General features: G+C 53.7%; 2 pseudogenes across 2 annotated transcripts; both read right to left on the bottom strand.

Annotated features, from left to right (window-relative positions):
- Positions 1 to 40,642: 40,642 nt before the first annotated feature.
- LOC309600106 (olfactory receptor 10C1-like) lies at positions 40,643 to 41,466 on the bottom strand (annotated as a pseudogene). Its single transcript has one exon. The product of its transcript is annotated as an olfactory receptor 10C1-like (transcript).
- A 19,846-nt stretch (positions 41,467 to 61,312) lies between these two features.
- Positions 61,313 to 62,660, bottom strand: LOC309600105 (cyclin-Y-like protein 1; annotated as a pseudogene). Its single transcript has 2 exons — positions 62,652 to 62,660; positions 61,313 to 62,020 (listed from the first exon to the last, which is right to left on the bottom strand). The product of its transcript is annotated as a cyclin-Y-like protein 1 (transcript).
- Between the last annotated feature and the right edge of the window lie 8,015 nt (positions 62,661 to 70,675).

The raw sequence follows: 70,675 nt of genomic DNA, 5'->3' as shown, positions 1-70,675 counted from the left end.
CACAAAGGAGAGCCATCGGCATTCCCGCAGGAAGCGGAGGGTGAGACACAGGCAATGGGCTCCTTTCAAGACACTGTCCCTTGCAGCTGAGGGAGATGCCCCTGGCTGCTGCAGGGCCAGCACCCGTCAGGGCCTGCCTTGCTGCATCCCTGCACGCAAACGCCCTCCTCAGCCTTTGAGCATGCCCTGCAGATGACGGGGAGCCCAAGCACTGCCCGAGCGAGGAGTCCATCTCCCCGGCCGCACTGGCGGGTGGTGGTGGCACTGGGCGCTGGTTCTGCAACCAGCGGCACCTGTGAGCCCTCCCTGGCTGGCACCTCTTGCTTCAGGAGGGCCCCTCTCCCTGTGGCAGGTGTCGTGGTGGCGGTGGCGGTGGTGGTGGTGGTGGTGGTTGTGTGACAGGTTGCTCCTCACGTGCCCCTCTGCTCCTCCCTGCCATCTCTCCCCGGTGCACCTCTGGCCACAAGACAGCTCCAGCTACAACCTCTCTCTCCCTCAGGCGAGGAAGAGAGGTGGGCTCTTCCTCGCCCACCTGCCTTTGTGGCTTCCAACTGCAAGCCGGTGCTTCTCCAGCATTTCAGCTCTCCTTGCGTTGGCTTAGCCTTCCTTGTAGGTCCTGCAGGGATCTTCTCTATCCCCTGTCAGGCTGCCAGCACTCCCTCCAGCACAGCTAGAAGAGGCGGAGTTTCCAAGCGCAGATGTGGTCTGTTTCCTGACAGCTCACTCTCTGTCTCTCTAGGCATGCATGTAGAAACAGCGCACAGGCGGCTTTGCGCTACCTGCAAAAGGGATGCGTAGAGTCCTGCTCCCCCTTTCACGCCCGTTGCTCACAACACGTCACGCTCCCATCCTTTGCCACGCGCCATCTGCAGCCTCCCCTCTCCCAACAGGATAGCTCCCAGTTTGGCCAAAGGGCCAGGACTCCCCTCTTCCCCCTCCAGCGCTGACACTCCCACTGACCCACCGCCCTGCTCCTCCCCAGCCTGACACCCGTGTCTCACCAGCCTCCGCCGGTCCCGCCAAGGCTGCCGGGCAAACCTGGGCCGTGTCACGCTCCCCACTCAACAAGGTGCCCAGGGAGCTCCAGGAAGTGGGAGCTGAAGCTTGCCAGCTCCTGTCTTCTCCTCCCTCTACCAGCTCAAAGCCACCTCCAAACCTCAGCCCAAAGGGCGGAGCAAAACACTCCGAGGGCTGCCTGGGATCTCACACCTCTGCCCCAGGGAGCTTTTCTACTCACATTGCCTAGTGGTTGAAGCACTTGCTCGGCCAGACTAAGGGAGCCAAGCTGGCAACGGTGCTGGGCCCCGGGCTCCCCAGGGCCAGGACCAGGTTTTCCAGCGCTGGGAGCTTCCAACTGGTGCAGCCAGGCCACAGCTCGACCTTTCAAAATCCTCTCGGTCACAAGGGCCCTGAACATCCTCGCAGGCACTCATACCCGCTTGTAACACTGCTGCCTCTTGTAAAACTCCAGGCCAGGCTGCCCAAGGGGAGCCGTGCACGCCTGCGACAGGCAGGTGGCAGCCTGCTGACAGTTCCCAGAACTGGCACTGCAGTGCTCAGGCAGAAGGAGACAAAGGAGGCAGCCACGGACACAGCCCTCACACCCATCTCCAGCAGGGCAAAAGGCTCCCTGGTCGACTTCTCTGGCCACCCAGCGCACAGCCAGACACAGGGCAGCATCTGTGTCGGCACACATTGATGCCGAGCAGCGCTGCTTTTCTCCTGCTTGATGACACCGATCCCCATTTCTGCCTCGCCCTCTCCATCCAGCACTTCTCAGGACATTCAGCTCTACCTCCTTCCTCCCGGGGCTTTCTGCCCACATGGTCAGTCTGTCTTTCTTACCTGAGAGAAGGCCACGGGGCTGAAGCCACCACCCATGACACTGGTTGTATTTTGTATGGAGAAGGGGAAGGCGGCCCACTGGGAATGGTAGAAAGATTGTCAACGGTGTCCCACAGGGAACGGCTGTCCGTACCGCATAATCGATCAGCCATGGATTGTAGCGGTGATCCCCCAACAGGAGAGCTCCTCCTCTTCTTGACTTCTCCGTGTCTTTTCAGATCATAACTACTACTTGCCATCCCCGCAAAGTGCAAACAAAGCGCCAGGGAAAACTCAGAGCAAATGCCAGCGATTTCAAACAGAGAGGCCTGTCTCTCTAGAACAAAACATCTTCACAGATCTCTCCCCCCATGAGCAGTCGTTTGCGCTGGGGTGGACTTTGCTCACCAAGCGGTCCCACTGACTGTAGCATGGGGTGCCCGCAGAGCCGCCCCCCCGCCCCCCAACCAAATCCCAAGGAAGCACGAGATGACTTGCACCACCTCGCACCTCCAGAGCAGCCAGTCATTCACCACAGGAGCCACGTACACTGTGATCAAGGCAATCACACATACTGACTGCAGATTGCTTGTTTCCTCAGAGTAATTCCATATATGGCTGTTGCACGTGGGCATTGTGTCCCGAAAAGCCAAGCGATCCCTGTGGATGGAGAACAACTCATGAAAGGCACCCATCAAAAGAGCTCTGTACCTTGCCTTGCCTTGCCTTGCCGTGCCTTGCCATGCCTTGCCTTGCCTTCCCTCGCCTTCCATTTTCTCCTCTGCCTCTTTCCCATCCAGTGTGTGGATCCTTATCCACTGTCGTTGCAACCCCTCCTTCTCCGTCCCATCTCCCCTCCTCCAGAAAGAAACTTGCCCCAGTTGGATGCTCCCAGGCCTTCCACCACCCTTGCACATCCTGGCGAATACCACTCTGTTTCCCACTTTCTTACCGCTTCCCTCGCCTTGTGTTTCTTCGGGCTCTAGAGCAGTGGCTTGAGGAGAGGCAGCACCAGCACTGTTGAAGATGGACACTCCTCTGTCCCGGGAGAGACTGGTAGTGAGGCGGGTGAAGATCAGGGACCATGGCCCGAAGAACAGCACAACCACAGTGCAGCACAACCACAGGCAAGGGCCTTGCCTCTCTCTTCTCATATCTGCCGCCCTGGTGGAGAGCTGAATCACTGAGGCACAGGAGCCCAGCAAGGCCAGGCTGCACACCAGGGCATTGGTGCCACCTTTGGAGACAAGGAGCACACCAGCCCAGCAGCTCTCGGCACAGGCCAGCATGGGCGGTACCTCACAGAAGAAGCAGTCAATGTCATTGGGGCTGCGGCTGGGCAAACACAGGGTGAGCGCCACTGGCGCCAACAAGGGGAGAGTGGCCCCAGCCCTCAGGCCTGCCACCGCAATGGCACAGACCTTCCCTCGCATGACACCGGGGACCCCTGGGGCTGGCACATGGCCACATTTCGGTCGCAGGCCACGACTGCGAGCAGGAAGAGCTGGGCCACACAGCTGCCAAAGCAGCTTGTCCTCTCCACAGATAGGAAGTGCAGTGGCATCTTGAGCATCGTGACCAGTGAGTGGCCGGTCGCCGAGGCTCAGAATCCCAGAAACGGTGAGGTTGGAAGGTGCCTCTGCAGATGGTCAGGTGCAACCCTCCTGCTCAGAGCAGCCTCAACGAGAGCAGGTTGATCACGACACTGCCCCGTGTGCTCCTGAATATCCCCAAGAATGGAGCTTGCACAAGCTGCCTGGGCAGTATCTCCTGGGCTTGGCCACCCTCACAGTAAAAGAGCTTTTCCTCATGCCCATGTGGAATTTCCTTGCACGCAGCTCCAGTATGCACACAAGGGCAATTAAGCAAGCACGCCTGCCGACACATGAGCACGCGTGGACTTGCCCGGGGACACACGGGGAAGCCCCTTGGCAGGGCAGGGCAGGGCAGGGCCGGGCTGGAGCAGCCCGGGACAGGACAAGGCTCCAGGCACACTGATGGTGGTGGTGGTGGTGGTGGTGGTGGTGGTGGTGGTGGTGGTGGTGGTGGTGTTGGTAAGGGACCCTCAGAGAGAGCGGAGGAGGCGCAAGAGGTGCACAAAGGCCTCCCCAGAGAAGCAGGAGGAGGAAGAGAGTCAAACGCTGCAGCGCTTAGCACCCGCCTGCGGAGGCAATGGCCAGTGACCATCAGAGAGGTCTCGGAGGGTGGGAGAAAGGGGAACGCGGCACATGGTCCCGCTCGGGAGCCCTTTGGCATCCAGGCGGGGATTGCAGGGCTGGGAGCAGCAGGGCCCTTCCTGCCAATGGGGCTGCAAACAAGCCCTCGCGAGTGCCCCAGGCCAATGTCCCCAGCCTGCACGCGACCCCTCCGGCACTTGGCGCTCATCTTCTGCAGGCACCGATGCGCTCCTGTCCCAGGAATCCTTGGGCCTCCCACCCCAGCGCTGAAAAGGAGCCTTCAAAGGGGAGCGGGTACAGCCAAACAAGGAAATGAAAAGGCAGCCGTGCAGGAAACCAAAACACAGCCCGTATCATTAGCTGGGATGTTTTGCATTTCGGATGAGCTTCTCAGAAAATTATTACTTCCACACAGGCTTCCCCTGGACCTGGGGCAGTGCAGGACCACTATAAAAGCCACCCCAGCTCTTCACTCTCTCATCCACTTCGCTCCCCTTCTTCTCCTTCGGAAGCAAGTGAGTTGGAAGCTCTGTCCTAGACCGGGGCTTGGGGCTGCCGCTCCTGGGAGGGGAAGCGGGGAGAAGGTCTGGCGTGGAGAGGGCCTGGGTCTGGGACGAGGGGACTCTTGGGCTCTTGTCTAGGAAAGAGCTTTCCTGTGCCTGGCTCTCTTTGCACGGCACCCGGGGGCACAGGCAAAGAGGCGCGTGGGCCTCCCTGCAGAGCCTCCAGCTCCCCGCCCAGCACGTGCCTTGGCTCCCTCGAGGTGGGCGCACAGGCTGCTCCTCACACGCCCCCGTGCTCCTCCCTGCCCTCTCTCCCAGGTGCACCTCCAGCCCCAAGACATGTCCTGCTACAACCCGTGCCTGCCCTGCCAGCCCTGCTGCCCGACCCCGCTGGCCAACAGCTGCAATGAGCCCTGTGTCAGGCAGTGCCAGGACTCCACCGTCGTCATCGAGCCCTCCCCCGTGGTGGTGACCCTGCCCGGACCCATCCTCAGCTCCTTCCCGCAGAACACCGTTGTGGGATCCTCCACCTCCGCTGCTGTTGGCAGCATCCTCAGCTCTCAGGGAGTGCCCATCACCTCTGGGTGCTGTGACCTCTCTGGCATTTCCAGCCGCTACTGCGGGAGAACATGCCTCCCCTGCTAAAGCTGCCGCAGGCGGCCCCACAGAAGGACCCCCCCAGGAACCCAGAAGACGGTAATGGACTGAGCACGGAGGTCCTGGCCATCGCTTTCAGAGGGGCTGAGCATCCACGGCTCCAGCCGCAAAGGAAGGCAGGAAGAGGCGCGCCTGGGCTCTCTGAAAACATGGCCCTTCTCTAGCTTGCCTGTTTCTCAGTCTCTTTTCTCTCTCTCTTCTCTCTGTTGTCTTCTGCTCCCCTGCTAAGCCCCACGCGAGGAAGGACCTGACGCCCCTTTCCCTCTCGGGGGCCGGCAGGCAGGCAGGTGCCCAGTGCGAACTCCACCCTGGCCAAGGGGCAAAGACTCCTAGCTCCCCCTGGTGCTCCCTGCACCGTGGCCCCCCACTCAGAGGACCTCCTTCCCCTCTTTCGACTCATTAAAGTTCTGCTGCATCCCAGCCTGGGCCTCTGTGTGGTCCTTCTCTCTCCGGACGCTCTCCCTGGCTTCCAGAGAGAAAGGTGTCGCTCTGGGGAGATCTTGCAGGCACAAAGGAGAGCCATCGGCATTCCCGCAGGAAGCGGAGGGTGAGACACAGGCAATGGGCTCCTTTCAAGACACTGTGCCTTGCAGCTGAGGGAGATGCCCCTGGCTGCTGCAGGGCCAGCACCCGTCAGGGCCTGCCTTGCTGCATCCCTGCACGCAAACGCCCTCCTCAGCCTTTGAGCATGCCCTGCAGATGACGGGGAGCCCAAGCACTGCCCGAGCGAGGAGTCCATCTCCCCGGCCGCACTGGCAGGTGGTGGTGGCACTGGGCGCTGGTTCTGCAACCAGCGGCACCTGTGAGCCATCCCTGGCTGGCACCTCTTGCTTCAGGAGGGCCCCTCTCCCTGTGGCAGGTGTCGTGGTGGCGGTGGCGGTGGTGGTGGTGGTGGTTGTGTGACAGGTTGCTCCTCACGTGCCCCTCTGCTCCTCCCTGCCATCTCTCCCCGGTGCACCTCTGGCCACAAGACAGCTCCAGCTACAACCTCTCTCTCCCTCAGGCGAGGAAGAGAGGTGGGCTCTTCCTCGCCCACCTGCCTTTGTGGCTTCCAACTGCAAGCCGGTACTTCTCCTGCATTTCAGCTCTCCTTGCGTTGACTTAGCCTTCCTTGTAGGTCCTGCAGGGATCTTCTCTATCCCCTGTCAGGCTGCCAGCACTCCCTCCAGCACAGCTAGAAGAGGCGGAGTTTCCAAGCGCAGATGTGGTCTGTTTCCTGACAGCTCACTCTCTGTCTCTCTAGGCATGCATGTAGAAACAGCGCACAGGCGGCTTTGCGCTACCTGCAAAAGGGATGCGTAGAGTCCTGCTCCCCCTTTCACGCCCGTTGCTCACAACACGTCACGCTCCCATCCTTTGCCACGCGCCATCTGCAGCCTCCCCTCTCCCAACAGGATAGCTCCCAGTTTGGCCAAAGGGCCAGGACTCCCCTCTTCCCCCTCCAGCGCTGACACTCCCACTGACCCACCGCCCTGCTCCTCCCCAGCCTGACACCCGTGTCTCACCAGCCTCCGCCGGTCCCGCCAAGGCTGCCGGGCAAACCTGGGCCGTGTCACGCTCCCCACTCAACAAGGTGCCCAGGGAGCTCCAGGACGTGGGAGCTGAAGCTTGCCAGCTCCTGTCTTCTCCTCCCTCTACCAGCTCAAAGCCACCTCCAAACCTCAGCCCAAAGGGCGGAGCAAAACACTCCGAGGGCTGCCTGGGATCTCACACCTCTGCCCCAGGGAGCTTTTCTACTCACATTGCCTAGTGGTTGAAGCACTTGCTCGGCCAGACTAAGGGAGCCAAGCTGGCAACGGTGCTGGGCCCCGGGCTCCCCAGGGCCAGGACCAGGTTTTCCAGCGCTGGGAGCTTCCAACTGGTGCAGCCAGGCCACAGCTCGACCTTTCAAAATCCTCTCGGTCACAAGGGCCCTGAACATCCTCGCAGGCACTCATACCCGCTTGTAACACTGCTGCCTCTTGTAAAACTCCAGGCCAGGCTGCCCAAGGGGAGCCGTGCACGCCTGCGACAGGCAGGTGGCAGCCTGCTGACAGTTCCCAGAACTGGCACTGCAGTGCTCAGGCAGAAGGAGACAAAGGAGGCAGCCACGGACACAGCCCTCACACCCATCTCCAGCAGGGCAAAAGGCTCCCTGGTCGACTTCTCTGGCCACCCAGCGCACAGCCAGACACAGGGCAGCATCTGTGTCGGCACACATTGATGCCGAGCAGCGCTGCTTTTCTCCTGCTTGATGACACCGATCCCCATTTCTGCCTCGCCCTCTCCATCCAGCACTTCTCAGGACATTCAGCTCTACCTCCTTCCTCCCGGGGCTTTCTGCCCACATGGTCAGTCTGTCTTTCTTACCTGAGAGAAGGCCACGGGGCTGAAGCCACCACCCATGACACTGGCTGTATTTTGTATGGAGAAGGGGAAGGCGGCCCACTGGGAATGGTAGAAAGATTGTCAACGGTGTCCCACAGGGAACGGCTGTCCGTACCGCATAATCGATCAGCCATGGATTGTAGCGGTGATCCCCCAACAGGAGAGCTCCTCCTCTTCTTGACTTCTCCGTGTCTTTTCAGATCATAACTACTACTTGCCATCCCCGCAAAGTGCAAACAAAGCGCCAGGGAAAACTCAGAGCAAATGCCAGCGATTTCAAACAGAGAGGCCTGTCTCTCTAGAACAAAACATCTTCACAGATCTCTCCCCCCATGAGCAGTCGTTTGCGCTGGGGTGGACTTTGCTCACCAAGCGGTCCCACTGACTGTAGCATGGGGTGCCCGCAGAGCCGCCCCCCCGCCCCCCAACCAAATCCCAAGGAAGCACGAGATGACTTGCACCACCTCGCACCTCCAGAGCAGCCAGTCATTCACCACAGGAGCCACGTACACTGTGATCAAGGCAATCACACATACTGACTGCAGATTGCTTGTTTCCTCAGAGTAATTCCATATATGGCTGTTGCACGTGGGCATTGTGTCCCGAAAAGCCAAGCGATCCCTGTGGATGGAGAACAACTCATGAAAGGCACCCATCAAAAGAGCTCTGTACCTTGCCTTGCCTTGCCTTGCCGTGCCTTGCCATGCCTTGCCTTGCCTTCCCTCGCCTTCCATTTTCTCCTCTGCCTCTTTCCCATCCAGTGTGTGGATCCTTATCCACTGTCGTTGCAACCCCTCCTTCTCCGTCCCATCTCCCCTCCTCCAGAAAGAAACTTGCCCCAGTTGGATGCTCCCAGGCCTTCCACCACCCTTGCACATCCTGGCGAATACCACTCTGTTTCCCACTTTCTTACCGCTTCCCTCGCCTTGTGTTTCTTCGGGCTCTAGAGCAGTGGCTTGAGGAGAGGCAGCACCAGCACTGTTGAAGATGGACACTCCTCTGTCCCGGGAGAGACTGGTAGTGAGGCGGGTGAAGATCAGGGACCATGGCCCGAAGAACAGCACAACCACAGTGCAGCACAACCACAGGCAAGGGCCTTGCCTCTCTCTTCTCATATCTGCCGCCCTGGTGGAGAGCTGAATCACTGAGGCACAGGAGCCCAGCAAGGCCAGGCTGCACACCAGGGCATTGGTGCCACCTTTGGAGACAAGGAGCACACCAGCCCAGCAGCTCTCGGCACAGGCCAGCATGGGCGGTACCTCACAGAAGAAGCAGTCAATGTCATTGGGGCTGCGGCTGGGCAAACACAGGGTGAGCGCCACTGGCGCCAACAAGGGGAGAGTGGCCCCAGCCCTCAGGCCTGCCACCGCAATGGCACAGACCTTCCCTCGCATGACACCGGGGACCCCTGGGGCTGGCACATGGCCACATTTCGGTTGCAGGCCACGACTGCGAGCAGGAAGAGCTGGGCCACACAGCTGCCAAAGCAGCTTGTCCTCTCCACAGATAGGAAGTGCAGTGGCATCTTGAGCATCGTGACCAGTGAGTGGCCGGTCGCCGAGGCTCAGAATCCCAGAAACGGTGAGGTTGGAAGGTGCCTCTGCAGATGGTCAGGTGCAACCCTCCTGCTCAGAGCAGCCTCAACGAGAGCAGGTTGATCACGACACTGCCCCGTGTGCTCCTGAATATCCCCAAGAATGGAGCTTGCACAAGCTGCCTGGGCAGTATCTCCTGGGCTTGGCCACCCTCACAGTAAAAGAGCTTTTCCTCATGCCCATGTGGAATTTCCTTGCACGCAGCTCCAGTATGCACACAAGGGCAATTAAGCAAGCACGCCTGCCGACACATGAGCACGCGTGGACTTGCCCGGGGACACACGGGGAAGCCCCTTGGCAGGGCAGGGCAGGGCAGGGCCGGGCTGGAGCAGCCCGGGACAGGACAAGGCTCCAGGCACACTGATGGTGGTGGTGGTGGTGGTGGTGGTGGTGGTGGTGGTGGTGGTGGTGGTGGTGTTGGTAAGGGACCCTCAGAGAGAGCGGAGGAGGCGCAAGAGGTGCACAAAGGCCTCCCCAGAGAAGCAGGAGGAGGAAGAGAGTCAAACGCTGCAGCGCTTAGCACCCGCCTGCGGAGGCAATGGCCAGTGACCATCAGAGAGGTCTCGGAGGGTGGGAGAAAGGGGAACGCGGCACATGGTCCCGCTCGGGAGCCCTTTGGCATCCAGGCGGGGATTGCAGGGCTGGGAGCAGCAGGGCCCTTCCTGCCAATGGGGCTGCAAACAAGCCCTCGCGAGTGCCCCAGGCCAATGTCCCCAGCCTGCACGCGACCCCTCCGGCACTTGGCGCTCATCTTCTGCAGGCACCGATGCGCTCCTGTCCCAGGAATCCTTGGGCCTCCCACCCCAGCGCTGAAAAGGAGCCTTCAAAGGGGAGCGGGTACAGCCAAACAAGGAAATGAAAAGGCAGCCGTGCAGGAAACCAAAACACAGCCCGTATCATTAGCTGGGATGTTTTGCATTTCGGATGAGCTTCTCAGAAAATTATTACTTCCACACAGGCTTCCCCTGGACCTGGGGCAGTGCAGGACCACTATAAAAGCCACCCCAGCTCTTCACTCTCTCATCCACTTCGCTCCCCTTCTTCTCCTTCGGAAGCAAGTGAGTTGGAAGCTCTGTCCTAGACCGGGGCTTGGGGCTGCCGCTCCTGGGAGGGGAAGCGGGGAGAAGGTCTGGCGTGGAGAGGGCCTGGGTCTGGGACGAGGGGACTCTTGGGCTCTTGTCTAGGAAAGAGCTTTCCTGTGCCTGGCTCTCTTTGCACGGCACCCGGGGGCACAGGCAAAGAGGCGCGTGGGCCTCCCTGCAGAGCCTCCAGCTCCCCGCCCAGCACGTGCCTTGGCTCCCTCGAGGTGGGCGCACAGGCTGCTCCTCACACGCCCCCGTGCTCCTCCCTGCCCTCTCTCCCAGGTGCACCTCCAGCCCCAAGACATGTCCTGCTACAACCCGTGCCTGCCCTGCCAGCCCTGCTGCCCGACCCCGCTGGCCAACAGCTGCAATGAGCCCTGTGTCAGGCAGTGCCAGAACTCCACCGTCGTCATCGAGCCCTCCCCCGTGGTGGTGACCCTGCCCGGACCCATCCTCAGCTCCTTCCCGCAGAACACCGTTGTGGGATCCTCCACCTCCGCTGCTGTTGGCAGCATCCTCAGCTCTCAGGGAGTGCCCATCACCTCTGGGTGCTGTGACCTCTCTGGCATTTCCAGCCGCTACTGCGGGAGAACATGCCTCCCCTGCTAAAGCTGCCGCAGGCGGCCCCACAGAAGGACCCCCCCAGGAACCCAGAAGACGGTAATGGACTGAGCACGGAGGTCCTGGCCATCGCTTTCAGAGGGGCTGAGCATCCACGGCTCCAGCCGCAAAGGAAGGCAGGAAGAGGCGCGCCTGGGCTCTCTGAAAACATGGCCCTTCTCTAGCTTGCCTGTTTCTCAGTCTCTTTTCTCTCTCTCTTCTCTCTGTTGTCTTCTGCTCCCCTGGGCTTTGAGCACCTGCTAAGCCCCACGCGAGGAAGGACCTGACGCCCCTTTCCCTCTCGGGGGCCGGCAGGCAGGCAGGTGCCCAGTGCGAACTCCACCCTGGCCAAGGGGCAAAGACTCCTAGCTCCCCCTGGTGCTCCCTGCACCGTGGCCCCCCACTCAGAGGACCTCCTTCCCCTCTTTCGACTCATTAAAGTTCTGCTGCATCCCAGCCTGGGCCTCTGTGTGGTCCTTCTCTCTCCGGACGCTCTCCCTGGCTTCCAGAGAGAAAGGTGTCGCTCTGGGGAGATCTTGCAGGCACAAAGGAGAGCCATCGGCATTCCCGCAGGAAGCGGAGGGTGAGACACAGGCAATGGGCTCCTTTCAAGACACTGTGCCTTGCAGCTGAGGGAGATGCCCCTGGCTGCTGCAGGGCCAGCACCCGTCAGGGCCTGCCTTGCTGCATCCCTGCACGCAAACGCCCTCCTCAGCCTTTGAGCATGCCCTGCAGATGACGGGGAGCCCAAGCACTGCCCGAGCGAGGAGTCCATCTCCCCGGCCGCACTGGCAGGTGGTGGTGGCACTGGGCGCTGGTTCTGCAACCAGCGGCACCTGTGAGCCCTCCCTGGCTGGCACCTCTTGCTTCAGGAGGGCCCCTCTCCCTGTGGCAGGTGTCGTGGTGGCGGTGGCGGTGGTGGTGGTGGTGGTTGTGTGACAGGTTGCTCCTCACGTGCCCCTCTGCTCCTCCCTGCCATCTCTCCCCGGTGCACCTCTGGCCACAAGACAGCTCCAGCTACAACCTCTCTCTCCCTCAGGCGAGGAAGAGAGGTGGGCTCTTCCTCGCCCACCTGCCTTTGTGGCTTCCAACTGCAAGCCGGTACTTCTCCTGCATTTCAGCTCTCCTTGCGTTGACTTAGCCTTCCTTGTAGGTCCTGCAGGGATCTTCTCTATCCCCTGTCAGGCTGCCAGCACTCCCTCCAGCACAGCTAGAAGAGGCGGAGTTTCCAAGCGCAGATGTGGTCTGTTTCCTGACAGCTCACTCTCTGTCTCTCTAGGCATGCATGTAGAAACAGCGCACAGGCGGCTTTGCGCTACCTGCAAAAGGGATGCGTAGAGTCCTGCTCCCCCTTTCACGCCCGTTGCTCACAACACGTCACGCTCCCATCCTTTGCCACGCGCCATCTGCAGCCTCCCCTCTCCCAACAGGATAGCTCCCAGTTTGGCCAAAGGGCCAGGACTCCCCTCTTCCCCCTCCAGCGCTGACACTCCCACTGACCCACCGCCCTGCTCCTCCCCAGCCTGACACCCGTGTCTCACCAGCCTCCGCCGGTCCCGCCAAGGCTGCCGGGCAAACCTGGGCCGTGTCACGCTCCCCACTCAACAAGGTGCCCAGGGAGCTCCAGGACGTGGGAGCTGAAGCTTGCCAGCTCCTGTCTTCTCCTCCCTCTACCAGCTCAAAGCCACCTCCAAACCTCAGCCCAAAGGGCGGAGCAAAACACTCCGAGGGCTGCCTGGGATCTCACACCTCTGCCCCAGGGAGCTTTTCTACTCACATTGCCTAGTGGTTGAAGCACTTGCTCGGCCAGACTAAGGGAGCCAAGCTGGCAACGGTGCTGGGCCCCGGGCTCCCCAGGGCCAGGACCAGGTTTTCCAGCGCTGGGAGCTTCCAACTGGTGCAGCCAGGCCACAGCTCGACCTTTCAAAATCCTCTCGGTCACAAGGGCCCTGAACATCCTCGCAGGCACTCATACCCGCTTGTAACACTGCTGCCTCTTGTAAAACTCCAGGCCAGGCTGCCCAAGGGGAGCCGTGCACGCCTGCGACAGGCAGGTGGCAGCCTGCTGACAGTTCCCAGAACTGGCACTGCAGTGCTCAGGCAGAAGGAGACAAAGGAGGCAGCCACGGACACAGCCCTCACACCCATCTCCAGCAGGGCAAAAGGCTCCCTGGTCGACTTCTCTGGCCACCCAGCGCACAGCCAGACACAGGGCAGCATCTGTGTCGGCACACATTGATGCCGAGCAGCGCTGCTTTTCTCCTGCTTGATGACACCAATCCCCATTTCTGCCTCGCCCTCTCCATCCAGCACTTCTCAGGACATTCAGCTCTACCTCCTTCCTCCCGGGGCTTTCTGCCCACATGGTCAGTCTGTCTTTCTTACCTGAGAGAAGGCCACGGGGCTGAAGCCACCACCCATGACACTGGCTGTATTTTGTATGGAGAAGGGGAAGGCGGCCCACTGGGAATGGTAGAAAGATTGTCAACGGTGTCCCACAGGGAACGGCTGTCCGTACCGCATAATCGATCAGCCATGGATTGTAGCGGCGATCCCCCAACAGGAGAGCTCCTCCTCTTCTTGACTTCTCCGTGTCTTTTCAGATCATAACTACCCACTTGCCGTCCCCGCAAAGTGCAAACAAAGCGCCAGGGAAAACTCAGAGCAAATGCCAGCGATTTCAAACAGAGAGGCCTGTCTCTCTAGAAGAGAACATCTTCACAGATCTCTCCCCCCATGAGCAGTCGTTTGCGCTGGGGTGGACTTTGCTCACCAAGCGGTCCCACTGACTGTAGCATGGGGTGCCCGCAGAGCCGCCCCCCCGCCCCCCAACCAAATCCCAAGGAAGCACGAGATGACTTGCACCACCTCGCACCTCCAGAGCAGCCAGTCATTCACCACAGGAGCCACGTACACTGTGATCAAGGCAATCACACATACTGACTGCAGATTGCTTGTTTCCTCAGAGTAATTCCATATATGGCTGTTGCACGTGGGCATTGTGTCCCGAAAAGCCAAGCGATCCCTGTGGATGGAGAACAACTCATGAAAGGCACCCATCAAAAGAGCTCTGTACCTTGCCTTGCCTTGCCTTGCCGTGCCTTGCCATGCCTTGCCTTGCCTTCCCTCGCCTTCCATTTTCTCCTCTGCCTCTTTCCCATCCAGTGTGTGGATCCTTATCCACTGTCGTTGCAACCCCTCCTTCTCCGTCCCATCTCCCCTCCTCCAGAAAGAAACTTGCCCCAGTTGGATGCTCCCAGGCCTTCCACCACCCTTGCACATCCTGGCGAATACCACTCTGTTTCCCACTTTCTTACCGCTTCCCTCGCCTTGTGTTTCTTCGGGCTCTAGAGCAGTGGCTTGAGGAGAGGCAGCACCAGCACTGTTGAAGATGGACACTCCTCTGTCCCGGGAGAGACTGGTAGTGAGGCGGGTGAAGATCAGGGACCATGGCCCGAAGAACAGCACAACCACAGTGCAGCACAACCACAGGCAAGGGCCTTGCCTCTCTCTTCTCATATCTGCCGCCCTGGTGGAGAGCTGAATCACTGAGGCACAGGAGCCCAGCAAGGCCAGGCTGCACACCAGGGCATTGGTGCCACCTTTGGAGACAAGGAGCACACCAGCCCAGCAGCTCTCGGCACAGGCCAGCATGGGCGGTACCTCACAGAAGAAGCAGTCAATGTCATTGGGGCTGCGGCTGGGCAAACACAGGGTGAGCGCCACTGGCGCCAACAAGGGGAGAGTGGCCCCAGCCCTCAGGCCTGCCACCGCAATGGCACAGACCTTCCCTCGCATGACACCGGGGACCCCTGGGGCTGGCACATGGCCACATTTCGGTCGCAGGCCACGACTGCGAGCAGGAAGAGCTGGGCCACACAGCTGCCAAAGCAGCTTGTCCTCTCCACAGATAGGAAGTGCAGTGGCATCTTGAGCATCGTGACCAGTGAGTGGCCGGTCGCCGAGGCTCAGAATCCCAGAAACGGTGAGGTTGGAAGGTGCCTCTGCAGATGGTCAGGTGCAACCCTCCTGCTCAGAGCAGCCTCAACGAGAGCAGGTTGATCACGACACTGCCCCGTGTGCTCCTGAATATCCCCAAGAATGGAGCTTGCACAAGCTGCCTGGGCAGTATCTCCTGGGCTTGGCCACCCTCACAGTAAAAGAGCTTTTCCTCATGCCCATGTGGAATTTCCTTGCACGCAGCTCCAGTATGCACACAAGGGCAATTAAGCAAGCACGCCTGCCGACACATGAGCACGCGTGGACTTGCCCGGGGACACACGGGGAAGCCCCTTGGCAGGGCAGGGCAGGGCAGGGCCGGGCTGGAGCAGCCCGGGACAGGACAAGGCTCCAGGCACACTGATGGTGGTGGTGGTGGTGGTGGTGGTGGTGGTGGTGGTGGTGGTGGTGGTGGTGGTGTTGGTAAGGGACCCTCAGAGAGAGCGGAGGAGGCGCAAGAGGTGCACAAAGGCCTCCCCAGAGAAGCAGGAGGAGGAAGAGAGTCAAACGCTGCAGCGCTTAGCACCCGCCTGCGGAGGCAATGGCCAGTGACCATCAGAGAGGTCTCGGAGGGTGGGAGAAAGGGGAACGCGGCACATGGTCCCGCTCGGGAGCCCTTTGGCATCCAGGCGGGGATTGCAGGGCTGGGAGCAGCAGGGCCCTTCCTGCCAATGGGGCTGCAAACAAGCCCTCGCGAGTGCCCCAGGCCAATGTCCCCAGCCTGCACGCGACCCCTCCGGCACTTGGCGCTCATCTTCTGCAGGCACCGATGCGCTCCTGTCCCAGGAATCCTTGGGCCTCCCACCCCAGCGCTGAAAAGGAGCCTTCAAAGGGGAGCGGGTACAGCCAAACAAGGAAATGAAAAGGCAGCCGTGCAGGAAACCAAAACACAGCCCGTATCATTAGCTGGGATGTTTTGCATTTCGGATGAGCTTCTCAGAAAATTATTACTTCCACACAGGCTTCCCCTGGACCTGGGGCAGTGCAGGACCACTATAAAAGCCACCCCAGCTCTTCACTCTCTCATCCACTTCGCTCCCCTTCTTCTCCTTCGGAAGCAAGTGAGTTGGAAGCTCTGTCCTAGACCGGGGCTTGGGGCTGCCGCTCCTGGGAGGGGAAGCGGGGAGAAGGTCTGGCGTGGAGAGGGCCTGGGTCTGGGACGAGGGGACTCTTGGGCTCTTGTCTAGGAAAGAGCTTTCCTGTGCCTGGCTCTCTTTGCACGGCACCCGGGGGCACAGGCAAAGAGGCGCGTGGGCCTCCCTGCAGAGCCTCCAGCTCCCCGCCCAGCACGTGCCTTGGCTCCCTCGAGGTGGGCGCACAGGCTGCTCCTCACACGCCCCCGTGCTCCTCCCTGCCCTCTCTCCCAGGTGCACCTCCAGCCCCAAGACATGTCCTGCTACAACCCGTGCCTGCCCTGCCAGCCCTGCTGCCCGACCCCGCTGGCCAACAGCTGCAATGAGCCCTGTGTCAGGCAGTGCCAGAACTCCACCGTCGTCATCGAGCCCTCCCCCGTGGTGGTGACCCTGCCCGGACCCATCCTCAGCTCCTTCCCGCAGAACACCGTTGTGGGATCCTCCACCTCCGCTGCTGTTGGCAGCATCCTCAGCTCTCAGGGAGTGCCCATCACCTCTGGGTGCTGTGACCTCTCTGGCATTTCCAGCCGCTACTGCGGGAGAACATGCCTCCCCTGCTAAAGCTGCCGCAGGCGGCCCCACAGAAGGACCCCCCCAGGAACCCAGAAGACGGTAATGGACTGAGCACGGAGGTCCTGGCCATCGCTTTCAGAGGGGCTGAGCATCCACGGCTCCAGCCGCAAAGGAAGGCAGGAAGAGGCGCGCCTGGGCTCTCTGAAAACATGGCCCTTCTCTAGCTTGCCTGTTTCTCAGTCTCTTTTCTCTCTCTCTTCTCTCTGTTGTCTTCTGCTCCCCTGGGCTTTGAGCACCTGCTAAGCCCCACGCGAGGAAGGACCTGACGCCCCTTTCCCTCTCGGGGGCCGGCAGGCAGGCAGGTGCCCAGTGCGAACTCCACCCTGGCCAAGGGGCAAAGACTCCTAGCTCCCCCTGGTGCTCCCTGCACCGTGGCCCCCCACTCAGAGGACCTCCTTCCCCTCTTTCGACTCATTAAAGTTCTGCTGCATCCCAGCCTGGGCCTCTGTGTGGTCCTTCTCTCTCCGGACGCTCTCCCTGGCTTCCAGAGAGAAAGGTGTCGCTCTGGGGAGATCTTGCAGGCACAAAGGAGAGCCATCGGCATTCCCGCAGGAAGCGGAGGGTGAGACACAGGCAATGGGCTCCTTTCAAGACACTGTGCCTTGCAGCTGAGGGAGATGCCCCTGGCTGCTGCAGGGCCAGCACCCGTCAGGGCCTGCCTTGCTGCATCCCTGCACGCAAACGCCCTCCTCAGCCTTTGAGCATGCCCTGCAGATGACGGGGAGCCCAAGCACTGCCCGAGCGAGGAGTCCATCTCCCCGGCCGCACTGGCAGGTGGTGGTGGCACTGGGCGCTGGTTCTGCAACCAGCGGCACCTGTGAGCCCTCCCTGGCTGGCACCTCTTGCTTCAGGAGGGCCCCTCTCCCTGTGGCAGGTGTCGTGGTGGCGGTGGCGGTGGTGGTGGTGGTGGTTGTGTGACAGGTTGCTCCTCACGTGCCCCTCTGCTCCTCCCTGCCATCTCTCCCCGGTGCACCTCTGGCCACAAGACAGCTCCAGCTACAACCTCTCTCTCCCTCAGGCGAGGAAGAGAGGTGGGCTCTTCCTCGCCCACCTGCCTTTGTGGCTTCCAACTGCAAGCCGGTACTTCTCCTGCATTTCAGCTCTCCTTGCGTTGACTTAGCCTTCCTTGTAGGTCCTGCAGGGATCTTCTCTATCCCCTGTCAGGCTGCCAGCACTCCCTCCAGCACAGCTAGAAGAGGCGGAGTTTCCAAGCGCAGATGTGGTCTGTTTCCTGACAGCTCACTCTCTGTCTCTCTAGGCATGCATGTAGAAACAGCGCACAGGCGGCTTTGCGCTACCTGCAAAAGGGATGCGTAGAGTCCTGCTCCCCCTTTCACGCCCGTTGCTCACAACACGTCACGCTCCCATCCTTTGCCACGCGCCATCTGCAGCCTCCCCTCTCCCAACAGGATAGCTCCCAGTTTGGCCAAAGGGCCAGGACTCCCCTCTTCCCCCTCCAGCGCTGACACTCCCACTGACCCACCGCCCTGCTCCTCCCCAGCCTGACACCCGTGTCTCACCAGCCTCCGCCGGTCCCGCCAAGGCTGCCGGGCAAACCTGGGCCGTGTCACGCTCCCCACTCAACAAGGTGCCCAGGGAGCTCCAGGACGTGGGAGCTGAAGCTTGCCAGCTCCTGTCTTCTCCTCCCTCTACCAGCTCAAAGCCACCTCCAAACCTCAGCCCAAAGGGCGGAGCAAAACACTCCGAGGGCTGCCTGGGATCTCACACCTCTGCCCCAGGGAGCTTTTCTACTCACATTGCCTAGTGGTTGAAGCACTTGCTCGGCCAGACTAAGGGAGCCAAGCTGGCAACGGTGCTGGGCCCCGGGCTCCCCAGGGCCAGGACCAGGTTTTCCAGCGCTGGGAGCTTCCAACTGGTGCAGCCAGGCCACAGCTCGACCTTTCAAAATCCTCTCGGTCACAAGGGCCCTGAACATCCTCGCAGGCACTCATACCCGCTTGTAACACTGCTGCCTCTTGTAAAACTCCAGGCCAGGCTGCCCAAGGGGAGCCGTGCACGCCTGCGACAGGCAGGTGGCAGCCTGCTGACAGTTCCCAGAACTGGCACTGCAGTGCTCAGGCAGAAGGAGACAAAGGAGGCAGCCACGGACACAGCCCTCACACCCATCTCCAGCAGGGCAAAAGGCTCCCTGGTCGACTTCTCTGGCCACCCAGCGCACAGCCAGACACAGGGCAGCATCTGTGTCGGCACACATTGATGCCGAGCAGCGCTGCTTTTCTCCTGCTTGATGACACCAATCCCCATTTCTGCCTCGCCCTCTCCATCCAGCACTTCTCAGGACATTCAGCTCTACCTCCTTCCTCCCGGGGCTTTCTGCCCACATGGTCAGTCTGTCTTTCTTACCTGAGAGAAGGCCACGGGGCTGAAGCCACCACCCATGACACTGGCTGTATTTTGTATGGAGAAGGGGAAGGCGGCCCACTGGGAATGGTAGAAAGATTGTCAACGGTGTCCCACAGGGAACGGCTGTCCGTACCGCATAATCGATCAGCCATGGATTGTAGCGGCGATCCCCCAACAGGAGAGCTCCTCCTCTTCTTGACTTCTCCGTGTCTTTTCAGATCATAACTACCCACTTGCCGTCCCCGCAAAGTGCAAACAAAGCGCCAGGGAAAACTCAGAGCAAATGCCAGCGATTTCAAACAGAGAGGCCTGTCTCTCTAGAAGAGAACATCTTCACAGATCTCTCCCCCCATGAGCAGTCGTTTGCGCTGGGGTGGACTTTGCTCACCAAGCGGTCCCACTGACTGTAGCATGGGGTGCCCGCAGAGCCGCCCCCCCCCCCCCCCAACCAAATCCCAAGGAAGCACGAGATGACTTGCACCACCTCGCACCTCCAGAGCAGCCAGTCATTCACCACAGGAGCCACGTACACTGTGATCAAGGCAATCACACATACTGCCTGCAGATTGCTTGTTTCCTCAGAGTAATTCCATATATGGCTGTTGCACGTGGGCATTGTGTCCCGAAAAGCCAAGCGATCCCTGTGGATGGAGAACAACTCATGAAAGGCACCCATCAAAAGAGCTCTGTACCTTGCCTTGCCTTGCCTTGCCGTGCCTTGCCGTGCCTTGCCTTGCCTTCCCTCGCCTTCCATTTTCTCCTCTGCCTCTTTCCCATCCAGTGTGTGGATCCTTATCCACTGTCGTTGCAACCCCTCCTTCTCCGTCCCACCTCCCCTCCTCCAGAAAGAAACTTGCCCCAGTTGGATGCTCCCAGGCCTTCCACCACCCTTGCACATCCTGGCGAATACCACTCTGTTTCCCACTTTCTTACCGCTTCCCTCGCCTTGTGTTTCTTCGGGCTCTAGAGCAGTGGCTTGAGGAGAGGCAGCACCAGCACTGTTGAAGATGGACACTCCTCTGTCCCGGGAGAGACTGGTAGTGAGGCGGGTGAAGATCAGGGACCATGGCCCGAAGAACAGCACAACCACAGTGCAGCACAACCACAGGCAAGGGCCTTGCCTCTCTCTTCTCATATCTGCCGCCCTGGTGGAGAGCTGAATCACTGAGGCACAGGAGCCCAGCAAGGCCAGGCTGCACACCAGGGCATTGGTGCCACCTTTGGAGACAAGGAGCACACCAGCCCAGCAGCTCTCGGCACAGGCCAGCATGGGCGGTACCTCACAGAAGAAGCAGTCAATGTCATTGGGGCTGCGGCTGGGCAAACACAGGGTGAGCGCCACTGGCGCCAACAAGGGGAGAGTGGCCCCAGCCCTCAGGCCTGCCACCGCAATGGCACAGACCTTCCCTCGCATGACACCGGGGACCCCTGGGGCTGGCACATGGCCACATTTCGGTCGCAGGCCACGACTGCGAGCAGGAAGAGCTGGGCCACACAGCTGCCAAAGCAGCTTGTCCTCTCCACAGATAGGAAGTGCAGTGGCATCTTGAGCATCGTGACCAGTGAGTGGCCGGTCGCCGAGGCTCAGAATCCCAGAAACGGTGAGGTTGGAAGGTGCCTCTGCAGATGGTCAGGTGCAACCCTCCTGCTCAGAGCAGCCTCAACGAGAGCAGGTTGATCACGACACTGCCCCGTGTGCTCCTGAATATCCCCAAGAATGGAGCTTGCACAAGCTGCCTGGGCAGTATCTCCTGGGCTTGGCCACCCTCACAGTAAAAGAGCTTTTCCTCATGCCCATGTGGAATTTCCTTGCACGCAGCTCCAGTATGCACACAAGGGCAATTAAGCAAGCACGCCTGCCGACACATGAGCACGCGTGGACTTGCCCGGGGACACACGGGGAAGCCCCTTGGCAGGGCAGGGCAGGGCAGGGCCGGGCTGGAGCAGCCCGGGACAGGACAAGGCTCCAGGCACACTGATGGTGGTGGTGGTGGTGGTGGTGGTGGTGGTGGTGGTGGTGGTGGTGGTGGTGTTGGTAAGGGACCCTCAGAGAGAGCGGAGGAGGCGCAAGAGGTGCACAAAGGCCTCCCCAGAGAAGCAGGAGGAGGAAGAGAGTCAAACGCTGCAGCGCTAAGCACCCGCCTGCGGAGGCAATGGCCAGTGACCATCAGAGAGGTCTCGGAGGGTGGGAGAAAGGGGAACGCGGCACATGGTCCCGCTCGGGAGCCCTTTGGCATCCAGGCGGGGATTGCAGGGCTGGGAGCAGCAGGGCCCTTCCTGCCAATGGGGCTGCAAACAAGCCCTCGCGAGTGCCCCAGGCCAATGTCCCCAGCCTGCACGCGACCCCTCCGGCACTTGGCGCTCATCTTCTGCAGGCACCGATGCGCTCCTGTCCCAGGAATCCTTGGGCCTCCCACCCCAGCGCTGAAAAGGAGCCTTCAAAGGGGAGCGGGTACAGCCAAACAAGGAAATGAAAAGGCAGCCGTGCAGGAAACCAAAACACAGCCCGTATCATTAGCTGGGATGTTTTGCATTTCGGATGAGCTTCTCAGAAAATTATTACTTCCACACAGGCTTCCCCTGGACCTGGGGCAGTGCAAGACCACTATAAAAGCCACCCCAGCTCTTCACTCTCTCATCCACTTCGCTCCCCTTCTTCTCCTTCGGAAGCAAGTGAGTTGGAAGCTCTGTCCTAGACCGGGGCTTGGGGCTGCCGCTCCTGGGAGGGGAAGCGGGGAGAAGGTCTGGCGTGGAGAGGGCCTGGGTCTGGGACGAGGGGACTCTTGGGCTCTTGTCTAGGAAAGAGCTTTCCTGTGCCTGGCTCTCTTTGCACGGCGCCCGGGGGCACAGGCAAAGAGGCGCGTGGGCCTCCCTGCAGAGCCTCCAGCTCCCCGCCCAGCACGTGCCTTGGCTCCCTCGAGGTGGGCGCACAGGCTGCTCCTCACACGCCCCCGTGCTCCTCCCTGCCCTCTCTCCCAGGTGCACCTCCAGCCCCAAGACATGTCCTGCTACAACCCGTGCCTGCCCTGCCAGCCCTGCTGCCCGACCCCGCTGGCCAACAGCTGCAATGAGCCCTGTGTCAGGCAGTGCCAGAACTCCACCGTCGTCATCGAGCCCTCCCCCGTGGTGGTGACCCTGCCCGGACCCATCCTCAGCTCCTTCCCGCAGAACACCGTTGTGGGATCCTCCACCTCCGCTGCTGTTGGCAGCATCCTCAGCTCTCAGGGAGTGCCCATCACCTCTGGGTGCTGTGACCTCTCTGGCATTTCCAGCCGCTACTGCGGGAGAACATGCCTCCCCTGCTAAAGCTGCCGCAGGCGGCCCCACAGAAGGACCCCCCCAGGAACCCAGAAGACGGTAATGGACTGAGCACGGAGGTCCTGGCCATCGCTTTCAGAGGGGCTGAGCATCCACGGCTCCAGCCGCAAAGGAAGGCAGGAAGAGGCGCGCCTGGGCTCTCTGAAAACATGGCCCTTCTCTAGCTTGCCTGTTTCTCAGTCTCTTTTCTCTCTCTCTTCTCTCTGTTGTCTTCTGCTCCCCTGCTAAGCCCCACGCGAGGAAGGACCTGACGCCCCTTTCCCTCTCGGGGGCCGGCAGGCAGGCAGGTGCCCAGTGCGAACTCCACCCTGGCCAAGGGGCAAAGACTCCTAGCTCCCCCTGGTGCTCCCTGCACCGTGGCCCCCCACTCAGAGGACCTCCTTCCCCTCTTTCGACTCATTAAAGTTCTGCTGCATCCCAGCCTGGGCCTCTGCGTGGTCCTTCTCTCTCCGGACGCTCTCCCTGGCTTCCAGAGAGAAAGGTGTCGCTCTGGGGAGATCTTGCAGGCACAAAGGAGAGCCATCGGCATTCCCGCAGGAAGCGGAGGGTGAGACACAGGCAATGGGCTCCTTTCAAGACACTGTGCCTTGCAGCTGAGGGAGATGCCCCTGGCTGCTGCAGGGCCAGCACCCGTCAGGGCCTGCCTTGCTGCATCCCTGCACGCAAACGCCCTCCTCAGCCTTTGAGCATGCCCTGCAGATGACGGGGAGCCCAAGCACTGCCCGAGCGAGGAGTCCATCTCCCCGGCCGCACTGGCAGGTGGTGGTGGCACTGGGCGCTGGTTCTGCAACCAGCGGCACCTGTGAGCCATCCCTGGCTGGCACCTCTTGCTTCAGGAGGGCCCCTCTCCCTGTGGCAGGTGTCGTGGTGGCGGTGGCGGTGGTGGTGGTGGTGGTTGTGTGACAGGTTGCTCCTCACGTGCCCCTCTGCTCCTCCCTGCCATCTCTCCCCGGTGCACCTCTGGCCACAAGACAGCTCCAGCTACAACCTCTCTCTCCCTCAGGCGAGGAAGAGAGGTGGGCTCTTCCTCGCCCACCTGCCTTTGTGGCTTCCAACTGCAAGCCGGTACTTCTCCTGCATTTCAGCTCTCCTTGCGTTGACTTAGCCTTCCTTGTAGGTCCTGCAGGGATCTTCTCTATCCCCTGTCAGGCTGCCAGCACTCCCTCCAGCACAGCTAGAAGAGGCGGAGTTTCCAAGCGCAGATGTGGTCTGTTTCCTGACAGCTCACTCTCTGTCTCTCTAGGCATGCATGTAGAAACAGCGCACAGGCGGCTTTGCGCTACCTGCAAAAGGGATGCGTAGAGTCCTGCTCCCCCTTTCACGCCCGTTGCTCACAACACGTCACGCTCCCATCCTTTGCCACGCGCCATCTGCAGCTTCCCCTCTCCCAACAGGATAGCTCCCAGTTTGGCCAAAGGGCCAGGACTCCCCTCTTCCCCCTCCAGCGCTGACACTCCCACTGACCCACCGCCCTGCTCCTCCCCAGCCTGACACCCGTGTCTCACCAGCCTCCGCCGGTCCCGCCAAGGCTGCCGGGCAAACCTGGGCCGTGTCACGCTCCCCACTCAACAAGGTGCCCAGGGAGCTCCAGGAAATGGGAGCTGAAGCTTGCCAGCTCCTGTCTTCTCCTCCCTCTACCAGCTCAAAGCCACCTCCAAACCTCAGCCCAAAGGGCGGAGCAAAACACTCCGAGGGCTGCCTGGGATCTCACACCTCTGCCCCAGGGAGCTTTTCTACTCACATTGCCTAGTGGTTGAAGCACTTGCTCGGCCAGACTAAGGGAGCCAAGCTGGCAACGGTGCTGGGCCCCGGGCTCCCCAGGGCCAGGACCAGGTTTTCCAGCGCTGGGAGCTTCCAACTGGTGCAGCCAGGCCACAGCTCGACCTTTCAAAATCCTCTCGGTCACAAGGGCCCTGAACATCCTCGCAGGCACTCATACCCGCTTGTAACACTGCTGCCTCTTGTAAAACTCCAGGCCAGGCTGCCCAAGGGGAGCCGTGCACGCCTGCGACAGGCAGGTGGCAGCCTGCTGACAGTTCCCAGAACTGGCACTGCAGTGCTCAGGCAGAAGGAGACAAAGGAGGCAGCCACGGACACAGCCCTCACACCCATCTCCAGCAGGGCAAAAGGCTCCCTGGTCGACTTCTCTGGCCACCCAGCGCACAGCCAGACACAGGGCAGCATCTGTGTCGGCACACATTGATGCCGAGCAGCGCTGCTTTTCTCCTGCTTGATGACACCAATCCCCATTTCTGCCTCGCCCTCTCCATCCAGCACTTCTCAGGACATTCAGCTCTACCTCCTTCCTCCCGGGGCTTTCTGCCCACATGGTCAGTCTGTCTTTCTTACCTGAGAGAAGGCCACGGGGCTGAAGCCACCACCCATGACACTGGTTGTATTTTGTATGGAGAAGGGGAAGGCGGCCCACTGGGAATGGTAGAAAGATTGTCAACGGTGTCCCACAGGGAACGGCTGTCCGTACCGCATAATCGATCAGCCATGGATTGTAGCGGCGATCCCCCAACAGGAGAGCTCCTCCTCTTCTTGACTTCTCCGTGTCTTTTCAGATCATAACTACCCACTTGCCGTCCCCGCAAAGTGCAAACAAAGCGCCAGGGAAAACTCAGAGCAAATGCCAGCGATTTCAAACAGAGAGGCCTGTCTCTCTAGAACAGCTGGCAGACATCTTCACAGATCTCTCCCCCCATGAGCAGTCGTTTGCGCTGGGGTGGACTTTGCTCACCAAGCGGTCCCACTGACTGTAGCATGGGGTGCCCGCAGAGCCGCCCCCCCCCCCCCCCAACCAAATCCCAAGGAAGCACGAGATGCGAAGCACTGCAGCTTTTCTCCTTCATGGATACATATGCTGCTCTTATACAGTCTCTGCCTTGTTTTGCATTTCTCCCCAATCTCTTCCCCTCTCCTCTCCTCTCCTCTCCTCTCCTCTCCTCTCCTCTCCTCTCCTCTCCTCTCCTCTCTTCTCACCTCAATCATAGAATGATAGAATACCAGGTTGAAAGGGACCTCACGGATCATCTAGTCCAACCTTTCTAGTCTCTTCTCCTCTCCTTTCACAGCCATTCATTTTTCCCAGGAGAGGGCCCTCACAGTTCACACTTACTGTTTTATGGCTTGAGCTTTCTAAGTACACTGCCAACAACAGTGGAGGTGAGGGATCCCACAACGGTACTCTGTGGGAAGGAGCTGAGAATGGTGCTGGCAGCGTCACCACCACAGCAGAATGCTCGATGAAGACGGTTGCACTGCCTGACCCAGCACTTGTTGCAGGTGTTGGCCAGTGGGGTCGGGCCACAGGGCTGGCAGGGCAGGCACGGATTGTAGCAGGACATGTCTTGGGGCTGGTGGTGCACTTGAGAGAGAAGGCAGGGGAAATAAGAGTGCCGGGTTGGGTAAGGAGCAGTCTGTCATCCCACAATGAGAGATCCAAGGTACCTGCTGTGTGAGGAGGTGGAGGCTATGCATGGAGGCATTTATAATTCACTCTCCTTAGGTCCCAAGGACCCTGCAAAGAGCAGCCAGGCCCAAGGAGTCTTTTGTCTAGGTTAGAGCTCAGAATCCGCTTAATCAAACCCTCCATCTCCCTTCATACTAGACCTTTTACCCGCTTCCCACTTCCATTACAGGCACTCCCAAGCCTTATCATAGGACTGAACTGAGATGTCTATTCAGGCAAGAGCACATCCTGGAGGAAGAGAACGGAGCTTCCAACTCTACTGTTTCACAAGGAGAAAAAAGGGGAGTGAAATAGATGAGAGAGTGAAGAATTGGCCTGGTCCTGCACTCCTCCAGGCCTAGAGGAATCCTCAAGAAGCAATAATTTTCTGAGAGGCTCAGTTGCAAAGCATCCCAGCTAATGATATGGCCTGTGTTTCAAATTCCTTCTTTGCTGTCTTTTGATTCCTGTGTTTATGCCATGTTTGTTCCCCCATGGATATTTATTTTGAGAGCTGGAATGAGAATTCCAAGAATTTTCATGGCAGGAATACATCATTGCTATCATAAAGCGCGTCCGAAGTGGTAGAGGATTCCCTTGCAGGCTGGGGACATTGGCCTGGGGCACTCCTGTGGAATTGTTTTCAGCCCAGTTGGTAGGGAAGGCCAAGATCCTCCCAGCCCTGCAATCCTTGACCAGTCATCCAAGGATTGCCATGTGTGAGGACAGTTGCTGCTCTGCCTGCTCAGAACTGCTCCTTCAGAAGAGGTGCCCTCACCTGGGCCTTGGTAGGACAAAAAGACACATCAGGGAATTCATCAGAGACTGGCCCTGAGGCCCATGGATGCAGGGCTTCTGTCCTGGGACATGTGGTTGCCAATGCCTGAGAGGTCCCCACCTGCTCCCATTGCTCTGTTTCACAGGACTGGCACCCTGATTCCTGTCAATGCCCCTGTGGTCTGACTCAGCCTAGTTGTATCTCGGCCTTTCTGACAGAGCCATAAGGGGAGCAACAAGCACTGCCTGGGACATGGCCATGGGGCCCAGACCATTGCAGACTAACTTCTGCTTTTCTTTCCCCATCCTTCGCTTCCTTCCTCCCTCTCTCCCTGCATTCATTTTTCTCTGCCTCTCTCTTCTGATCCACTTGGGCCAATGTTTCACAGCTGTGTCCCTGAGGGAGCTCTCTCCTCTACTGCTGCCAAAATTTCTGCTCTGGTGTCTTGGTTTCAGCTGGGATGGAGTTAATTATCTTCCTAGTAGCTGGTATAGTGCTGTGTTTTGGATTTAGGATGAGAATAATGTTGATAATACACTGCTGTTTTAGTTGGTGCTAAGTAGTGCTAAGTTGTTGCAAAGTAGTTGCTAAGTAGTGCTTATACTGGTCAAGGACTTTGCAGCTTGCCATGCTCTGCCAGGTGCACAAGAAGCTGGGAGGGGGGCATAGCCAGGACAGCTGACCCAGACTGGCCAAAGGGCTATTCCATACCACATGATATCACGCTCAATATATAAACTGGGAATTGGCCAAGGGGCAGCGATGGCTGCTCGGGGACATGCTGGGCATTGATCAGCGGGTGGTGAGCAATTGCACAGTGTATCACTTGCTTTGTATATTATTATTGTATTATTATTATTTGGTTTTATTATTATTATTATTATTACTACTACTACTACTACTACTACTACTACTATTACTACTATTCTATTTTATTTTACTTCAATTATTAAACTGTTCTTATCTCAACTCATGTTTTCTCCCTTTTACCCTTCCAATTCTCTCCCCCATCCCACCGGTGGGGGGAGTGAGCGAGCAGCTCTGTGGTGCTTAGTTGCTAGCTGGGGTTAAACCACAACACCTGGCAACACAAATTCAGTGAATATTTTAAAGGTACAGCTGCTCTCATCCTATTAACATTAACAGGCAGTTCCACTCTCTCTTCTGGCTGGCACATACGATGAAGCATGCTGTAGCCACTGATTTCTTCTTGTATGTCAAAACTGCCAAAGACCCCTCTTCCCTCCATTCTGGCTTTGATTTGTGGATTCTGGGACCCAGGAGCCATCCTGGATGACAGGAAATTGGAAGCAGGATGCAACCTTCTCAGCTGCTCCATGGGTCCCAGCACAAGGGCCAGACACAACAGGCTGTTTCCTGGGATCTTTGAGCAACAAGATAGCAGGAATCTGGGAGTGGGGCACAATACAGTTGTCCTCTAGGAGCATCTGAGCACAAGGTGGTGGTCATTATTACACTGTGGGACCACACTGAGCCGAGAACTGAGAGCTCTTGCCCTCACCACCTTGCTGTTCCCAGCCCTTGTGTTCTTGCTGAAGAGCAAGGAACAGGAAGCCTTCTTCCACAAGAACTTGCATCACACCTCTAGGTTTGCTTCCTGGAGTCTTTCCTTGCACTGTTGCTGTCTCTCGCTTTCTTCCAGACACCATGGGCCAGACCACTGTCACCCAGAAAAAGGGCCTAGTCATGGTGGGAGGGAGATACCTTCCAGACAACTCATACCTACTAGAGCTCTAACTTACACACTATGATCTGGTACCAGCAGAGGAGAGGACAAGTTCCCCCCAGTTGTCATATCAGGCAGCAACTGGGTTCAAGGAGAGCAGCCCATTCACCACATTGCCAAACACCACAGTAAACCTCAGCCTCCTGCACTAGAGGAAGTCAAGGTCTCCTCATATCTCTGTGCTATGCATGACATCCTGGTGCTGGGAGCTTCCTTGGCTGTGCAAAAATCTATTTGAGGGAGCAGGTGTCTCTGTGCAAGGCTGAGCTCTAGGGAAGTGGCCCTCAGCTCTCCCCTGGTGGTGTTATTTCCCCTGTTCACCCAGGAATCTCCTGTTAGAAATCCCTTTTCCCATGCATAAAAAGGACTTGATGAGTCTCTGTGAATAGATCACAGAATCTGCCCAGATGGGGCATTTCTGAAGAACCTAAAGCGTGCTGCTTCAGTGGAAACTGGAGCCCTGAAACCAAGAAGGGGAAATCACCTGCGGTGGGAAGGAGATTTTCTGTGTGTTTGCTCACCCCTGTGACCGCCTGCATAATTTTGTCCCCACTCTGTGGGAGCTGACCACAGGAGGGCATTTGGGTAAAAAGTGCAGCAGTTTTTCTTCCTGATATTTTTGTAGGACAGGACCAGGATGAAGGCATGATCCAGGCTCTCACTGAACAGGAGATCTTGCTGTAAGTGACTCTGGTTGAGGCTGGAATGCAGCCTTCCTTTGGCAATCTGTTGTGGTTTAACTACAAAGCCACTCACTCACTCCCCCCACCCCCTCGTGAGATGCAGGAGAGAATCAGAAGGGAAAAAGTGAGAAAACTCATGGGTTGAGATAAAGACAATTTAATAGGTAAAGCAAAAGCTGCGTGTGCAAGCAAAGCAAAATAAGGAATTCATTTGCTACTTCCCGTCCGCAGGCAGGTGTTTAACCATTTCCAGAAACACAGAGCTCCATCATGTGTAACGGCTACTTGGGAAGACAAACGCCATAACTCCAAATGTCCTCCCCTTTACTCCTTTTTCCCCTAGCTTTTATTGCTGAGCATGATGTCATATGGTATGGAATATCCCTTTGGTCAGTTGGGGTCAGCTGTCCCAGCTGTGTCCCCTCCCAGCTTCTTGTGCACCCCCAGCCTACTTGCTGGCAGGGCAGTCTGAGAAACAGAAAAGTCCTCGATGCTGTGTAAGCGCTGCTCAGCAATAACTACAACATCAGTGTTTTATCAACACTGTTTTCAGCACAAATCCAAAACGTAGCCCCATACCAGCTACTGTGAAGAAACCTAACTCTATCCTAGCCAAAACCAGTACATTCTCCACCCCTTATTCCATACCATTTACATCATGCTCAGGTCCCACACTACACTATCCAATACATCCTCATTAACCCCCACCCCCTCTTCCCATCCTTTGATACATATACAGATATCATTCCCTTAGTCTATGGACCACCCCTATATAATGTCTGTAAAATATCCATAAAAGTCCATTGAGTTCCTGGAGTCCATGACTTTGGGCTCCATCTGTTACGGTGGTACACTCAGGACAGGAGAGGTGGTGTGTTGTGTGGAGTTACTGGGCACTAAAGCCAGCTCAAGTTGGGTCATGGCTCCGCTTGCACTGCTTCTTGTGAGGCTTGTCCTCCATTGGTTCAAGTGGTTCCTGGTATAGTACTTCCTGTAACATTCCTGTAACTCAAATCATGGGTTACAACAATCTAAAGGTATATCTCCTACAATGTCCTCCCCTGGTCCTTTTGGACCAGATGATAGTTTAACATTGGAATTAATTCCTCCCTTTGCCCCTGCTTTGGTGTGGACTTATGCACAGACCACAGTCCCATAGGGGTTTACCTGTTGCAGTGTGGCCTTATCTATGAGCCACAGTCTCTTCAGGGGTATACTTGCTGCAGCATAGACCTATCCACAGCCACAGACACTGTGAGGTGTTCCAGTATGGTTTCATGCACAGCCACTTATGCTTCAAGGTGTACCTGCTGCAGTGTGGACTTATCCACAGCCACAGATGCTTCAAGGTGTATGTTCTCCAGTGTTGAATTTATCCTTGGGTCACAATCCCTTCAGAGATATACCTTCTGCAGCACTGACATATCCACAGCCACAGATGCTTCAGGGTGTCCTGCTCCCATGTGGGCATGTCATTCCTGGCAGAACACTCACACCAATTGCTGGAGGGGTCCTGTAGAGACTAGGGACACTGGCCTAGGGAACTCTTGAGGGGTTGTTTTCAGCCCCATTGGGAGGAAAGACCAAGCTCCTCTCAGGTCTGCAATCCTTGACCAGACACACAAGGGCTCCCATATGTGATGACGTGCCATGTCCTTTTCCCTCTCTGTCCCAGCCCTTTCTGGTTGTTACTGGTCTTTCTCTTCCCAGGCAGGTGGACTGCACTGCTGAGTTTCAACATTTCTCCTTCTAACATGAATCTTGGGAGAGATTTCCCAGGGTGCTTGGCTTCCTCCACTCTCTAGGAGATGTCTGGGGATTCCCAGCCAATCCATGCTTTTGGCCTTAAGGTGCCCTGGGGTGTTCCAACCCTACCAGGGTTGTGTCTAGTTGAATCCAGAGGTGGTCATCTGTAGGCATTTTTGCTTGATGGGTGCATTTATGTGTATAATAAATTTCTTTAAATGCATGGTATGGAAAAATTTGTATGCAATTCCATGCAGGTGAGCATGAACACGTCTGTTTATACACACTTGGCTGTCATCACAAGATGTGATGGTCGTGTCAGGGGCTCTCTCCATTTCTCTGTCCGTGAGCACCACAGAGCTGCAGGTTCCCCAGGCCAGAAAGGGCCTAACTTAGCAGAGCAGTGACAGCTCCCAGGTTGAGAGGTGCCCCAGCAGCAGGCACTGAGATGCAGCCCCTGTTTCCTGTGCCCTTTTTTCCCTGACCCTCAAAAGATCATGCTCTGCTACTGCAGATTTCAGAGACCAGAAAGGCCTGTTTCACTCCAGTTTGGAAATTCTGTATAATGCAACATATCAACAGTTGGAGTTCCTCAGCACTGCCTGTCCCTGCAGGTTAGGTTGCCTCTCCACGCCGCAGTGTTAAAGAGCTCAAAAGAACATTAGCTTTGCATCCAGGTAGAAATCCAGAGAAATCCTGCCCACCTTGTGCAGGGAAATCTTGAGTGGATCTGCATCTAGTGCTGTGTTGGTAGTGCCTGTCTCCATGGAGGCAAGAGCTTAAGCTATACACAGCAAGGAAAGCAGGACAGATGGAGACCATGGCCAACCATATGGCGGAGGGGGACAGTAAAGGTGGGGAAGGCTGGAAGTTTGTGACTTCCAGGAATAGAAAAAAGGCTCTTGTTCCACCTGCAGACTTTAACTGCAGAACAGGTGCTGTTGCCTGGGAACTAGTGAGGACAAAAAGACACATATAGGGAATTCACCTGAGGGAGCTGTGCTCAAATAATTTTTCCTCCATGAAGGAGAAAAGGCCTGTGACATTGTCGTGGTTTAACTCCAGCCAGCAACTAAGCACCACGCAGCCGCTCACTCACTCCCCCCTGGTGGGATGGGGGAGAGAATCGGAAGAGTAAAAGTGAGAAAACTCATGGGTTGAGATAAAGACAGTTTAATAGGTAAAGCAAAAGCCGCGCGCACAAGCAAAGCAGAGCAAGGAGTTCATTCACTACTTCCCAGTGGCAGGCAGGTGTTCAGCCATCCCCAGGAAAGCAGGGCTCCATGACGCATAACGGTTACTTGGGAAGACAAACGCCATCACTCCAAACTCCTTCCTTCTTCTTCCCCCAGCTTATATACTGAGCATGACGTCATATGGTATGGAATAGCCCTTTGGCCAGTCTGGGTCAGCTGTCCTAGCTATGCTCCCTCCCAGCTTCTTCTGCACCTGGCAGAGCACAAGAAGCTAAAAAGTCCTTGACTAGTGTAAACTCTGCTCAGCAAGAACCAAAACATCAGTGTCTTATCAACATTATTCTCATCCTAAATCCAAAACACAGCACTCTACCAGCTACTAAGAAGAAAATTAACTCTATCCCAGCTGAAACCAGGACAGACATCTTTAGGAGACTCCCTCTCTTAGGAATCTTAAGCACCAGTCTGCTAACCTGACCTGATGTCTCAGGAGGTTTCTTGTGTGCCAGAGAGCAGATGCAATATGTTGCAGAGGGACTGTTGAGCTTGTCCTGTCTTTGGTACTTTTTGTTGTGGGCACCAATGATAATGCCCAAAGTGCCTCTAGAGTGACTACAGAGCTCTGGGTGAAGTAAGGATGTGAAGGCCCAAGCTGGAAAGGCTTGAGTAGAAGAGAACTCATCCAGTGTGTCAACAGCTGGCTGCATGCGTTGTGTTGCAGGCAGAACTTTGGTTTTGATTGTCAGAGAACTGTCTTTGATGAAGGAGGACTACTGATCAAGGATGGGAAATATTTGACAAAGTCATGCAGCAGAGTCTTTGCAGTCAGGCATGTTAACAAAGAGAGAATTTTAAAGTAGGTATGGCAGGGGAGGTTTACCATAAAGGAAGGAGAAGCGAGAGCATAAGGGGTAGAACAGATAGCTAAAAAGCTATGCCCGTGCCCTAATTCTGGTACTGCACTAGTCTTAGTTTTGAAACATACTGTTTTTACATGAAAACGGGACAGCCAGCCTGCCCCTCCCTACATCACAATGAACTGTTGTCCAAGAAGTTAGTTCAGTTGAGAGATGCCCCCCACCCCCAACAACTCACAGCTTTGTTCTGTACCTCTGAGCGGCAGTGAAGGTGACAGAGGGGTTTATGTGACTGTACTGCTCATCTGTGGGGGACACAATGTGGGTCATTCTGTGTGATGGCAAATGTTCTGTGCTCTCTGCAGACAAGTACCACTTGTAAATTGAATAATGAGAAGTTATGCTTAGGACTGTGCTAGTCCTAATTATATGCCCTTTCACAACCTCAGAATATGGCTGATGGCTTCCTGCCAAGACACATGTTGGTGCATAGAAATGCTCCTTATGCAGACATAACACCCAGGAAACTTTTCTATCTAAAACGCAGGTAGTGTTCATGACTTACTCCCTTGAGCTCACATCTTAGGCCTGCATTCCCAGGCATACCTAAAAACTTTTTCAGGTACAGCAGATCAGACTGTGTGTCTGCACTCACTAGAGTGGGTTTCTTCACATTAAGATGTGTGAGATACAGCCATGACTTAGTGTCTCTGTGCTCCTTTCATGTTCAGTGGACCTGGTTAATCTGGGGACGGATTCTAGGTGGGCTAGCACAGCTCAGGCCACAAAAACAGGAGATACATTCTGTCGCAGAGATCTGAGCTCCTGCCTGCCCATGCAGAGCCTGAAAAAACGCTCACATGAGCTCTTGCGGAATGCAAGGAACAATCCCAGAGAGGGATGTAACTGATCTCCCCTGCTCAGGTCACAGGGCTAGCCAAGCTCTGGCCTTGATGTTCATGGAACTGCAGCAGGTAGCCTGGAAATCTCTATTCTGGGGAGTTTTAGATGTTTCCCATCCTTGCTATGTCCCCAGAGGATCAAAGACAATAGCAGCAACTTCCAACCTCCTTCCTCAGGTGCAGTGTGGATTCCTCTCCCTGCACCCTGGGAGGGAACCTTTTCCAGGGGATGGATGGAACCTCACCAGGTGACTCCTCTTGTGCTGCTGGGTCTGGCTGTGAACAGGACAAAGAAAGACAGCTCATCCAGTTTTGGCTGAGAATCATCCCTCGTTGTCCTGTTCTCAGCCATCTTTCTCCTGATCCTGACTAGGAATACCTTGACCAATCTGGGGCAGGATGATGCAGCCACTTGCGGCAGGGCAGCAAATGCACCCATGGGGTAGAGCTCTGGATGTGGAGAGAGATATTCCCTTGTGCAAGCGTGGGTGGGAACATCTGGGAGCTCTCACCAGGAATCTGTGCCCTTCCCCACAGCTCCCCTGCCCTGCCTGTGCCTGGAAAAGTGTAAGGATGATATCAAACCCTCCCTGTCCTTGCCTTGGACATCCCAGGGCAGATGTGCTCTGTGGGCTGCCTGGACAAGAGAGGCCTCTCCAGGGCTGGGCTGCAGGACAGGTGCATTGGGAAGATTGTGTCTCAGGTCTGGTCCATGCCAGGAGGGTGGGCAGCAGCAGCAGCAGCCCCACCATAGCTGTGAGTCCCATGGGCAGTGGGCAAGCTCGAGGTCCAGCAGGGAGGCAGCTACATCTTCTCTATCAGCACCGAGCTGGTAGTTGTAGACAGAAGTTATGTCTTCTTGAGGCTGATCAAACCCAGTCCTCTCAGCCATTCCTCATGTAAGGGTATGTGGAATGGGACAGTCTCTGTTTCATTAATGTTACCTGATCAAGGACCTTTATAGTGCAAGTGGGATAATACATAAAGGGGGATGCAATAACCAAAATCACAAGGAGGCACAAACCTGATGATAGACAAGGGATAACAATAACCAGGACTAAAAATCTCCAATAGCTAATTAATGGACCGTTACAAAAATACAGTCATAGCTTTGGAGAAGGGCCATCTGGACTTTGTAACTGATAAGAAGAGGGAAATGAGATGAACATGAGGATTTGGGAAATTCAAGGAGGACCTGTGGGACTAGGGAAAAATTACTAAGGAATGTTTAGGGAAAGGGAATGAGAAATAGAGATGGGGTTATAAAAGGGGCTTGTTAGATGTAAGCAGTTGCCAGTCAGTATGCTTGTCTAACTGAGCCCTGCCCTTGACCATGGCATTCTGTCCTATCTTCTGATTAAATCTTCCTTAACTGTCTTTCCATGTAATTTCACTCTCTATGTGTGTGAATGCTGGTGATGCCCTGAGCCTGATAATTGCAGTGTCTCCTATCTTCTCACTAAATTCAATTTCTACTTATTTCTCAGCATGAGGAACCCTCTGTTCTGTGTCAGGCTGTATGTATGGAGGTTTAGGTGCCAGCAACTAGAGTGTGACCTTGGGTAAGAGGGCACATACTTCTGGGGTGTTTGTGTCTGTTGTTGGATCCAAAGGACGGCTACAGGGTAGACTGAATGTCTAAGCCAAGCTACTCCAGAGATCCACATTGTATATAAGTATACATATATTTCCCATTAAATGACCTTCTGATCAGCCAGAGAGAGGAACAGGATGATGCCTTGAGCACTCTTTTGTTTTCATATGAGTGCTGAGTGTGTCTGCCTGCGTTGAGCTTTGTGGTTTGCTTGTGTGTGTGTGTAATACTTACTTGTAATACATTCTGAGCCTTCCTACTGATTGGCTCTGGACACATGGAACTATGGAAGCATTTCTACTGGGCTACGAGATTTGGTATGCCTTAACAGGAAGTGATGCAGCTCTTTAAGGAATCTTAGCCATGTAGGTCATGTTCACTCAGCCTTCAAGCTAAGCCAGAGGGAAACCTGATCACACGGATAACTCCTCTACGTTGTGCTGTTTGTCTTCATGTCCCCCATCTGCATTTTTGTGGTCACTAGGGTCACTTGATCTGACAAGGGCATCAGCAAGCTAGGAGGAGTCATCCTGGAAAGAGTGGCAGCTGGAACTTTCCTTTACCTCACCATTTTTGAGATCCTGCCCAAGAAGTGGTCTCAACAATTCCCCGTTTTTCATTAGCTGGGATCCTTTCTAGTAGCAATCATTACAAGTTGGATCTGACGACTAAGGCACTGCATCTAGGTGAGGGGGGTGGAAGGATAACATTTTCCTTCCACTAACCACCTATTCCAGCCCCCAAACACAGGAAAGGACTTGTTAGAGGGTGGAGAACACCCTCCAGAGGATGCAGCATAAGGGCTGTATCTCCCTTTTGTCATGTGCAGTGCCGTTCAGAGAGAGGTTTCTGTAGCTTGGTGCTTAAGATGTATTTCCATGTGCTGGGCGAGGACCAAAGGCATGGGGGGGGGGTATGTACTCAGTCTTCTGGGATAATGGTGGAGGAATGGTCCAGGGGGAGCAAGTCAGACATCCTGAAGGTCCGCACCTGGCTTTGTTTTCTGAAGTTAAATGGGGATAGAACTGAATGAACACTGTGGAAGCAACTTCAAAGGGACGCTGAAGGAGGATTAAGCCCTTGGAAACCTGGAAAAAAGAAAGGAATCATGAAAGGCCCCACCAGAGGACCTGACCCATCTCATCTGACTCCAGGTGGTAGAAGGCTATAGAATTACACTTTGAACTGGGTTCCCTCATTTAAATGCATCTCTTCAGTTGGGACAAAACCAGGTCTTGGCTAAAAAGAGTATGAGCAGAAGCCCATCTTCAAAGCTCATAAGAAATCAACAGCATCTGCTACACACCTGTTTATTCATCCTTCCCTTGGGTCTAATATTGGTGTTGAATCTGTGCAGTTCACTGCACTGTTGAAGAGATGTTAGACAGAAATGGATCCCCTTGGTGCACACTGGTGCACCTAGAGTTCCTAGAGGAACAGCTTTCCCACAGTAGCATGAGAAGAAGACTCAAGGTTCCTGCTGACCAGGTTGCATGCAATGATTTAAAGACATGTGTGCAGTCCCCGCGAGGAGACCTAAAGGCTAGCAGGACCCAGCCCTGCCCCTGCTGAAGTGTGGAATATTTTTTACCACTCATTAAGACTTGGAAGATAAGTCATTCCCATGTGGCTAATTAGGGTGCTTTTCCAGTCTTGTTGGTTTGTTTGTTTATATTGACAAGGGAAATGGTAAACAGGAGGATTTTAATAAGCTCTCAAGACAATGGCATTTCTTTCTGTCTTCTTTTGCCTGAGCTTTTGCCTTTAGTTTCTAGTAAAGACAAGATTTTCTGATGTTGCAAATTCAGTGGATCAAAGTGCCTTCATGGGAGATGGAGTATTTACCTCTCGTGAGAATCCTCTGAGCCCAGATATCTAGTGAATTTTTCACCCACCTTAAACTCCACTTCTCCAGCTTGTATCTCCACAATTTGGCTATGAGGATAATCTAGGAGAGAGGGCAGAAAGTGTTGGTAAAGCCAATGGGAACAAAAGGTCCACTGATCTAGTTGAATTGTGTGAACCAATTGCATGACCAATATGCATTGTCATGTCTGCATGTCTTGCTTCATGAAATAATCAGAAGTGAACTCGTTACCTGCCATACCAGCCTGAACAAGCACCTCTCTCTGATTGCTGAACCTCACACCCATGTCCAAAGTACTCCAGGGAGAGAGAGATTTTTGTATGCAGAAGAGAAGTTGGGCAGGTTGCTCTAATCAGCTGCATCTGTCACCCAAAGCACAAGTAAATCACCCTCCCTTTAACCACATTGAGCCCTTGGTCTTGACACAGGAGTTGCAGAAAGTGATTTTGTCATGTCCAACATCTCTCTTTTTTGGTCCTGGACAGTGTAGACAGTGTCTCTTTGGGTGGAAGTCTTCTCAACTAAACCTGGATGTCTACTGTGAATTTTCTTCTGCCTAGGTCAGCTTTAGTCTTTAAACTCTGTTGAGCACCACTGGGAGAAAAATTGATCCTTCTAAAACATGGCTTGCCTGACCTGTACAGTAACTTTTGGAGGAGGTGAACTAAGGCCTGACACTGCCCATTTCTCTCCACTGATGATCAGTGGAGCAAAGATGAATAGATAAGGTGAAGACACCTGCTCTGGAGGTCAGGGAGATAAATTCATTTCTAATTAGAATTCTGTCTCCAAATAAATATCTGAAAAAGTCTCAAAGACAAGCTACATCCTGGAACACTGTTTTTGCTCATTTATAACATGAAAGGGAGGTTTATGAGACTGATTCCTTGCAGATGTCTCTGCTGAGATGGTAAAGCTACCTGTGGTGTATCAAAGGCATTCATCTTAGTTCTTTCCTTTGCCCATGCAAAGAGAGCAGAACTTTCCATGGGTGATCAATCACCTCCTACATCGGATCACTACTTCTGCATCACCTACAATATCTCTCGCCATTGACCTGAGTAAGGGCACCACATTTGTTGCCTGATGCACAGCTCAGATCTTTACTTAGATTGTTATGATTCAGACCTTTACTGTGATAGATACTCTGACATCTAAAATGAGGTAGGATGAATTAAACCTTAATGATTCTGTATTTAAACATCCATATTTGCCATCTACTTATTTTCAGCTCTGGAGATACCACAATCTTCACAGCCAGATGTTTGACACTTCTAGTCTTTTGGAATGTTTCCTGAATGTTGGGAAACTTGGCAGTGGCTCAAATGTGTGGGGTTTTCCCTTCATAGAACTGGAGAGACAGTCAAGAGCTTCTGGGAAAGGTCCAGAGGACAGACCAACATGGTGATGTCATGCTGAACACCTACCACAAGCCACCTGATCAAGGAGAGGAAGCAGACAAAGGCTTCTTCAGGCTGCTAGAGGAAGACTCACAATCACAGGTCCTCATTCTCCTGGGGGACTCTCCCTGCTCCCCCTCATACCTGCTGAAAGGGCAACACAGTGGATCACAAGCAATCAGGTGATATCTGCAGTCTATTAAAAACAGTTTTTTAATGCAGGTGATCCACTGATCACTGACCGACTAGGGTAAATTATCTGCTCTACCAGTTGCTTACCTAAAAGGAAGAACTGGGTGAGGGTATGAAATCTGAAGGCAGCTTTGGCTGTAGTGAACATGAGATGGTAGAGTTTAAGATCCTGAGAGAAGTGGGTAAGAAAAATAGTACCATCAGAACCACGAGAGCAGACTTCATCTGGTTCAGGAATTTACTTGTCAGCAGATGGGCTATGCAGGAGGAATACAGACATTGATTTTATCACATCCCTGAGCCCAGGACAGAATCTGCATGAGGGAAGCTTTACTCACAGAGAAGAAAGTTTAATATAGGGAGCACACAACCAAATGGGGCCTACACAAGTCCAGGGAAGCAGGTGGGATGCAAGGTCAGTTTTTACCTTATTTAAAAACTGGTTATATCTTAGTATAGGTCTAAAGCATCTTAAATACTTCTCAAATGCTTCCTATGAAGACTAAACCTCTCACCATCCAACACCAACTCCATGTGCAGTCTGGATTCTTCATAAATAAGTAAAAGGTGAAACAGAGATTTACGAGTGTCACAACAATGAAAGGGCCTTCTCCACTCCACCTGATTCCTCCATACTCCCAGGACACACTGCAGAAAGAATGAGGTGCTCTGAAGGCATACCATGTGTGACCTGTGGTTAGCACTGATCTCAAGGTGGGTTTATGACAGACCTGTTTCCACTGGAGTCTCTGATGTAACAGGTGTGAATGCTGCTGGCCACAGTTAGGGCTAGAGGCCCTCTCAGATACCTTCATCTTCCTTACTGAGTCCATTTGCTCCCCGTATCCATACAGGTCACTGCGTCATGTCCCCAGATCTTCCTGACAGGAACATCAGGATGTGTGGGATACTCAGTGATATCTCGAACCAAAAGAGGCACTTGCAGGCATGTAAGCAGCTGTGCTCAGCCAGGGGTTTCCACTGAATAAAAGTGATACTAGGGTCATGGTCTGAATGACTTTCTCACTGGAAATGTGCATGGCTAAAGGAAGACAGTTCCCACCCCAGGATCTCACAGTCAGAAAAAATGGTGCCACACTTGCCCCAAGACCAATGTCACATTTCAACCCAGATTGCTTTATTCACTTCCCTGATAAAGAGAAGTTCAGCATTTGGTTTCAGCTCCCACATACAGTAGCCCCAACCATTCCATTGCCTCTAAGGAAAAAGCAAGCAATAGAAAGATATTACCTTCTCTTCCCAACTGGACATGTGTTTCCCTAAGGCCCTTGTCATGGTTTAACCCCAGCCAGCAACTAAGCACCACACAGCTGCTCGCTCACCCTCCCCCCTTCCGGTGGGGTGAGGGAGAGAATTGGAAGGGCAAAAGTAAGAAAACTCGTGGGTTGAGATAAGAACAGTTTAATAATTGAAATAAAATAAAATAGAAATAATAATAATAAAATGATTATGATGATGATGATGATAAATTGTAGTGAAAAGGAAAACAACATGAAAAAAAGAGAGGAACAAAACCCAGGAAAAACAAGTGATGCAACCACTCACCACCCGCTGACCAATGCCCAGCCCATCCCCGATCAGGGATCACTGCCCTCAGGCCAACCCCCCCCAGTTTATGTACTGAGCATGACATTATATGGTATGGAATAGCCCTTTGGCCAGTCTGGGTCAGCTATCCTGGCTGTGCTCCCTCCCAGCTTCTTATACACCTGACAGAGCATGGGAAGCTGAAAAAGTCCTTGACCAGTGTAAGCACTACTTAACAACAACTAAAACATCAACATTATTCTCATATTAAATCCAAAACACAGCACTATACCAGCTACTAGGAAGAAAATTAACTCTATCCTAACTGAAACCAGGACAGCCCTCTTCTGCCTCTGCCTGTTGCTGTTGCACATCCTAGGTGAAAGCCAGACACTTGGAGAGGTACTTCTGGGAAGGAGCACATTCCTTCTCATGTTCTCTTCACCAGTTTGCAGGAGAACCAGATTTGTGCCCTGAAATTCACACCTAGTTGGAGCTGTCAATGCAGGCAGCAGCCCTTCTGAGCACCCTCCCCAGTGCCCCCTTGACCTCTCTGTTCCTCAAAGCCTAGATGAGTGGATTGATGAGAGGTGTAAGGACTGTGTAGAAAAAGGAGAACATTTTGTTGAGCTGTCTCAGTGGCGCTGTTCTGGGCAGCATGTAGACAATGATGAGGGTCCCATAGAAAACAATGACCATAGTGAGGTTAGAGGAGCAGGTGGAAAAGGCCTTGTGCCTCCCCATGCTGGATGGGATCCTCAGGATGGCAGCTATGATGCAGACATAGGATGCCAGTGTGAACAGAAACGGGAAAACTACATCTAGGAAAGATAATATGATAATAAGAATTCTGATCATCTTAGTGTCACTGCAGGAGAGTTCTAGCAATGGAGCTTCTTCACAGAAGAAATGGTCAATTGCACTGGGGCCACAGAACCTTTGGCGAGATATGAAAGATGTCATTCCTGTAGAAATTAGCAGTCCTGCAACCCATGATCCAGCCACCAGTTGGAGACATATCTTCCAGTTCATGAGGCTTGCATAAAGCAGGGGTTGACATATGGCCAGATACCGGTCATAGGACATAGCAGCCAGCAGGTAACACTCAGAAGCTGCAAAAGTGCCGAAGAAGAAAAACTGTGCACAGACATGGTCCTATCTCCAGTCAGGAAGCTGGCTAGCAGCCCAGGCAGGATGGTGGAGCTGTAGCAGGTCTCTAGGCTGGACAGATTCACCAGGAAGAAGTACATGGGTGTGTGGAGATGCGGGTCTGTGACCACCAGCACAATGATGAGGATGTTCCCAACCATGGTCACTGTGTATATGGTCAGACAAAGGAGAAAGAGAGGTGTCTGGAGCTCATGGGCATCCCCCGGTCCAAGCAAGAGGAACTCCATCAGCAATGTCTGGTTCTCCCATTCCCCTCTCTCCATGCTGTGCTGTCGATCTTTCTTTTTCCCACTTGCCAGGCAGGAGAGCTGCAAGATAGAGCTCTTGTTGATGTGTTGTTTCACAAAGGAATTGTGGAAGCAGCTTCTTCTGGAGAAAGCATGGATGTTCACACACACCTGAGAGTTTTCATATTCTCTGTAAGAAGGAAAGGAGAAAGGGAAGGAGAAAGGAAAGGAGAAAGGGAAGGAGAAAGGGAAGGAGAAAGGGAAGGAAAGGTGAATGCATGGAAAGGGACATCTGAATCAATGAGGCAATGTGATGAAGCAAGACTGTTCTAGAACGAAGGAAATAGGTCAGAGAAGATCATGAAGATAACTTGCTTCATATCTTTTCCCCTTCAGCTGCAGTCTCTGAGTGCATCTGGGCTGCATTCCTGCAGCAGCACAGTACCTGCGCCTCCACACTTCAAGATGTGCTCTCAGAGCTCTCTACTCTGATAGGGAAAGGGATGGTGAGTGAGAGCTGAGATGGCGCAGGAGCAGTATCTAGTATGTGATGGAGGTAAACACCCAGTAGGCATTTGTGTGTGTGCACAGGGAATCCCCATGCTGAGAAACGAAGCCCTCTGCCCAATCCTCCTTCTTGCATTTCTGCAAAATTGGGGAGGGACACACCAATGTGCCTGTGGTTTCCCATCTTTTGACTTCAGAGCTTTTACAGTGAATTGGAGACAACAGTGGCAGGTACCTACACAGAACAGACAGTTGCTGGGAAGGACTGGCACCTCAAAATGGGCAATCACACTAACTCCTTGACAGCCTTCTCCTGGACAGGGAAGCACTGTTCTGTGAGGTACTCCTGTGGAGAGAGGGCCCCCAAATCAGTGCTGTATCTGGAGAGTAGCATAGGGTAAAAAGTGAGAAAGCTGAAGATGGGAGGCTGATCCCTGAGATGAGAGAGAGAGAAGCAGAATTTCACTGTGAGAGATGAAGTGACATGTGCAGGCACCCTGGGCCCACACCTGCCCAGACCCTTCCTACAGCCCACGTGAGGTATAGGAGTGCCCCCAAGCTGGCTCCCTCACAGCAGCGGCACAGCTCTAACTGAGCAGTAACAGTCTCGCTGCCCAAGAGCTCAGCAATGTCAAGGACACAGAGGCAGTATCTGGAGGAAGGAATGAGCTCAGGAAGTAAGACACCCAGGAAAGGACAAGACAGAGGCACAGGTCCTGTAGAACTGACACCACACAAACTCCCATGAGCTAAGTAAGAACAAGTTTACCTGTGCAAATGCAGCACCTACCTGTAAGCCTCAGCATGAAGCACTGACTTCTCTGATGGTACCTGCGAACAAAACTCGAGGGCTGGATCTCACACTCAGTTTCTTCCTGTCCACTTCTTTCCCTTCCTTCTTATCTCTTCAGACTCCAACTCCTGCCACACAGGCAGCTACGCTCCTGTACTCCGCTTCCAGCAGTTCCTGCTGTCAGTCATTAACAGTACCTGAATGTACCTGCTCTCCAAACTCTTCTGCTGCTTATAGAATGAATCAGCCTCCTGAAGGATCTTGCTGCATTTCCTTTCTCCTTGGGACTGCAGGGAGCAAGCACTGTGTAACTAGTCTCTGGGGGAAGGAAGTTCTGCGCTGGTGGAAAGTGTGTCAACAACTCCGGCAAGGGCTACTCATCCCCAGACCTCTGTGGCAATTCAGTCTGCTCTGAGGAAGAGCAAAACTGAGGCAGAATAATAAGCAATGGCTTCTGTAAACACTGCAGCAAAGACAAGGGAGACCCCAGGAAGGGGATTCAGATCTCTCCCTGTAGAAGAATCCATTGGAAATAACCCCCTCAGAATCAGACAGCTGTAGCTCATGACAGTCATCTTTCCCATGTCTACCAATGCTCAGTGGGGAGAAAAAGAAACAAGCAGCACACATTTTCTCCAGTCCATGGCGACCTGCAAGGTGAGATGGGATAAGTCACCTTTGGGGGTGCCAGGCTCTGTCCTCAGAGGAGGGAGGCCACCAAACCTCGCTTTGATGCTTAGGGGTTAGACCCATCAGGGCTGAAGTGAGCTGAGCTGCCCATATGTCCCCATAGTTTTGAATCATCTTTTCAAATGGAGAAGTCCACAGTGCCTTGTCTGATTTATCTCTCCACTGGCTGGCAAGGCAGGAAAGAGTGGCCAGTGCAAATGGACTTTTGTGCCGTGGGTCTTCAGGATGGGTGAGATGAATCTCAAAGAAAGGGTGAGTTTCTGCTGGGAGTCACACTCTGAACTGTGAGCATGAACATGGAGATGCCAACATCTGGACTCCACATGTGCAGTCCTCATCTGGTCAGTAGTGGCTTAAGGATGAAGCCTGTCACCTATGCACTAGAGCATTTCCACTGCCTAGTGGGTCTCTTTGGCCTCCCACTGCTACTCCAAGAGGGGCAGAGTTGCCTCCAACCATTGTGTCATAGCTCTCTGCCCCATATGGATGCCTGGAACAGCCCATGGGCAACAGAACTGCTTCCAGGGTCCTGTGTTCAGGCAATCCCACCCCAGCACTGCATGTGGATGCTCAGCTGGAGGGTGCTGACTTTCCATCTGGATCCAACTCTATGGATTTGGGCTTGTGTCTCAGGAAGGATACCAGCCCACTTGAGAGGGCATAGGGTACCCCACTGATGTTCCACTGCTGGTCTAGGTCAACCTGCCTCTCATAGAGGTCCCGGCTCCTCACTGACAGCCCTAGGCAGGGCCTTGTATATCCCAATTTATGTCAGAGGACTACTGATTGAATTGATGTGGAATTGTCTGCAGCCTTCAGTGTCCTGCACTCATCTGTGCCTCAGGTCCTTTAAACATTTGAGGTCCTGCTTTTGATTGCTGTCCAGGGCTGAAGAGGGCTCTAGTACTCAACAGGTAGAATTCACCCCCGAATGAAACATCATCCCAGCCAGGAAGGTAAGCAGTTACAGACACTCCAGAGCAGGTGTGATCCAGCCTCAGTGTGTTTTAAAACATTTCCACAACTACCATCAAGGACAGAAGAGTTGATGAGGGTGGACATTGCCAGGTCCTTGGGCACAGGTACGTGGGCCCAGCTGCAGATCTCATGTCCAAGTGCCTGGAGTCTCTTCCAAGACTGAGCAGTCACGGAGAAGTGCAGACAGAAGACATGAGCTCAGTCAACATGCTCACGCCTTTTGTGTCTCTTTGACCACAGTTGGGGCTGGAGCTGAAAAATCATTGTGGCTGTAGGGAGCTCCAGGACCGTCTTCCACATGGCCATGGGCAAGCTTTCTTGTGTTACTGCCTGCCATGGATGGCTCATCTTCCACAATGACTGACCCCTTAAGAGCAGAGAAAATTGCTGGTCATTTGTTCCCCCTGTCCAGATCCCAGGTCAGGAAGGCAGAGACTGGTCACCAGATTTCTTCCCCTAAGGCTTGACTTAGGACATCATTTCCTATGGGGTCAGGAGCCTTTTGGCTTCTTGAGGTATTGTGGGGTTTGTGGTTAATGACCTGCTTTCCCCCGGGAGGTAGAAATTCTCTGAGCTAGGCTTGAGTTGTGCTGGAGTAACCGGATGATCTTTGAAAGTGTCAGGGGCTTGAGCTCTGCCTGTGGAGTAATTGATGGGAGGTGATATTTTTCCACACTAGGTAAGGGATTCAGTCTTCCCATGGAACTATTCCTAGGCCTGAATGTCTGTCCTCCTCTCGTAGGGCACTGTTTACTTGGCCCTGAATAAGGGAAGGCAACATAGAATTTTTCACTTTTGAGCTCTGCTTCTCTAAATGTTGGATTCACTTCAGGAAAGCAGAGAGGAATAGGGGTGTGAGAGTCTATGAACAATAGACCTCACCCTTCCTTGTGAGACTTGAGAATTTGACCAAGGCACTGTGACTCCCAGCACTGCTTGCTCTAACCACTAGGCCACACCTTTCCTCCGGACATGGACCCTCAAGTCCAGCCCTTTGAACTGAACCTCAACAGCCACCCCTCCCTACCAAAAACCCAGGAGTCCAAACTGCAGTCCTCCAGTGTTCTCTAGCCTGTGGGATTCTAGGCTTTGCCCAGACATGGGATCAAACAACAGAGGTGGATCCACAATGTGCAGTTTTCTCCTCCTCCAGCTCTCAGGAATGTAGACTTTCTTCAGTTTGCAATTCTATAGAAAGCAATGTCATATTCTGCTTTGGCACATCTTTGTCATGCCTAAAGAAAATGACTGCCCAGACAAAAGCAGGGAGTCCAAGCAGTGGCAGGGTAAATTCATTGTCTCTATTGGCATCAGAGGGCCAAAATACCCACACTGTTGTAAATTATGGTAATCAGTTTATCCCAGATGAAGGTCTGATTTTGCTTTGCTTGAGGAACAGGTGGTAGATCAGAGTAAAGATGACCTTACAAAGCTCTGACAAACATTTCCTGTCACAAAATGTCAAGCTCCTATGGCAACTCATTATATACATGGTAATTTCAGAGTGCAAGCATTTCTGAATTGCTTAACTGGCTACATCCTTGCAAGGTGAATCATCCCCAGGGCTCATTAGGGAGAGCTAATAACACAAACCCATGGTGCCTCTTTGCCATAGTTCAAAACCTTGTGTGAAGAACTCAGAGTGTGTGGTTGGAAAGAGGAGGGAGGGCTCCAAGTGCCATCTTGTCAATTCTCCCAGGATTAGCTGGCTTTGCTCCCTATGCTGGTGCAGCCACCCACGCTCCAAGGTGTGGGCCGTGGGCTTTGTGCTGTCCAGGAAGAGAGGACTGACCCTGGTTATCTGTCTGGGACAGCACTGGCCTGCTCTTCTGCCCTTCCTAGGAACAGCAGAGAAAACCCTGCTGGGAACTAGGAGTTCTAGGGCCAGCTCCCAGCCCCTCCGGGCACTGTTAGCAAGTTGCTGAATGCCCACTGTTGCAAAGTGAAAAGAGGACTGGTCAGCTTAGCCTGGCTGCTCCTAACTGAGGTGTTTTAACAGGTTTAGGGGGTTGTTACCTCCTAAAGGAAAGAAAGAAACTGCATTGGAGTTGAAGCTGCCAAGTCAGTTCCAGACATTCATCCAGACCACATCTACATGTAAGGAAAAACAAAAGACATGTAGAACAGCACCTCTTGACAAAGACTCAAGTGTTCCTCAAGTTTGCAGAAAATAAAGAAACAAAGAAATGAACACATGAAACCTTGCAGCTCCCTGGTGACTGAAAACTCCTTAGAGAAAGAGGTGGGGGTCTGGAACCAGTCAGAGCTCCTGTGCAGGAAGTCATGCTGCAGCCGTGGGTTGTGAGTCTGGGACAAGCCTGACTTGTCACAAGCTGCAAATGCTGAGGTGAGGAAATAGAAATGAAGCTGAGCTGATGAAGTTACTTCCAGCATTAATTACTGACAAATACACTCTCTTCAACATGCAAAAAATTGCTAATTAGCAGGTGGAAATTTTTTTATCAGCATTATCGGCATTATCACGTCTGTCTTAACGTATTTACCTCCCCTCTTAGCAGGTTTTCCTTTCTCCCCCCTTCAGTTTTGTTTGTGAGGGGCTGGAAGGTGTGCTGGGTCAGAAAGCATGGGTTTACTCCCTGCTGCAGGGATCCTTGAGCAGGACTTTGGGTGGATGCATGTCAGCATGCCCAACAATTTCCTGCAAACAGTTCAGGAGCTCCCCTTCCTCAGGTAGATGACATCCTCTAATGTCTTCTGCTGGTGAAAATAATTTGGAAAGCTTCTGGCTACCCTTGGGACATGTAGGCAACACCCCATCCTCTCTTCCTGCAATGCAACTCTCTCCCTTTCCTCTCCCACTATACAGGAAAATGTGCCATCCTTAAAGATAATCTTCTGTACGAGCCACCTCCCCAGCACAACTTGATGCGGAGCAAGAGGAACATCCTTCCTCAAGAGCCTGTGGGGATGCTGCCCTAGTCTAAGGGCCTCATGCAGGCCCCAGGGTCCTCACCAGAGCCTAGCACTGGTCAGGGTCCACATCCGCAGGACATGTTCTGAGGATGCAAGGACATTTTTTGGAAGAGACAAAGCAAGGCAGACCCTCATGGCCACTGGGTCTGGAGAAACCTTTCTTAGCTCTAAGGTACAGGTCCTGAAAGGGGCCTACTCAGTATCTCCCACTCTACCTTCCCTCTGGCAAAGGTGAAGGGTCACCATGTGCCAGAGCCTTCACAAGCAAGTTTAGTAGGCTGCAGAAGCTGGAGAGGCCACAGCCCCCATGGTGTGCTGGAATGACAGGCACAAGGATTTCAAGGACAGGCGTGTGTTTATACAGGCAGAAGATGTGGACCAAGTGCCAGAAAGGTCCCATGTAAGCAGGCAATGTCGGCCTGGGCCCAGCTACTTGCACGCGTGCAATCCTCAGTCGGACACCCAAAGGCTTCTGTGTGAGAGGGCATGTTACACTCTTCTTTCTTCCTCCATCCCTTCCTCCCAGCTTGCTCCCCCCCGACTTGCCAGACAGGTATTTGTTTTCGCTTTCTCAGGTGAGTGGGCTGTGTTGCTAGCATTTAATTTAAGAACATTGTCAGCCTCTTTGGCCTCCTGCCCACTCTGGAAAGTCTCTGGGAGTTCTCAGCATAAAGTATTGATGTGTCTGGAGCTTTATTCTACCCCGAGGTACTCCAGACCTTCCCCATTGGGATGGAATCCAGAGTCTCGTCACTTAAGTCCACAGTTAACTTGTGTAGATGCATGTGTGCTTGTTTGCGTGGACATTTGTGCATGTGGATCTCTGTGAATGCATGTGGGTGCACAAATGACTCCATGCAGATCTGCATGATCATATGTATTTTTGTGTTCTTGTGTGTCCCTCATCATGGGGGAATGTGCTGCTCATGGCACTCTCTACTGCTCTATCCATGAGCATTACAGAGGAGCAGGTTCTGAAGGTTTCAGTTGGACCCCTTGTTTTCATCGTGAACTCACTTATTGACATCACAAGCAAATGGAAGGAATTTCACAACCACATACACACAAATTCATATAAAAACATGCTCACATGCACACACAAAGTGTGCACATACATGCATGGTTATTTGGACACACATGTATGTATCATTACAAGCATGTGTATGTAGGTGTGTGTGCAGATCTCACACACATATATGGGTGAAAATACATACAATGTGCTTGAACAAACACAAACTTTACTCATATGTGAGCACACAGGTACTGGGTCTCTCTGGAATGGAGTTAACTTTCCCCATATTAACCCTCATAATGCTGTGGTTTGTATTTGTAGCTAGAACGGTGTTGATAACACATAAATGTTTTGACTACTGCTGAGCAGAGCTTGCACAGCAGCAAGGCTGTCTCCCCAACTCCCTCTCCCAAAGGTCAGTAGGCTGGGGGTGGTCAAGAGGTTGCAAGAGGACATAGCCAGAACAGCAGACCCAGAATAACCAAAAGGATATTCCGTGCCATACGAGGTCATGCTCAGCAATAAAACGCAAGAGAAAGGAGGAGGAGTGGGGACCGTATTTATTATTAAGGCGTTTGTCTATCACAACCACTACACAAACTCTGGCCCTGCTTCACAGGAGTGGCTGGACATTGCCTGTTGATGGGAAGTAGAGAATAAAACTTTTTGCTTTGCTTTGCTTTTGTGTGCACCTTTTGCTTTCATTCATTAAACTGCCTTTATCTTGCCCCACAAGTTTATCATCTTATTTTCTCCTCCTGTCCCAGTGAGGAAGGGGACTGAGAGAGCAGCTTGGTGGGCACCTCGTGGCCAGACAAAGTCAACTCACACTCAGTCTTTTTGTTGCTTCACGTGGGGCTCGAGACAATGGCAGTTTTGAATTGAGCACGCCGTCGCTGTAATAGCAGTTACGAACTGGCAGGCTTCTGTGCAGGTCAGGGAGTTTGCTTGCTGCACTGCTTATCTCTTTATTTGGCTGAGCTTGAGAATGTGTTAATAGAAGCAAAGGCTACATGCTTTGCCCTGGCATTGAGGCCCTTGCTGTGCTGGGGGAGCGGTCTTGTGGAGAGGATGAGGGAATACACCTGCCTCTTCCCATTCAGGACTGATGTGGGTTGTTTTGTTGTGCAGGCTCCTGAGGTCCTTGTTCACCCTTTCGTGAGGTGTTTTCTTAACAGCTGTACTAATTGACACTGTTGGCTTATTGTCAGGTTTGTGGAATCCGGTGTTGTCCTAGTGTAAGAGGAGACAACTTTTGGGTGAGGCAACAGTGAAACATGCCCTGAGGTGGCCAGTCCCTGAGTGGCAGGGTGTGTGGAAGGATTTGGGTGAGTGCTTAAGGTGGTTATGACCTCCCATAGCCTGTTCAACAGGTAGAGGAAAAGACCTTTAAGATCATCAAGTCCAACCATTAACCTAGCACTTCCAAGTCCACCACTAAACCATGTCCCTAAGCACCCGTCTTTTAAATACCTCCAGAGATGGGGACTGAACCACTTCCCTGGGCAGCCTGTTCCAGTGCCTGACAGCTCTTTTGGTGAAGAATTTTTTTCCAGTATCCAATCTAAACCTCCCCTGGCACAACTTGAGGCCATTTCCTCTTGTCCTATCGCTTGTTACTTGGGAGAAAAGACTGACCCTCACCTCGCTACAACCTCCTTTCAGGTAGCTGTAGAGAGTGATAACATCTCCCCTCAGCCTCCTTTTCTCCAGGCTAAACAACCCCAGCTCCCTCAGCTGCTCCTCATAAGACTTGTGCTCTAGACCCTTCACCAGCTTCATTGCCCTTCTTTGGACATGCTCCAGCACCTCAATGTCCTTCTTGTAGTGACGGACCCAAAACTGAACACAGGATTCGAGGTGTGGCCTCACCAGTGTTGAGTACAGGGGGAGAATCACTTTCCCAGTCCTGCTGGCCACACTATTTCTGATACAAGCCATGATGCTCTTGGCCTTCTGGGCCACTTGGGCACACTGCTGGCTCATATTCAGCCGCCTATTGACCAACACCCCCAGCTCCTTTTCCGCCAGGCAGCTCTCCAGACATTCTTCCCCAAGCCTGTAGCGTTGCATGGGCTTGTTGTGACCCAAGTGCAGGACCCAGCACTTTGCCTTGTTGAACCTCATACAGCTGGCCTCGGCCCATCGATCCAGCCTGGCCAGGTCCCTCTGTCGAGACTTTCTACCCTCCAGCAGATCAACACGCCCGCCCAACTTGGTGTCGTCTGCAAACTGACTAAGGGTGCACTCAATCCCCTCCTCCAGATCGTTGACAAAGGCAGTAAACAGAACCGTCCCCATGCTGAGCCCTGGGGAGCAGCACTTGTGACTGGCCGCCAACTGGATTAACTCCATTCACTACAACTCTTTGGGCTTGGCCATCCAGCCAATTTTTTACCCAGCAAAGAGTACACCCATCCAAGCCAGGAACACCCAGTTTCTCCAGGAGAATGCTATGGGAAATGGTGTCAAAGGCTTTACTAAAGTCCAGGTAAACAACGGAGGTCAGGTTAGTCAAGCAGGACCTGCCTTGCACAAACCCATGCTGACTGGGCCTGATCACCTGGTTTTCCTGTACATGCCACGTGATGGCGCTGAAGATGATCAGCTCCATAACCTTCCCCAGCACTGAAGTCAGGCTGACAGGCCTGTAGTTCCCCGGATCCTCCTTCCAGCCCTTCTTGTAGATGGGCATCACATTTGCTAACTTCCAGTCAACTGGGACTCCCTGGTTAGCCAGGACTGCTGATAGATGATGGAGAGTGGCTTGGTGAGCACTTCTGCCAGCTCCCTCAGTACCCTTGGGTGGGTCCCATCCAGCCCCATAGACTTGTGTGTGTCTAAGTGGTGTAGCATGTTGCCAACCATTTCCCCTTGGATTATGGGGGTTTCATTCTGCTCCCCATCCTTGTCTTTCAGCTCGGGGGGCTGGGTACCCCGAAAACAAGTGGTCTGACTATTAAAGGCTGAGGCAACGAAAGCATTAAGTTCCTCAGCCTTTTCCTCATCCTTTGTCACTATGTTCCCTGCCCCCCCCCATCTCTTTAGCCCTCCTCTTGTTTCTAATGTATTTATAGAAACATTTTTTATAGTGTTTTACAGCAGTAGCCAGATTAAGTTCTAGTTGGGCTTTGGCCCTTCTCCTTTTCTCCCTGCATAACCTCATAACATCCTTGTAGTCCTCCTGAGTTGCCTGTCCCTTCTTCTAAAGGTCATAAACTCCCATTTTTTTCCTGAGTTCCAGCCAAAACTCTCTGTTCAGCCAGGCCAGTCTTCTCCCCTGCCAGCTCATCTTTCGGCACATGGGGATGGCCTGCTCCTGCACCTTTAAGGTTTCCTTCTTGAAGAATGTCCAGCCTTCCTGGACTCCTTTGCCCTTCAGGACTGCCTCCCAAGGGACTCTGTCAACCAGGCTCCTAAACAGGACAAAGTCTGTCCTCTGGAAGTCCAAGGTAGGAGTTCTGCTGAACCCCCTCCTTACTTCTCCGAGAATCGAAAACTGTCATTTCATGATAGCTATGCCCAAGGCGGTCTCCAGTCATCATGTCACCCACAAGTTCTTCTCTGCTTGCAAACAACAGGTCCAGCGGGGTGCCTTCCCTAGTTGGCTCACTCACCAGCTGTGTAAGGAAGTTATCTTCCACACACTCCTAGACTATTTCCTCTCTGCTGTATTGTATTTCCAGCAGACACCTGGTAAGTTGAAGTCCCCCACAAGAACAAGGGCTAGCAATTGTGAGACTTCTCCCAGCTGCTTATAGAATATTTCGTCTGCCTCTTCATCCTGGTTGGGTGGTCTATAACAGACTCCCACCATGATATCTGCCTTGTTGGTCTTCCTCCTGATTCTTACCCATGAACACTCAATCCTATCATCACCATCATTAAACTCTAGACAATCAAAACATTCCCTAACATACAAGGCTACCCCACCGCCTCTCCTTCCTTGCCTAAACCTTCTGAAGAGTTTATAGCTGTCCGTTGCAGCACTCCAGTTGTGCAAGTCATCCCTCTGTGTTTCCGTGATGGCAACTACATCATAGTTTTCCTGCTGCACAATGACTTCCAGCTCCTCCTGTTGCCCATGCTGTATGCATTGGTGTAGATGGACTATTGATCCCGACACCTTTTTTGGGGGAGAAGCCCTAATTCCTACATGACCATTCTCTCAGATGCTTCCGTGGTTTCTAATACATCCATAACCCTTGCGTCTTTGCTGCCGCATGGCTCTCCATCCCCTACCTTCACTGAGACGGCAGACTGAAGGACCTCGCTAGCACACCATCCCTCAAACATGCCACCCACAGGCTTATCTCTAGCAAGCCTGGTTTTATCCCTTGGCCTCTTCAAATCTAGTTTAAAGCTCTTTCAATGAGCCATGCTAACTCCTGTGCAAAGATCCTTTTCCCACTTTGAGATAGGTGTACCCCATCTGTTGCCAGCAGGCCTGGGGGTCCAGGTGGACCAGAATGTAGAGGTGGTCCAGGTTGCACTGTCATCATGTCAGGGTACCATGCTCACAGTCCATCAGCCCCTTCCAGTGGCATCATTGTTTTATTGCTTAATTTGTGGAACTGCAAGTGCTATTTGCATGAAGTCAAACCAGTCCAGTTGATGACAGCTGAACCATATCATTTCAGTCTTTCTTCTAAGGTGCACTGATAGAGAAGTCAGGTTTCTTTCCCCCACCTGCCAATGGAAATTTACCTCTTCTAGTACTTTCTGAGCTCTGAAGGCCAGCGACGGCAGCAGAGTGGTGTACTGGATTGTGTTGTTTCTCAGCTGTAGGTATATGTGTATATACAGCTTGTTCTGTAAGTTGGGAAAAGTTCTGCACACTCACCAGAAAATGCCATCTGAAAACTGGAAAATATGCTGAGCTCTGGTTATTGGAACTACATGCCCTTCCATTGGCTCTGAATGTGGCCAAGGAGCTGATGTCCACCTGCAAAGGCATGTGCTGGTGAGTAGAAATCCCTGTCATCCTGACACAGGACTCCTAAAAGCAATTCCCTCCCTGCGTGCAGGTAGTGTCCATGCCTTACTCCTCTGAGCGCTCATCTTGGGCCTGTGTGACTGGCTATTACATGCCCATGGTCTCATGTACCTGAGAACAGAGTTGGCTGCTGACTTCTGCACCACAAAGACACTCCTGGTGAATCCCCTCATGTTCACCTTGAGGAATCAGGATATGAAAGCTGACCTCACCAGGTTGTCTGGTGGGAGGGGGCTGGGCCAGATTCAGTAGGTATTTTCCCTCTACAAGAGACACCAGTGGACTCAGGAAGAGGAGGGAGGTTCATGGGCTTGTGAGTCATGATGCCAGCTGGGGACAGAAGCTGCCTGAGAAAGTGCTGGAAAGGAGGGTTGGGTTTGTTCTTGTGTTTGAGAGGGAGGAAAGGTCCATCTGGCTCCAGAAAGGTGCTGTTTCTCTCCCAGACCACATCTCTCCCAGCAGCACTGACTTCTCCTCTTATATATTCAGCTTCTCCCCCTCTACTTGTTCCACCACTCCTGCTCCCACAGCCTCCTCCCCTGCCTGACCTTCAGCACTTGATTCTTCCTGCATTTTTGCATGACAGTCAATGCCTGCTTTGCATCTTCTGGAGACTTCACCTGATATAGCTTACTTTTCCTTTTACGTTGATGGATGAGAGCATGCAGCAGAACCCAGTGCTCTTTACTTCCAGATGTAGTTTTAAATGACCAATTTTCCAATGAGACATTTCGAGAAAACAAGTAACTTCAAAAAAATTCCTGCCATGCCCTGTTGCTGTCATCCCCCCTTCCACTTTGCCTGCTTTCAGGGCACTGGGATCCCTGTGGCCAAGGTGCCCATGCTGGGGGCAACCCCTGCCTACACTCCCATACACCCAGTGTTGCTCCAGGCAGCTCTGCTCCTGCTGGTCCCTCCGCTGGCACTGCCTTCAGGCCCTGGGGCTGAGCTGCAGCTCCTGCTTGCTCAGCACTCCCAGCCTCTCTTTCTGGGGATGCTTCCATCCTTTCATGGGCCACTTGGCTAGCACTATGGGCCACAGGCCTCCAAGGGCAGCACCAGTCTGTGGCGCTCTGGGGTGGAGGGTCAGTGTGTGGTTTTGGGGTGTTGTGTCCCTGCACAGCAGCACCTGTTCCTGCAATCCAGTAGTGCCAGGTGCCCCCATGATGGCAGCTCATCCCACTCCTGTCTGTGCCTGGCAATGCAGGGGGACCACAGCTTAGCAGCCCCATGCTTCCTGTCCTGTTTCACTTCTGTCCTGCCTGCCCTGAACCCTCTGCCTCCATGGGCCACAGCCCCACTGAGAACCCTGCTCCCACCACTCTTGCCTCCCCTCTGCACCCTGCCAGGGCCCAGGACCAAGTGAGGTCCCATGTGGCACTGCTGCAGGGCACGGTCCCAGAGTGGAGCTGGTACCAGTGGAGGAGAGGACATGGCAGAGAGGAGGCACCATGGATGGAGCAGAGACCCAGAGCTGGTGGGGGGCAGTGAGGTGTGGGCAGCGGAGTGGCGGGATGTGGCAATGCTGGGGCGCAGGTCCGGTGGGGCTGGCTGCAGTGCTCGTAGGTGTGCAGGACTGGGGGCAGAGAAGAGGGGCCAGGCTGGGGGCTGTGTGGGGCCAGGACTGGGGCTGGACATGGAGTGGCACCACAGTTCCCTCGTCTGCTGTGACCCCTGGCTTCTTCACAGATGTCTTTGCCCCACACTGTCCTCCCCTCCATCCCTTCCACTGCTCTCGTCCCACCTTCCCTCAGCAAACTCATCAGTCTATTCTTCATCCAACTCTCCCTATTTCTGTGCTTTCCTCTATGTCTTTCTGTATGATGCTGACATCCTCTAGGAACTTTTCTCCTTATCACCTCTGTATGTTCCTGACTGTTTCTGTGGGATTTGTCCTGGGAAACAGCTGGGCAGAAAGCAGGTTATGAGATTATTTTCTTCTTTGTCTCCTCGACAGTGGCTGCACACAAAGCCCAGGTGCAGCAGGACCTGTTGGCAGGGATCACCAAGAGCACTGGCATCAACATCAACTGCTCATACTCTGACACCGAATTCATCCATTGGTATCATCAGCTCCTGGGCTGAGGCCCTGCATTCATTGTGCTCGGTCTTAAAGGATCCAAAGAGGTGGAGGCCCTGGCGGGGCAGCTGTGGGTGTCGGCAGACCGCCGGTCCAGCGCCCTGTGGCTCGCCCGGCCCCGGCACGGGGACGCGTCGGTGTATTACTGCGCCGTGGGATGCACGGGGAGAGGAGCCGGGGCTGCGGCTGGGCACGAACTGGCATGGGCGGGGCCGGGCAGGTGTGGCAGGGGCAGGGGGACAGCCCCGGCCGGGCCCGCCAGGGGGCACTGCCGCTCTGCCCCCCCGACCCCGCCCAGCCCCGCCCGGCCCCAGGCCCTGGGGCAGTTTGTCTGCCTGCCCAGCACTGGAATCCGTACCAGCATCAGCATCAGACCCACTAAAGCCCTGAAGCCCTGTGAGGTCCCGTGTCCTGTGTCCTCCCCCCCCCCCGCCCAACACAGCTGTAGAGCTGCCCAACAGGCAAAATTCCTCTCCTGCCACTCACACTTCCTTGCCCTCCACACTCCTACCAGGAAGAAGACAGAAATCCCCTGCATAGGCATTGGTATTGGGAGAGTAAATCATGATGGGACCAGTGGCAGTGTCTGGCAGTGCCCAGGAAGGAGTGACTGCAGCTGCCAGCCCCGCTAGCTCCCAGAAAGGAGCAGTGCCTTTCTGCTCTGCACAGAGAGATGAGCAGCAGAGATCCTTCTCCCTGTGGATAGACTGACAGCCCTCAGTCCTGCTGCAAAGATGGGCATTGCTGCCTTGCAGTGGGTAGGGTCGTCTTCTCTTGGGGTTTTTTTTTGACACCACTAACATAGCCATGGAAACCCTGAGCAGTGTTAGAACAAGAAGACCCATGTGACATGTTACTGTTAGCTTCGTCCTTAAAAAAGAAAAGAAGTGGTTTCTTGTTTGGTTACTTTGTAAACAAGCTCAGATATACAATCCTCCAATTTCATAATCTCCTCCCAAGACACTCCTGTTTCTGCTAGGACTTAATGTCAAAAAGTTAGCATTTCGAGTTCAACACCAGCACCAGAAAGGCAGGTTACCGACACCTTCAAGCATTCCTCACAGTGACTAGTTTTGAGATGAAGAGCTTGTTGTACATATCTTTCTCAACCCCAACACAGAACCTTTGGTGTTGATGTAAGGTCCTGGAGATTGAATGAATGATTGAATCAGCCACTTACTGTAAAGACACTTTTGGGGGCTCAAAGGAAGTTCATACGTCAGGAGTGAATCACTATGAAATTTGCTAAGCAGAGATAAGGTGTTGAAGATCTGACCTTTGTCAAAGCTGTAAAGAGGCCTTTGGGAAGAGAGTCCTGGGTTCAGCCAGTCCCTGGGGAACTTTTGTCTGTGCCTGGTCCTATCTCCATCCAGGTAGTACCTATAGAAAAGGTGGACATGTGTGGGCTTGAAGGGGACCTTCTCCACTCCCAGGATGCAGACCTCATGTCCAGCTGGGTACTATACAGACAGAGAAAATCATCATGCACACCTCCCTTGATGGGGAATGGTTGGGCTCATTGAGATCATCAAAACACATAACATGTTGGAAGGTTCCCGGCAGCCTTCTGTTGCCTGACAGTGGACTGCATGATCTGTTCTAGTCTACTACATAAATTTTTAGGTGACCAAAGCCCCTTTGACAATGTGACCTGGAGTTTGGAGGAAGCAGTTCTACAGCAGGTATGTCTGCCTGAGAGGATGCTGGAACACCTTCTGACTTAGAGGGCTGTGAAAAGTCCAGCTGCTGCCTCACTGCTCAAGTAAGAATCTCCAAGTGCCTGAAAAACCTGACCCTGGCCCTAGGGAACCTGTGGCATAGCAAAGATGATTGCAACTTGATTCCTGTGCTTGGGATGAGCACCAGTCTATCATCTCTCTAGAGAGCCTCCCTGGGTCAGCAGTGTGGGGATGTAAGGAGGTCTATGTGGAGCAGCAGTTAAAGAGATTTTCTCCACTCTTCACAGTGAGGTTTGGAGGCTGCTTTGAGGCAGCAGAGGTAGGAGAAGATGGGAACCTGCAAGTAGGAACTCCCTCTTTCTTGGAACTCTGTGGGCAACCTGTGAAAGGGAAAGCATGATATAGTCCTATTTTTTCTGGAAGTCTTGGTGGGACTGCAGCCTTTGATGAGATGTGTCTTTCAGGCTAGCAGGGATTGGAACAAGAGGAGTTCCTGACCCAGGCCTCTCAGATGCCGCTGTGAATGGATAGATCCAAACCTTGGGTAGAGGTTCTCCTCTGTGCTGTCTGTGGAGAACTCTCAGGTACCTTTCCATGTGCAGGATGCCAAGCTGCAGGACAGCACCACTTGTCTCTCCACTGAGCCCACATTGGTACCCACAGCACGCAGCATCACACAGAGAGACAGTGTGTGTGTTCCCTGTGGAGTGTTTCCCTCCCCAGCACTGTTTTCTTGTAGACCTGCTTGTCCAGCAGTGGCATGTTGAGGTTGTGGTGAGGCTGGGTCTCTGTCTCCACAGCCTGTTCAGTAAAGACAAATGTCATTAACAGCATGCTGGTGTGACTTTTTTTTGTCTGAGTTCAGATCCAGGGTCTTGGGAAAAGAGCAAAATAGTACAATAAAACTGCCAGGTTCAACGAGTGCCTGGACTTCGGCGAGAGCTAATGAGGGGTGCCACATGAACCACACCAGGCTTCATCAACCCCCCTGAGCTGAAACTAACTGCGGCATGGGAATGAGTATTAAAAAGACGTATCTGACTGGCTTGTCCTGCTCTGCCCTCAGCCTCCTCTGAAGTACACTGTTGCAGAAGGGAGCCCTTATTGTGAGACATGAGGACTCTTGTGGGCTTATCTCCTAGCCAAAATAGCCTGAGGAAGGAAAATCCCTTCCTAGCCATGCACCTGGGCATCAGCCAAACCCTCAGCATGTGAAAAAAACCCATCAGGCAGAGACTGGGGAAGATTTTCTGTTCAGCTGGATTCCCACCCATGCCCCAAGCTATTCTGTTGCTTTTCATGTCTCTCCTTCATCCTAGGAGAATCACCACTGCTTTGCTAGGGGGAATCCCTGTGCCCTACTTTCCTGACAGAAAACAGCTGTTCACTCCATTTCTAGGAATGAGCTTCTCTCTCTGTGCACAGTGTCACGCTAAGCCCATTTGGCAGAGGAAAGAGCTGACCTTGGAGAGCAGCTGTGTAGGAAGCTGACAAAACCAACTGTGGTGGCTACAAAGAAGTTCTAGCTGAGTTTTCCTTTCTGAGGGAGTAAAAGTGTATGTGTTAGCAGTGAAGCCTTCTGGAGTGACAGGCAGAGCTTAGTCTGTATCAAAGTGGTGTGTATGAGAAGGAAAGACAGAACAGGGAGAACCAGAAGGAGGCAAAGAGAATAAGGCACCTGAAGAAAAGAGATGTCCTGTGCCTGAGAGGGAAGGAAAGGTGGATGGTCACTGAGAAGTGCAGACAGAGTGTCGTGGTTTAACTCCAGCTAGCAACTAAGCACCACACAGCTGCTCACTCACTCCGAAGAAAATTAACTCTATCCCAGCTGAAACCAGGACACAGAGGTTCTGCATTAGCCTGCTCAGTTAACATGCTCACACCTTCTGTGCTTCCTTGTCTACACTTACAGCTGGAAAGCTGGATACACATTGTGTCTGTGGAGAGCTCAGGGGATCCACACAGCCATCTGCAAGATCATCCTCAGGGTGTCCTCCATGAAAAAGTTCAGTTGGCTGTTGGCTGAGGGACAAAAATGATTCACTGCCAGAGCAGACAGAACCAGAGGAGTGTTTCAGGCAAGATAAGAACATGTATTTTCTCTTCCTCACTTCTTCCTTACCCTTCCCCACTGAGTCATTTCCAGGAGCTCTGCTCTTGGGGCTGGGAGGTGGTTTTCTGACATTGTCACACACAAACAGGAGCATTGGTCTCAGCATGCACCTCAGCTCAGTGTGGATCCCACTGTCCAAAAATGCCTGTCACCTCCTGCCAGGGTGCCCCCAGAGGGGAGCTGTGCTGTGCCCCAGCTCCCTGCTTTCCCATTGCCCAGAGCCTCCAGAGAACAGCGTGTAGCGCCTGGTCCTCGTGTGTTGGGACCAGGACACCTCCAGTGGGGTGAGGGACCCAAGGAGCCTCTATGAGAACATTACATCCCACTTCCAATTCTCTGTCATCCTGGATGGTTCCTGGGTCCCTGAGTACACACTCAGGGGCTGTGCCTTCCTTCCACCCATCCTAGCACTTTGGCCAGCAAAGCTTAGCATGAGGAGAGGTTTCCTACCTTGGTGGCACTGATCTGCCCTCCATTATTTTGCTGCAGATCCTCTCAGTATGTGAGGTCTGTTGGAGGACAGATTCCCTCTGAAACAAAGCTCTGTTGTCCAAGGCAGGGTGAGGAGATGGTGCGCTGATGAATCACCCAGTGCCACTGCTTGCGGGTCTCAGAGAGGAAGAAGTGAGGCCTTGGTCTGGGCACAGCAAGAAGTGCCCACTTCCTGGATAATGAGTATGGACAGTGAATCTGCCCAGAACTGCAGGCAGGAGGGGAGTGAGGAGAGCGTTGCCTGGTCCATGGGATCCTGCATGCCTGAGCTCTTATTTCAAGTTCAGCAGTGCCTTCAGGAGTTCCTCCTCTGCACCTAGGAGATGGTGATTGCCTGAGGGTGACAAGTGTTTAAATCACTACCTGGAGCTGAGGGTGAAGGTCAAAGAAATTGTTAAGTATCATTGAAAAGCATACTTAAATACCTAAAACTGCTTTTAGTTGGGTTTTTTTTGTCTTTGTTACTCACCATCATATTCTATTTTTAATTGGTGATAATTTACATTAATCTTCCCCACATTGAGTCTGTTTTGCCTGTGAGGGTAACTGATATTTGATCTTCCTGTCTTTATCTTGACCCATGAGTTTTTTCACCTTGTTTTCTCCCCCTGTCTTGTGGAGGAGGGGGATTGAGAAAGAGTGGTGTGCATCTGACAGCTAGCCAAGGTCAAACCCACTAAAGGATATGACAAAGCTATTCCAAACAGGACAGTATGATGCCCTTGAGAAACATAAACATAAGCAAGAATAAGGTGGAGGACAGGACCAGGAACCCAGCCAGGAAAGAACAGGACTCCTATTTGACACCTTTCTGAGAACTGGAAAATCGCAATTATTCTTGGAAAGAATAAAATCACACAAGGGAGAATAGCATGTCTCAGCATCAAAAAGGACCACATTTCAAAATAAAAACTCAATAAATTCTTCCAGCTGTTGAGAGCTGCAGATCAGGAGTAGATGAACTGGAAAAAAAACCACCACACTTTGTTATTTTTATAGCATCCTTAAATTCCATTTATGTTCACTTTTGTTTTAAGAGAATGCATTCTGGGGATAGAATTGGCTTAGTGAGGATGATCATGCAGGTGATTATTTGCAATGTCTAGCTGAAATTTTTATTAGTTAGGACCTTCCTTCAGGCAGAATTTTTTTTCACTTTGAGATAACCTCCTTTGTAATTTTCAGAGACATGGCAAAGGAGAACAAGACACCTGTAACCAGTCTCATTCCCTTGGTCTTCCTGACCTCCCTAGGTAGACACATGACCCCATGTGCCGTTATCTTCTCCATGTATCTTCTAACCCTGGTGGGGAATGACCTCTTCATTGTCACTCTGTGGAGCAATAAGCACCTGCAGATGCATTTCTTCCTCATCAGATTTCCTTTGTGGAGATCTGGTACACCCCCACTGTTGTGGCAAAAATTATGATGACCTTCCATATCATAAGGAAAACTATTTGTGTGGCCTGCTATCATCTTGCACAGTCATGTTCCCCTTTCTTCCTGGCTATTACTGAGTTCATTGTCCTTCAATAAGTCCTTCAATGTTTGGCCATAATACACATTCCACAGAGCCTGATCATTCCTACTTTAGAAGCCAGCATTATAGCTCCTAGGACTATCTGCTTACAGTTACTAGGGCATATGTCAGTCTCTGCATAGGTTAAAAGCCTTTCCAAATAAACCAAATTGCATATTCAGCTGTCAGCCGTGCAGCACTGAAAAGTGTCTGAACAAACTGGTAGATGTGCTTGCGATCAGGACCATGCTTGTAGTAGTCATCTGGAACTTCTTCCTATGTGAGAGGATGAGATTTTTCCTCAAAAATATCCAATAATCTATCTGAATCTCTGTTCTTTGTATGGTAGAATATTGATAATGTTGCACTTCATTGTGCTTCTAAGATTAGGTTCACTGACTGTGCAGTCATCTATAAATATTGTTAAGCATGAGCTGTATATTTTTGTAAGTTGTCCAGAAGAAACATGATTGATATGGTTACTCCTCCTCTTCTCTTGCACATCAATTTGAGACTTGCTCAGGAAAATTCTACTTGCTCTGGTATGATCAGATGGATTAGATTAGGAAAACCTGGTCGCTGATGTGCTGGAGGTGAGGGCTGCTACTGCTGGGATCTGAGTTCCCTGATTTGGCCTCCACTGATTCTGATCTGCCATCTGCTGTCACCACCTTCTACATGTCAAAGACGACCAAAGGGCTGGAGAACTTGTTCTATAAGGGAAGACTGAAGGAGTTAAGTCTTTTCTCCCTGGAGAACAGAAGTCTCAGGGTGACCTTATCACAGTAGTCCTCTACTTAAAGGGCAGCTAGGACAGAGGCTCTCTCATCACAAGAAGCCACATGGAGCAGACAAGGGGCAATGAGAGATCTCCAGCTGCCAGGGACTGCAGTGCTGGGAAGACACTGGCCTGCATGTGAGGAGCAGTGGTGATGTAAGCAGAGCTCAGGCTGGCCCTGCCTCAGAGCACTTCGAGAGCCAGGGAAGCTGAGTATGGGCAAGCTCCTGCCCCAGTGTTTGTGCTACACTTGGGTTGATGCCAGTCCTGTAAAACCATGTCCCCAGGGCAGGACTGATTCTCAACCTGTGGGGCTGCCTGTGGGGGTCATTCGCACAGTAAGGAGAAACTGGAGATGCCTGGGTGCTGGCAACTGACCCCAGTGCTGGGGCAGCAGGTCTCATAAAGCAGGAAGTGAAGCCTTGGTTTCTGTGCCCAGCAAGAAGGTGCCCAGTGCCCAGAGAGATGGACAAAGAGGGTGCCTCTGCCCCATACTGTCGGCAGGTGGAGCATGAGTGGAACCTCACATGGTTCATAGGGCACTGTGTGCCTGAGACGTTATTTTGAGACCAGCAGTGCCTTCAGGAGTTCCTTTTATGACCTCAGGAGACATCATCTATGAAAGTTTGCTCCCCCAGCACAGCTCCATCCAGAGCTAGAGGAGAACCCTTCCCCAAGAGCCAGAGAGGCTGCTGACCTCATCCATTGGCTTCCCGCAGGCATGGGCTCCTCATCCAAGGGTTGGGTTCCCCATTAACAGAATGTGCTACAGGTCCCAGTGCTCCAGGCCCATCTGGAAAGAGATGCAGCAAGGCTGGAAGGACTGATGGCCATGGGCTGTGGAAAGGCCATTGGCTGTGGAAAGGCCAGGAATGCCTTCCTCAGCTCCAAGTGACAGAGCACAAAATAAAACCCAGTGCACTGAGTCCTGCCCTCTCCTTCCTCTGGGAATGAGGAGGGTCCTCTTTTGTGCGCAACCTTATCCTCTCCAAAAAACCAACTTTTTCACTGAGCAGATTGGAAGAGTTGCCTCAGCAGGAAGGAGGACTTGGAGGCTCAGGCTTGGATGCAGCACAACTTTAATGGGTCGAAAGAAGAAAAGGAGGTGGCTCCCAGGGAGCACCAGGGGCAACCACTAAGATGCGGTGGAGCTCCTGCAGGCTGTCCGTCTGCCTGCCCTGCAGAGGGAGGGAGGCCAAGAGGTCTCTGCTAGGCTGGCATTGGGAGACAGCGACAGCAAAGGAAAGAGAGAGAGAGTGGAGAGTGGAAGAAGGAAACAATGGCCCGAAGCTCTATCATCTCTTGTCCAGCACCATGTTGTGAGGTCTTGGAGGTTCTTGCTTGGGGCCGTTGCCAGCAGCTTCAGCAGGGCTGACATCTGTTGCCACAGTAGCGGCTGGTAATGCAGGAGAGGTCACAGCACCCAGAGGTGATGGGCACTCCATCACAGCTGAGGATGCTGCCAACGGCAGCGGAGGTGGAGGATCCCACAACGGTGTTCTGTGGGAAGGAGCTGAGGATCGGGCCGGGCAGGGTCACCACCACAGCAGGAGGCTCGATGACGACGGTGGAGTTCTGGCACTGCCTGACACAGGGCTCATTGCAGCTGTTGGCCAGCGGGGTCGGGCCGCAGGGCGAGCAGCAGGGCTGGCAGGACATGTCTCTGGGACAGAGGTGCACCTGGAAGAGAGGGCAGGGGGAAGCAGAGCACAGGGAAACATGAGCAGCAGCACTGCATCCAACCACAGTGGCGCCAAGGCACCTCGTGGCCCAGCATACGCTGCCCAGCTCAAAGCCCAGGAGCCACCTCAACTAAGTCCCAGCCTCTCTCTGCAGAAGACCTTCTCTCCCCATCCCTCTCCCATGAGACGCAGCTCCCAGCCCTGGGCTACGACAGCCCACATCAGCTGAGACATACATCACGGAAAGACCCGATCTTGAAGGAGGAGGAGAAGACTCTTCACACTCACCTGATTCCCAAGGAGAAGGAGGCGAGAGAAGTGGATGAGAGCGCAGAGAGTTGGCCTGCCTTTTATAGCAGTCCTGCACTGCCTCAGGCCCAGAGGCACCCTTTGTGGAAGTACTAATTTTCTGACAGGCTCATGTCAAATGCAAACCATCCCAGCTAATGGGATGGGCCGTGTCCTGGTTTCCTGCACTGCTGCCTTTTCGCTTCCTGGCTTATGCCACGTCAGTTCCCATATGAAGGCTTCTGTAAGTGTTGGGATGAGAGGCCTGAGGATTTCCGGGGCAGAAACACGTCGGTGCAGGCAGAAGGGTCAGATCAAGTGCTGGTGGCATGCCCTGCAGGCAGGTGATGTGTGCACCTGGGTCATTCCTGTGGGCTTGTTTGTGGCAAAGTTGTCAGGAAATGGGCACCGCTCTCATACTTCTCACCCAGATGCCCAAGGACCACCTTTCGAGAGGTCATGTCACAGGTGGTCCCCAGCATGTCCTCAGCAGAGCCCACAGCTGCTGACGTTTTCCTGGCTTTACGTGAGCGTCTAGATTTTTGCATGGTTCCATGCAGGCACGCATGAGCACATGTGTATCAGTCTGTGCTTGTGTGACCCTCATCGTGAGGGCGTGTGCAGGTCATAGCAGAATGGTGGTTGGAAAGGAATCGACAGCGGAATGGTGGTGCCTTTGGCCTGGCAGAGCGGTTCTCAGAGAACTGAAATGCAGTCTCTGCCTCCTCTGCCCTCCCTTTCTTGCTTTATGTACAGGGAGAAAGGCCAAGAAACCTGCCTGCCTACGCAGGCCGCTGTCCCCGAATCAATTCTCTTATAATGCAGCGTTGCTGGTGACTGGGGTGGCACACAGGCTCCTCACGTCCATGCCAATGCCAGATGCACTTGTGCAGCTCATCTGCCTGGTGCTAAGTGAGGCAGGGGCTAAGACCTCACACCAAATGGTATTGGACTAAAGGGACCAGGGTCCAGATGTTGCTCTGCTGTGAGTGTTAGGATAGTTGGACTTACCCAGCTTAGAGGTAGCATAGCTGAGGGCTGCCCCCTTCCCTTTGTTGGCCTTGCTGAGATCATTGCCAGATGGTGCTGCTGGGAGGCTTCACTGAGAGCCAACTCCCCTTCCCATGGGAGCAGCTTTTAAGCTTAAGTTCTAATGCTTGTCCCCAACCCGAGTTACACCTCTAGCAGTGGCACATCTGTGCCTGTGTCTGGTCATGGACCCCACTGGTCTCAGTTTGGACCCTGACATGGGGGTGACTTCCCAGCTTGACCTGAGACCTGCCTCGTCTCTGTCAACACACCTGGTGATCACTGGACTTCGTTGAACCCTGATTATTGCCATGAGACCACAACCTGACTTTCACTCACTGATGCACACTTGTTGATGTTTAACCCCGGCTGGCAGCTGAGCACCACACAGCCCCGCACTCACTCCCCCTACGTGGCATGGGGGGGAGATTTGGAAGGGTAAAAGCGAGAAAAATCATGGGTTGAGATAAAGACAGTTTAATAGTTAGAAAACAATTGCAAGGAAAAACAAAACAACAAAAAGAAAGGAGAATAAAACCAAGAAAATCAAGTGATGCAAAGAAAACAACTGCTCACCACCAACCCATGGATGCTCAGCCAGTCCCCGAGGAACGGCAGCCTCTGCCAACTTCACACCCCCCCACTTTTATTGCATAGCATGACATTATACAGTATGGAATATTGCTTTGGTCAGTTGGGGTCAGCTGTCCCAGCTGTGTCCCCTCCCAACTTCTTGTGCACTCCCAGCCTACTCGCTGGTGGGGAAGCTGAGAAACTGCTGTGAAATACTGCAGTTAAGATCTGATGTTAATACCATTAAGGAAATCACCATAATTAGCTCCATCTGCTCCACTTCCTAAAGGAGCTACCAAGGACATTAGATGGCTGTATTTTTGGAGCATTTATTCCAAATCTCGAAGCGTGACTAGTAATACCATTTTTTGTAAGATTATTCAAAGTAACATCCCTCCCTTAATGGAGCCTGGACTGGTTCTTTTGTGTTGAAATTTTTATTCATCTAATAGTGCCTCATACTCCGTTGGACCCACTCTATTTGGCTTACGTGGCAAGGCTTTGGCAGGAAGGCTGGGGAGGAAGGTTGCAGGGGTGGTCCCTGCGAGAAGAATCCAGGGGCTGCCCCCACGTCTGACAGAGCCAGTTCCAGCCAGCTCCAAAGCAGACTCACCGCTGCCCAATGCTGAGCCCGTTAGCAACGCTGGGAGTGGCTCCATGAAAACATGTTTCAGAAAGGGCAAAATGCTGCACAGGAAGTGAGGGATGAACTAAAAAAGAAGTGTGAGAAACAATCCTGCAACCACCAAGGCCAGAGAAAAAAGAGGTTGAGGAGGTGCTCCAGGCAACAGTGCCCTGGAGGATCCCATGCTAGATCAGATGGATACCATCTCCTGCAGGAACTGTGGCCTGTGCAGAGCCCATGCTGAAGCAGGCTCCTGGTGGGAACTCTGGCCCATGGACAGGACCCACGCTGGAGCCAGTCTTGAAAGGCTGCAGCCTAAGGGAAGGGCTCATGCTGGAGCAGAGGAGAAGCTTGAAGAGGAAACAGCGGCAGAAAGGAACTGTTGCGTACTGACCACAACGCCCCATCCCGCATCCCACCACGCAGCTTGGGGCTGGAGGACATAGAAGAGCCACGAATGAAGGTGGGAAGTTGCACTAGTGGCAGGTTTACAGCTTTTCTTTCCCCAGCCACCCATCCTTCATTGCCTCTCTTCTCTGGCCCATCCACTCTCAGTGTTTCAGAGACAGGTCAGTGCAGAAGATCTCAGCTGTCTTTGTAGTCCCAGCTTGCTAGAGGTTCAAGCACCACAGGCTGTTGCCCATGAGCTGTAGGCTTCAGGAGAGGTGGGAGCTAGGAGGAGGGGCACAGTACCGTTCTCCTCTCTTGTCATCCTGGCAGGAGGCCCTTCTGTGCAAGGCGGAGCTCTGGGGAAAGGGGCCTCAGTCCTCCCCTGGCAGCCCTACTTCCCCTATGCACCCAGAGACCTGCAGGCAAAGATCCTCTTTCTGTGAGGGCTGGGGTTAGTGGCCTCAGGGAAAAGGAGAAGGTGGCGAGAGAGCTTCTGCCATGCAACTGTTCTTCCCCTGCGCCCCAGGATGGGATTGCACTTGCCATGAGCTGCAACGACAGAGCGTGGGCTGTTCTGATCAGTACTCTCTCTAGAGTACCATGGGAGGAACTGTCCGTCGCTCTTCTGTGTCATCTTGCAGGCCCATGCGAATAAGCTTTCTGTCCTGGAGCTGCTGTGTCTGATGGGAGTTGGGGATGTGCAATCTGTGAGACACCTCAGCTCTGCAAATCTGTGTAAACAACCGCTGGGCTGCATGGGGCACTGTACGGGTGTGGCAGAAGAACAGGGGACTTGCCTTAGCTATCATTGCTCTTGGATGGATGCCATGCCCTGTCCTCCTGGAGAGGGGTGGGAAGGTGAGGAGGAGGAGGAGGCTCTGGGTTCTAGAGTTCTGTGGGGCTGCTGACCTCCCAGGGCCTCCTGCAGCACTGGGGTGCTCCCGTGAAGACAGCACAAGTTGGGATCACCATCTGTAGGGCGTGCTCTGAGGCCAAGGGGAATATTTCTGGGCAGAGATGCAGCAAGGGAAGGGCTGATGGTCAGTGACTGTGGAGTAGCCAGAGATGTCGTCCTCACCTCCAAGGGACAGGGACTGAAGGAGGCCCACAGACGGTGTGTCCTGCCCTCGCATTCCTCTAGGAATGAGAAAGGGTCCACTTGCTCACCCATTTGTTCCCTCCCAGCAGATCTCCTTTCTCCCTGGACAGCTTTAAGAAGCATCCAGAGAGGAAACGAGCACACAGAGCCAGAGGCTGGGATGCAGCAGAGTTTAATGAGTCTAAAGAGGGAAACAAGATGTCTCTGAGAGGAGGCCACAGAGAAAGGATAGGCAGGCAAAAGTCAGTGCCCCACAGGGGAGAGGGGCAGGCAGGTCCCCCCAGGCTGGCTTTGGTGGGCCTCATGGTCCAGGGGAGCAGAAAGCTACAAAGGAAAAGAAGGGAAAGGAAAAAGTGGAGGAAGGGAACGAGAGGCACTGGCCATGCTTTCAGAGAGCACAGGCTGGCCCCTTGCAAAGGGCTGACACCCTTTGCAGGAAGAGCGGGGCTTGCTCAGCCCCTCTCAGCGCAACGGCCACAATCTCCGTCATTCAGCCTGGCATCATCTTCTGGGTGTCCGGGGCTCCTTGTCTGGGTGTGACCAGTGGCTTTAGCAAGCGGGGCACCTTCTGCTGCCACAGTAGCGGCTGGTGATGCAGGAGAGGTCACAGCAGCCAGAGGTGATGGGCACTCCCTGAGAGCTGAGGATGCTGCCAACAGCAGCAGAGGTGGAGGATCCCACAACGGTGTTCTGTGGGAAGGAGCTGAGGATGGGGCCAGGAAGAATCACCACCACGGGAGAGGGCTCGATGACAACCGTGGAGTTCTGGCACTGTCTGACACAGGGCTCATTGCAGCTGTTGGCCAACGGGGTCGGGCCACAGGGTGGGCAGCAGGGCTGGCATGGCTGGCACTGATCGTAGCAGGACATGTCTCTGGGCCAGAGGTGCACCTAGGAGAGAGGGCAGGGAGGAAACAGAGCACAGGGACACCTGAGGAACAGCCGGAAACCCCGCCAAAAGGAAACCAAAGCACCTGCCGGGTAGGCAGGTAGAGGCTGTGCAGGGGGGAGCCAGGGCTTCTTTGCCTGAGCCCAGCGGGGCCCTTCGGATAGCAGCCAGGCCCAGGGATGCTCCTGACTAGCCTGCAGCAAAGAGCCACCTCATCCCAGCCTCAGTCTCTCTCCATGACAGACCAGACCGTCTCTCCTCTGCCCTCTGCCGTGACCACGATCTCAGAGCACTAACATAAGATGAAGGAGCAGGTGTCAGCTGAGTTGTCCTTGAAGGCAAGACCCCGTCCTAGAGGAGGTGGAGGAGAAAGGGGCTTCCAACTCACCTGGTTCCCAAGGAGAAGGAGGTGGCAGAAGTGGTTGAGAGAGCAACAAGTTGGGGCTGGCTTTTATATTGTCTTCACACTGCCTCAGGCCCAAAGGCAGCTGCTGCCTAAGCATCAATTTTCCTGTATGCTCCTAATGAACGGAAACATCCCAGGTAATGACATGGCATGTGTTGCTGTTTCCCTCCACGCTGTCTTTGCATTTCCTTGTCGTGTCGTGCTCATTCCCTCACGGATGCTTGTATTCCTGGGGTGACAGGCCTTATGATTTCCGGGGCAAGGATGCGTCAGTGCGGGGAGAAGACACGGACTGAGTGCCAGAGGGTTCCAGGGGAGGCAGGTGATGTCAGGTGGGGGCACTCTCATGGCTTTTTTTCCTTTTTATGAGCCTGCTGACAGGAAGGGCCCCAGCTGCTCTCAGCCCTGCAATTGTTGGCTCATCAAACAGGGGCTCCTGTGAGTATGTGGCCTGTCCTCCTCTTTCCTTCCCTCTCGGCTCACTCCAACAGTCAGTGGCTGTTGCCTTCCCAGGCAGGCGTGCTGCACTTCAGGTTTTCACCTCTCTTTCGCCTTAAGCTGCCCTCAGGAGAGAATTGCCAACCTCTTTGGCCTCCTCCTCTCTCTGGACAGTCCCTGAGACTCCTTTAACAATGCTGCCTGTGCCTCTGTCCTGCTTAGAGTGCCCCACCCCTGCTCTGGCAGGGAGGTCCCCAGCAGCTCCTCAGTCACATCCCTTCCCCATCACCTCTGCCCCCATGTGCTTAGCTGCAATAACGTGCGTGGGAGTGTGATTGTGTACCAGTCTGTGCGATCATCTGCATGCACATCTATGTGCTTGTATGCTTGTGTGTACACACACCTGCGTGCCTCTGGTGACATCACGTTTCTGTGTAGGTGTGTATTTTTTTGCACAGGTGTCAGTACTTAGATGCAACTACACGCGTCTGTGTCCTTGTGCACGTTTGCTTCTGTCTGTGCATCGGTGTACATCTTTGTGCACGCTTGTGCATGTTGGGCATGTGTTAGTGCATGCGTGTGCGTACATAGTTGTGCCTGACCTCACGCCCAGGCCCAAGCATTCTGAGGCCTGTAGTGACATCCCGCCACAACAGTGCCAGGCATTGTCTGAGGGGACACGAACAGGGCCGCAGCACTCAGGTCTCACTGAGGACAACCCTGAACCCAGGCCGACTCTTTTCATGCTGCCTCCAGGCAGCCTCGAGGGGCTGAGCTGCTTCCCAGGGCCCTCGCTCCTGACTCATGTAAAAGCTGTGAGGCTACAGGATTCTGCTGGTCTGTAGTCATGGGGTAGCCCTCTCCCTCAACTGGCTCTTGTCCAGAGCCGGGAGCTATGGCAAAAGGAATGGGGAGGCTGGGAGGAGGAAGGTGGTGAACATCAGGGCTGGAGCCAATGGCACCAGAAAACGGCACCAACGCTGGAAAGGCTGAGGATTCCCCCACCAGCAGCACTACAGGAATCCAGCCGTGGCGTAAGCCCCCCCTCCAAGCCTCAAATGAGGGACTGCCTGGAAACAGCGGTTCCCAACCATTTGGCCTTGGCTGAGATGCAGAAGACGTAGTTTCAGGG

Source organism: Platalea leucorodia (assembly GCF_965183815.1).
Source record: "Platalea leucorodia genome assembly, chromosome: 22".
Classification (NCBI taxonomy): Eukaryota; Metazoa; Chordata; class Aves; order Pelecaniformes; family Threskiornithidae; genus Platalea; species Platalea leucorodia.
Note: the sequence above shows the minus strand (reverse complement) of the source record. Positions and strands in the feature narration are given on the sequence as shown.